Source organism: Callithrix jacchus, chromosome 14 (genome assembly GCF_049354715.1).
Source record: "Callithrix jacchus isolate 240 chromosome 14, calJac240_pri, whole genome shotgun sequence".
In the NCBI taxonomy this organism is placed as follows: domain Eukaryota; kingdom Metazoa; phylum Chordata; class Mammalia; order Primates; family Cebidae; genus Callithrix; species Callithrix jacchus.
Window position 1 is genome coordinate 108,551,524 of NC_133515.1, and position 72,089 is coordinate 108,623,612.

The 72,089-nt window shown below is 38.6% G+C and overlaps 1 long non-coding RNA gene across 1 annotated transcript; it reads left to right on the forward strand.

The window, feature by feature from the left end:
- Positions 1–19,070: 19,070 nt before the first annotated feature.
- Positions 19,071–29,720, forward strand: LOC118147181 (uncharacterized). Its single transcript, XR_004733310.2, has 4 exons — positions 19,071–19,256; positions 23,380–23,496; positions 24,930–24,992; positions 29,464–29,720. It is a non-coding gene; the product is annotated as an uncharacterized LOC118147181 (long non-coding RNA).
- Positions 29,721–72,089: the final 42,369 nt, after the last annotated feature.

The window sequence follows — 72,089 nt, forward strand, 5'->3', positions numbered from 1 at the left end:
AGCAAAGTCACACACATATCTTCCTGGAGTGGTGTGTGTGCAGCACATGTGGCAGCTGGAAGACCCCAGTTAACACTGTAGGGTAGCATTTTACCACACATAGGATGTGCTGTGGCTGGAGTGAGGAATCCCAAAACCTAGCCCTGCGGCCTCCGTTGCAGTCCTCTTTGTCTACAGGCTGTCTTCGAGACTTCATCAACCTTCAGGATTTTTCACAGCATAATTAAAGGGGTTGGGGAGAACAGGAACACCATTTACAAATGGATACGGAAAACTCTGGAAGCTTCCCTTTGACAGTAAAACTACCATTAATAAGAAAGATTAGCTTTTACACCAAGAGATATCATATGTCTATCGGTCTTCCTTTGTAAACAACTGTACTTATTGGTAAAAAACAGTTGGCAAAGATAGACAAGGGCACGACAAGTATAGAAGAAAAAAGTGTAACTTCATGAAGGTCAGCAATGGAAGAAAATAATTGATCGCTGAAGATAATTTCCATTTTGAGATCTCTATATGTTATATAAATGGAGCTCCCAAATAGAAATTCCATTTGACCCAGCAATCCCATTACTGGGTATATATCCAAAAGGCTATAAGTCTTTCTACTATAAGGACACATGTACACGAATGTTCATTGCAGCACTGTTTACAATAGCAAAGACTTGGAATCAACCCAAATGCCCATTGATGATAGACTGGATTGGAAAAATGTGGCACATATACACCATGGAATATTATGCAGCAATCAGAAATGATGAGTTTGTGTCGTTTGTAGGGACATGGATGAATCTGGAGAACATCATCCTCAGCAAACTGACACAAGGACAGAAAACAAAACACTGCATATTCTCACTCATAGGTGGGTGATGAAAAATGAGGACACATGGACACAGAAAGGGGAGTACTAAACACTGGGGTCTATTGGGGGGAAATGGGGAGGGCCAGTGGGAGGGGGAGGTGGGGAGGGATAGCCTGGGGAGAAATGCCAAATGTGGGTGAAGGGGAGAAAGAAAGCAAAACACGCTGCCATGTGTGTACCTATGCAACTGTCTTGCATGTTCTGCACATGTACCCCCAAACCTAAAATGCAATAAAAAAAAATCAGCAAATACCCTGTCATTCCCAAATAATTACTGCCTAAGATCGTAAGCACTGTAGTAGTCTCTTCCTCTGGTTAGCTTTAAAAATGGTCGAAAAATATACATGTCCTAAGGGTGAATGCTTTGGTAAGTGTGGCTCCAATGCTGGCAACAAGCTTTGTGTGTATCATTTAATTTAAATCATAAAACTAAGATTGTGAGAATCATATCTATATTTTCAAAATATGGAGTAAAAAACTGAGGCTCAGAGAGTAGTGGTGGCGAGTGATGTCATCGAATCAGGTGGGGGCTGAGCTGGAACCGGAACTCAGTTCTTTGACCTCAAATTAAGAGGCACACATGTTTTCTTGCGGGCAGGCAGGAGGGCTTCATTGTGAACTTGGGTGCCCCATGCTGTCCCACAGAACCCCATATTCTGAGATCACAGGCTTGGTTTAATGAGTTACTCTCACTGTCTTGAATTTCCTAACAATTTCAGGACAAGGTTCAATAGAATGGGATGAGAGAAAAGAAAAAGCAGACACTAGGTAGCTCAATTGTGAGGAGTGAGATGAGGATTGGAAGTTACCATTGGCCCAAAGATTCTGCTGTGAAAAAGACAAGAGAAAATCACAGCAGTGCTTCCCTTGGAAACAGTGGATTATTTGTTCTTTGAGAGCCCAACTCTAAATTTGCACATTTTCCTCTATCATCTAACTCTGGAGACCTCATGATTTGAGGAGGCCTGGGATCCCACACCACTGGGATAATTGTATTTCCATACTTAAGCAGAGAACAGGGGTAGCACACGTACTCTCTGACATTGATTAGTATTCATTTAACAAGAAATAAAGAGGTGGCAAAAATCTCAAAGTGCCCTTGGGGAGTGTTGCTATAAAAATTTTTGTAACATTGCAAACAAGAAAAGGCATTTAACAGATTTTATGAAGCAAGAAGAGTATACTCTATTTTCTCCAGAGCCTAAAATTATAGGTTGATTTTATTTTGGAGTATATATATTCTTAGTAACATATTGGAAAGTTGATTTTCCTAAGGCAAAATTTTTGTGAGTTGTTGCTATGCTTCGAGGAGAATGTTGCCACAGCTGGTACCATGTTGGATACTCCAAATGCCATTGTGTGAAGCCTCTGTGCAATGGACTCAAGGCAGACAGAAATGAACTGCAGGTGTTTGTTAGGTGGCATTGGAAAAATGGGGCAATAACTCTTGAAGTGACAGATCTATTTGTACCTGCTTCCATCATAGTTTTTCTGTGTATGTGCTTATAAAATTTAGCACACTTAGAATTTTCAAAACTTCTATAAAAAGTTCTGTTTCTGTTTTTTTTCGTGTTGACCACCCGAATTTTGACCATAAGATTCAGACAGAACCCACCTATTCCAGGTACCCACCTAAACTAATACCTACAGAGCTCCTCACACTCAGATTTTACAACATTTGAAAATATGCCAGCCTGTGAAGTGAGAGCTATTTTACAACTTAACTCAATTCTGCCTAAATACACGACCATGAGCACCGTGAAGTAGGGCTCCACTGTTACACACGGAGCCTCCTCACTGATGGCCAGGATGGCCAGGAAACAGTACTGTACACTTGCTATGCTAGATTCCTCTTTCTGAGAGCTCCATAAAGTGTTGATGCTCGTAAGTGCAGCCTGCGATGCTCTACCCTGGTTGTGGTCCCCATATGAAATGTACTCAACATCTTGTCTTTCATCTTTCAAAACAGAACTGCAGTTTTATTCCAGTATCTAATATATTCACCTCCCCAAACAATGTGATTTTTTTAAACCAGTCTCACCCCCAGGGCCAGAAGTCGATACAGACACATTTAAGACACTCAGTATATACTTCTTCTAACCATTTCTGGTAAAAAACAAGATAGTTGTCCAATTGGATAGGCGGTCCAAAGTCATGAAGAAAGTTAAATGATCTTTGTCTCCTTTTGTACATAAATCAGGAAGCACACTGCTTGATTGGGTCTGAGAGACATCTGAGTATGGTGAAATGAACCAGTCTCCATGGTAAACTGAGGCCCTGAGTGCCCAGTGATGAATGAAAGCAGTCTAAGTTCCCCACGATACTGCTGTACCTTGACTTAAAACCTGGAATCTGCACAGCCTTTATATTTTCTGTCAGAGGATAGAAATCAGTTCCCAAATTATTCATGCCAATTTGAGTTGAACTTTGTGTTATTTGCAGCAAAAAGTAACCAGCTGCTATATACTGCAATTTGCATCTTTGTGGCAGGGACCTAAAACCAAGTGTCTTTTTATGCATTTGCATAAAGTTCATTTTAAACACCAAATACTTATCAACGGCTTCACTTAAACTTTTTTTGACCACAGCTGAAAAAGGTTTTCCCGGGAGGCAGTGCCTTGGGCTTCACAGTGCGTGCTGCTTCACGCCATTAAACCTTGTCACTAGCAATCGTAGGTCCCAGTGTTCTTGTTTAACCATTTCATATCCACTGCTAGGTGAACATTTCCTCTTTGCAATTTAGCCAAGAATCCACTAACTGAAAAAGCATGTTTTATTAAAATAGCTACTAAACATGTGGCAGACCTGGAGCAGATCTTGTCTATAACATTATTAAGAAAATCTATTATGCCAACATAAAAGTGATTTATCATGTAACATATGTATCATATGTATAGATCTTGCCCTCAGAACTATCTGTACAATTCTCTGAAATACCAAAATGTAACCAAAGCAGAAATAAACAGCCTACAGGGAATCACAAAACTACCCTATTTCAATAATTACGCCATGATATAATATGCTTCACCCTTACACCAAAATTTAAGTAAATTTTATATGATTTAACTGAGAGACTAATTGTAGAGTTTGTTGAGCAAAGGGTTAACACTCTAAATGCCAGTTTCCATGTTTAGGAGAAATGTTGGTTATTAGACTATTGACTGTTATCTGGGTCCTGAAGAAAAGACTATTGCATTCACAGAATAGTGATGGAGGCACACTAAGGGTCAGAGATTTTATCCATCTCAGTTAAGCTCTTAATTGTTGTCACTTGTGATATCCTGATGCTTTTCTGCTGGTCTCCAGACTTCAGTCTTTCTCTCACCAAGCCCACAGCTGGGATATTTCTACAATACAAAATTGATTGCATAATTTCATCACTTAGAATTTTGCATCACAAACCTTCTTATTGAAAATCAAGTTCGAACTCCTCCGCACAGCAAAGGGTCGTGGGTGGCCTCACCCCAATGGATATCAGTCTCATCTTCTAGGCACTGTGTGCTCCAGCATTGCGGAAGGAGTCACAGTTTTCTAACGCCCTACACTCCTGAGCTTTTACCCATGTGATTCCGTCTGCCTATGTTGCCTATTTATTTGCCCATCTAACAAAATTTTCACCTTTAACAATATCCTAATCATCACAAACCCCAAGATTCTTTCCCCGGGTTCTTGTTATCCCAACTATCCAAGTCAGCAGTGGCGAGTCCTCCCTCTAACTCCTGGTCTCAAGTGATCCACCCACCTTGGCCTCCCAAAGTGCTGGAATTACAGGCATGAGCCACCACACCCTACCCCAAAATGGTATTTTAATCAAACTGAACCTGCATATGCACATGATTCTCCAGCATGCACAAATGCTGGAGGAAAAGATTTGTTTCCTTAGTTTATTGGAATTTAATTACTTATTCTGTATGAACATGTCAGGCAATAAACCCGTGCACTATGAAAACAGCCACACATCTCGAGCATTGCTAAGCACAAGAACTTTACCAGAACCAGCAAGGAGTATACAGATAGCACAAAACAACAAGAAACATGACTTTTCTGACATCTTGTCTAAAAAGAAAAATTGAACAAAACAACACAAAACAAACAACAAAACAATTACATACAGAAATGCATGAACACAAAATCTTCTACTGAGTATAATGCATACACACACACACACAAAATCCACAAATTCCTTTAGCTTTTCAATGCTGCTATGGCTCTGATGTTCACTCATCCAAAAAAATATTATTGAGCACTTTGGGCCAGCCTGTGACAGATGTCGAGATATAAACAACAAAGAAGACTCAATCTTTTTTGTTTAAAAAATTGCAATCATCTACAGGGAAAAATGAATTAAGATGCTATTGTGTGGTGAGCTCAGTCAGCAGTACCAAAGGTGTCAAGGAAAGATCTTTCTCACATCCTGGGAGAAAACCCCTCAGTTCATTAGTTTTATTCTATTTTATTATTTATTTTTAAATTAATTTAATTCCATTTTTAGGAGAGAGGGTCTCTCTTTTATCCAGGCTGAAGTGCAGTGGTGTGATTCTAGCTTACTGCAGCCTCGAACTCGTGGACTCAAGTGATTCTTCTGCCTCACCCTACTCAATAGTTGGGACTACAGGTGTGAGCCATCATGCCGGTTTAATTTCTGAATTTTTTGTAGAGATGTGGGTCTCACTGTTCGGTCAGCCTGACCTCAAGCAATTTTTTCACCTCTACCTCCCAAAGTGCGGGGATTATGGGCATGAGCCATTATGCCTGGCTTAGTTAATTCTTCAGGGGCAAGTAGGTGTATCCAAGGGAGAAACATGAGAAACGCTTTCCAAGCAGCTCTGGCAAAGGACCTGAGGCCTGATATTTCAGTAGACTTGAGACTTTGTCTAGTCTTCCCAATGCTGCTGAAATATAATATCCTCACTTTACACCAGGAATGATTCAAAATGTGTATTAACAAACAACTTTTCCTTACACAAAGCTGTACTTACTGTGTGCATGCACTGATGTAGCATTTATTTACATGACTTAATTATTCTTAATAACTAAACAATAATTTTGTTTTTTGAGACTGAGTCCCATTCTGTCACCCAGGCTGGGGTGCAGTGGCAGGATCTCCGCTCACTGCAACCTCTGTCTCCCAGGTTCAAGTGATTCTCCTGCCTCAGCTGCCTGAAGAGCTGGGATTACAGGCACCTATCACCATGCCCGGCTAGTCTTTGTATTTTTAACAGAGATGGGTTTTCCCATGTTGGCAAGGCTGGTCTAGAGCTCCTGACCTCAGGTGATTCTCTCACCTCGGCCTCCCAAAGTGCTGGGATTATAGGCCTGAGCCACTGCGCCGAGTAAAAAGTTAACTAATTCTCAAAAAGTCCTATAAGTATTTTTCTCAATCTGCATTTTGCACTTGAGGAGTTTGCACTGTAACAACGATAAGAAATTCTTCAAAGACATTCAGTTAGAAAGTGGCAGGATTTAAATGAGCCACTGTCAAAAACCTCCAACTTAATTCAACAAACTTCAGGTGGCCAAAGACTGGGATATGGGTTTGTTCACCTGCGTAGCACCCACTGATGCTAGACAGGTATTTTTCTTATGTTTAGTGTTTCTTGAACTATGGGGGGTATTTTCACATGGCGCATATAGATTTAGTCCCTGACATGTCCAATAAGCTAAGAAATAAACTCTTCTGAAAAATCTCCTCTAACCTTCATGCATATCATTAAATTATGTGCTATAAACAAAATGAAGCCTAGAAATTGGTACTTTTTAAATTTCTTCTCATCTTCAGGTAAGATTATTGGGCTATCTTCGCAGATTCTGAAGGGAAACCACACTTCTTTCCTGACTTCTGTTGGGTTCAGCAATCAGCTCTCTGCATCTGAGCATGTCTATCCTGGTGTCCCTCCATCAGGTGCTTTTCCCCTTTCCTTCTGTGCTAAATCTTCCTCCTGCTGCCTGCTGTCTTGGTGCTGCTGGTCCTTGTGGGTCCCTGCAGAGTTGCAGGTCATGGCTGCCCTCTCCTCTCAGGCAGTTTGGGCTGCACCCGCTTCAGCTGTGGGTGGTATACTCCTGTACTTCTCCATGATCTTGCCACTTCTAGATTTTTACTAATTTTAGAGCTCACTAGCAAGTCACTTTGTTCCAGAGTGGCTTGCATAGGCCTTGGGCTTTCAGGATCACCCAAATGACAGCTGGCTGAGAAAAAAAGACTTTATACTGTTAGTGGGAATGTAAATGAGTACAACCACCCTGGAGAATAGTTTGGAGGTCCCTCAAAAAATCTAAAACAGAGCTATGATACAATTCAGCAATCCCACTCATGAATATATATATATATATATATTCCTCCAAAAGGAGAAAATCAGCACATTGAAGAGATATCTACATTCCCATGTTTATTTCAGCATCATTCACAACCATTAAGATTTGGAAGCAACCTAAGTATCCATTAACTAATGAATGGATAAAGAAAATGTGGTACATATACAAAATGGAGTACTATTTGGCCATAAAAAAGCACGAGATCCTGCCATTTGCAATAACATGGATGGAACTGGAGATTATTATGTTAAATGAAATAAGCCAGGCACAGAAAGACAAACTGCACATGTTCTCACTTATTTGTGGGAGCTAATAATTTATGCAACTGAATTTATGAGATAAAGAGTAGAAGGATGGTTACCACGGGCGGGGAAGATTAGTTGGGAAGTGATGCAGGAAGATGTGGGAATGATTAACGGATACAAAAGAAAAAACACAGAAAGAAGTAATAAAACCTAGTATTTCATAGCACAACAGGGTTATTATTGTTAAAATAATTTAATCGTACATCTTAAAATAACTAAATGCATAATTGGGCTGTGTGTGACACAAAATATAAATGCTTGAGGTGGTAGATACCCCACTTACTCTGATGTGATTCTTACACATTGCTTGTCTGTATCAAAATATCTCATGTACCTCATAAATGTATACATCTACTATGTACCCACAAAAATCAAAAAGAAAAAAAGTTTCCCAAAGAAGGATGTTAGGCTCTAGCCCAGCCAAGTCACACCTCTCAGAATAAAGGGACAGTCTGCACAAATAGCGACCTAGGATTTCAATGGAGAAAACTGAACTACCTGAACTATTTCAAAACGCTGATTTTTAGCCATAAAACTATCCTAAAGACCCAGTCAACATAGAGCATTCAGATGAAGATGCCTTATTTATCCTCATGACAGCCTTGCAGTTTTTTAGGTCAGGAACATGAAGCTCAGATAATTCAAATAACTTCCCTGAAACGGCACATTTCAATTGATTTCAGAGCCTCTTTTCCTTTTTCACCTGTGCTGCAAAATTCAGTAGCTTTGCTACTCCTGACCGTGTGTTCTAGAGTGTATTTAACCTTTGTATCCCTTAATGCAAGAGGTGAACTCCAAAGAAAGATCCAGCTCAAGTCGAATAACTTCTTTAGGAACCGTCAGAAGCTTAACCAAAGAAAAATGAAAATCTCTAGTCTCAGAAAAATATAAAAAAGAAAGGAAAAGAAAAGAAAAAGAAAAAAAAACAAGCACTGAAAAATGTAGGTGAAAGGACAGGTGAGACAACAGCCCTCTCCCACCCCCAACCTCCCTGCACCCCCAGCCTCACCTGAGTGTTTCTTTTCTTTGGCTTATTCGTTTGCTTGTCTTTACTTACTCTCCTTTTCTCTTGACTTCTGGAAAAGTCCCATGTGGAAAAACGAAGCTCAGATAATTCGTCCTAGCCTCCAAGCTTGCTAAACAACCACAACAAAAAAGCTGTTAAAATCTCTTTTAAGAATGGATGACAATCGGCTTTAACCTGCTCCCTCGCCTTTCAAATGGCAGTAGATAAGGTGGAGTGGGGTTCCCTTTCTATCAGCCTGGCTGATGCTTGAAGGGAATCTGAAACCTCAATGACTTGGCAGAGCTTTGGGATATAAAGTGAAGGCTTTTGCCTGGCGGTGGCTTCCCCCACCGCACTATTCGAGTGTGATTTGTCATTCACTTTAAATATCACGGAGAGCTGTGCACCCTGGAGGCGTCTATGAAGAGATATTTGTTGTGGCAGTTTGGTCCCTAAAAAGGAAAAAGAAAACACCATGAATCAGGTTACGAATCAGAAAGAGAGAGAGAGAGAAGAAGAAGAAGGAGAGTACTTGGGTCTAACTCACATCTTGGAAGGTATGTTTGGTGATGTCATGAGGGCTGCAATGTTCCAGCTTTCAGGACTGTAAAGGTTCATATTTACAGGGGCCTGTTTATGCTGTATCACGTGTGGCACTGTAAGATATCAACGGAAGAAGGTCTGTAGGACAGCCACCATTTTAAATGAAAAATGGCTCTTCTCATGCTTGCCATTATAATGCGGCACAGATGGAACGTGTGCTTTTCTGTTTTACGGTTTCTGTACATTACACAGGCAATAAATACTGGCCAAATCTGAGGTTCCATATAACCTATTTTACCAGTATCAGCTGCTGCGGTTTATGGGTTGCCTAGAGAAAGCTGCCCAGGTTCCCAGGTTTTATAAGCCATTTCAAGGAGACCTCACAAATAAAATGGATGGAAAGTATGGCCCGTACTTTTCATATCCATACAGTAAGTGCTGCGTTTGCTTGTTACAGTTTACATTCTTCAAGTACGTGTTGGGCAGATCCTGTTTCTCTTCAAACTCATAGGTATTAAGTTTTTTCTGTTTTAAAACCATATTTTAGCTGTTATGAGGCTTCTTCCCATCATCTAGAGTGGGTCCACATTGTGTGAGAGCTGGTGAGTGGCTGCCTCACCCCCAGGATTCGGAGAAGGCCCTGCTGGCTCCAAACACCAGAAAACTGTGCTCCTGTCAGAAAAGCAAAGAGATGGTTTCTAGTCTTTAAATGTAATTCCTAGGAATAAAAGAAAGAAATGAGTAAAAAGATTAATATCTAACTCAACTCCATCTCGGAGGATTGAACGTATATAGACTGCCTATCATGAGCAAAGCATGACAGGTTTTAGAAACATAATCTATTTAATCACAGCAAACCCACAAATTCAGGCCAGTTATTATGTCCATTTACAGATAAGAAAAGTTAATTTTAGAAATACTGGTGAACTGTAAGTCATACAGCTGGGACTGGTGCAGAGCTGGAAGTGGAAATAAAAACATTCAATACGAATTTATATGAATGTGTATTTTCATTCAACATAGCCCAATATATTCTGCCTCTAATAATTGAATAAGCTTCAGTGTGGCTACCAAAGGTGCATCTTTGTGCATTTAGGCATGGCATATGCCTTCACTGGTTATACTGTTGCCTCAGTTTGAGTAAGATGCTTTATTTAATATAGTCTTCCTAATTGATTTATAGGCATCCACCTCTCCCCTGTCCCCCAAATCAACAGTGTTAAGGCCACTCTGTGGCGTAGGTAGCACTGAGAGGGAGTCTTATGGATCAGAGAAGAGTTTCCGCTTTCTTCTAAAAGAGGAGGTGGCAGGAGGAAAGTAACCAAGGCAAGTTAGAAGCCCCAGAGCCCACTGGTGGACTCAGGCTCTGTGAGTTGTGAGTTACTGGATAAATTTCTAACAGCCTTTCAAACAGATTCTGCACTTTCAATCAACCACTCCCATGCCGATTTCGTTTGTATTGGGATTTCAAAACAAGGGTGAAATAGACTCTGGCTTTCATGAAGGAAAGGTTTCTAACTCATTTTTCTTGGGGCTCCTACCACATGTATTGGGAGGGCTTGGCTGCTGTTTAGAAAATTAATGGTTTCAAATAGATGTGTTATGGACACGTCTTTGGTAAATTCTTCCTTTACTAAATATCACTGCAAAGAAAACCATTTTAAATACATGGAAAGAATTTCTAAAAATAAGTTTCTAAAATACAAAATGTTGCAATGGCTTCTCTCTTCTCAGATGATAAAATCCAGTCTTTCACTGTGGTCTGCACAGCTACTCAAAAGCTAGTCCCAGACCTCTTCTTCCTCAAAGCTCTGATCTTGTTGCTTGACAAAGACTTTCCTGTTGGCCATACTGCAGTCAGGTTCCTGCAAGCCCTCTTCTCCACTAGCCCTTGACCATGGCTCCTAAACTGTCTTTGGCCAGCCCAGCTTGATCTTAGCAAACAACTCTGCTAACTTATCCCCCAACCTGATATCTAATCAAGTCTTTACCCCTCATCATTGATGTCTTTTGTCTTGGTCTTTCTTTCTTTTTTAATATAAATTTTATTGCTCTTTAGGTTCTGGGGTACATGTGAAGAACATGCAGGATTGTTGCATAGGTACCTACCTGGCAATGTGGTTTGCTGCCTCCATCCCAGAATCACATATACCTGGCATTTCTCCCCACGTTATTCCTCCCCAACCTCCCTAACCCCTGCAGTACCTCCCCTATTCCCCCACAACAGATCCCAGTGTGTGATGCTCCCCTCCCTGTGTTCATGTGTTCTCATTGTTCAATACCTGCCTATGAGTGAGAACATGAGGTGTTTGATTTTCTGTTCTTGTGTCAGTTTGCTAAGAATGATGGTTTCCAGATTCATCCATGTCCCTACCAAGGACACAAACTCATAGTTTTTTGTGGCTGCATAGTATTCCATGGGGTACATATGCCACCTTTTTCCTGTCCAGTCTATCATTGATGGGCATGTGGGTTGGTTCCAGATCTTTGCTATTGTAAACAGTGCCATGATGAACATATGTGTGCATGTGTCTTTATAATAGAAATATTTATAATTCTTTGGATATATACCCAGTAATGGGATTGCTGGGTCAAATGGAATTTCTATTTCTAGGTCCTTGAGGAATCACCACACTGTCTTCCATAATGGTTGAACTAATTTACACTCCCACCAACAGTGTAAAAGTGTTCCTATTTCTCCACATCCTCTCCAGCATCTGTTGTCTCTAGACTTTTTAGTGACCGCATTCTAACTGGTGTGAGATGGTATCTCAATGCAGTTTTGATTTGCATTTGTCTAATGACCAGTGATGATGAGAATTTTTTCATATGTTTCCTGGCCTCATATATGCCTTCTTTTGAAAAGTATCTGTTAATATCCTTCACCGAATTTTGAATGGGTTTGTTTTTTTCTTGTAAATCTGTTTTAGTTCTTCATAGATTCTGGATTTTAGCCCTTTGTCTGGTGGGTAGATTGCAACATTTTTTTCCCGATCTGTTGGTTGCCAGTTCACTCTAATGATTGTTTTGTTTGCTGTGCAGAAGCTGGGAAGTTTAATTAGATCTCATTTGTCTATTTTGGCTTTTGTTGCCAGTGCTTTTTGTGTTTTGGTCATGAAGTCCTTGCCTACTCCCATGTCCCGAATGATTTTGCCTAGTTTTTCTTCTAGGGTTTTTATGCTGTTAGGTCTTACGTTTAAGTCTTTAATTCATCTGGAGTTAATTTTAGTGTAAAGTGTCAGGAAAAGGTCCAGTTTCTGCTTTCTGCACATGGCTAGCCAGTTTTCCCAACACCATTTATTAAACAGGGACTCCTTTCTGCATTGTTTGTTTTTTTCAGATTTGTCAAAGATCAGATTATAGTAGATGTTTGATGTTGCTTCCGAGGTCTCTGTTCTGTTCCATTGGTCTATATCTCTGTTTTGGTACTAGTACCATGCTGTTTTGATTACTGTAGCATTGTAGTATAGTTTGAAGTTAGATAGTGTGATGCCTCCAGCTTTGTTCTTATTGCTTAGAATTGTCTTGCCTATGTGGGCTCTCTTTTGGTTCCATATGAAGTTTAAGGTGTTTTTTTCCAGTTCTGTGAAGAGGGACATAGGTAGTTTGATGGGGATAGTGTGGAATCTATAAATTACTTTGGGCAGTATGGCTTTTTTCACAATATTAATTCTTCCTAACCATGAGCATGGAATGTTTCTCCATCTGTTTGTGTCCTCTCTTATTTCCTTGAGCAGTGGTTTGTAGTTCTCTTTGAAGAAGTCCTTTACATCCTTTGTTAGTTGTATTCCTAGGTATTTTATTCTCTTTGTAGCAATTGTGAATGGCAGTTCACTCTTAATTTGGCTCTCCTTAAGTCTGTTATTGTTGTATATGAATGCTTGTGATTTCTGCACATTGATTTTGTATCCTGAGACTTTACTGAAGTTGCTTATCAGTTTCAGGAGATTTGGAGCTGAGACAATTGGGTCTTCTAAATATGCAATCATGTCATCTACACATAGAGACAATTTGACTTCCTCCTTTCCTAATTGAATACCCTTTATTTCTTTTTCTTGCCTGATTGCTCTGGCTAGAACTTCCAATACTATATCGAATAGGAGTGGTGAGAGAGGGCATCCTTGTCTAGTGACAGATTTCAAAGAAAATGCTTCCAGTTTTTGCCCATTCAGTATGACATTGGCTGTGGGATTGTCGTAAATAGCTTTTATTATTTTGAGATATGTTCCTTTAATACATAGTTTATTAAGAGTTTTTAGCATAAAGCGCTGTTGAATTTTGTCAAAGGCCTTCTTTGCATCTATTGAGATAATCATGTGTTTTTTGTCTTTGGTTCTGTTTATGTAGTGAATTACATTTATAGACTTGTGTATGTTGAACCAGCCTTGCATCCCCGGGATGACACCTACTTGATTGTGATAGATAAGCTTTTGATGTGCTGTTGCAATCAGTTTGCCAGTATTTTATTGAAGATTTTCACATCTATGTTCATCATGGATATTAGCCTGAAGTTTCTTTTTGTTCAGTCTCTACTGGGTTTTGGTATCAGGATGATGTTGGTCTCATAAAATGATTTGGGATGGATTCCCTTTTTCTGTATTATTTGGAATAGTTTCAGAAGGAATGGTACCAGCTCCTCTCTGTATCTGGTAGAATTCGGCTGTAAACCCATCTGGACCTGGGATTTTTTTGGTTGGTAGGCTATTAATTGTTGTTGGTCTATTCAGGGTTTCAACTTCCTCCTGGTTTAGGCTTGGGAGGGTGCAAGTGTCCAGGAATTTATCCATTTCTTCAGGTTTACTGGTTTATGTGCATACAGTTGTTTGTAGTAATCTCTGATGGCAGTTTGTATTTCTACCATCAGAGAATTGGTGATGAAATCCCCTTTATCATTTTTTATTGCATCTATTTGATTCTCCTCTCTTTTCTTTTTTATTAGTCTGGCTAGTGGTCTATTTTGTTGATCTTTTCAGAAAATCTGCTCTTGTATTTATTGATTTTTTGAAGGATTTTTTTTGTGTCTTTATCTCCTTCAGTTCTGCTCTGATCTTAATTATTTCTTGTCTTCTGCTAGCTTTTGAGATTTTTTGATCTTCTTCCTCTAGTTCTTTCAATTTTGATGATAGGGTGGTGATTTTAGATCTTTCCTTGCTTCTCATGTGGGCATTTATTGCTATGTATTTTCCTCTAGACACTGCTTTAAATGTCTCCCAGAGATTCTGCTACATTGTGTCTTCATTCTCATTGGTTTCAAAGAATATCTTTATTTCTGCCTTCATTTCATTGTTTATCCAGTCAACATTCAAGGGCCAGTTGTTCAGTTTCCATGAAGTTGTACAGTTCTGAGTTAGTTTCTTAATCCTGAGTTCCAATTTGATTACACAGTGGTGTAAGAGACTGTTTGTTATGATTTCCATTCTTTTGCATTTGCTGAGGGGTGATTTACTTCCAATTATGTGGTCAATTTTAGAGTAGATGTGATGTGGTGCTGAGAAGAATGTATATTCTGTGGATTTGGAGTGGAAACTTCTGTAGATCTGGTTTGCTTGGTCCAGATCTGAATTCAAGTCCTGGATATCCTTGTTAATTTTCTGTCTCATTGATCTGTCTAATATGACAGTGGAGTGTTAAAGTTTCCCACTATTATTGTGTGGGAGTACAAATCTCTTTGTAATTTGTTAGGGACTTTCTTTGTGTATCTGGGTGCTCCTGTATTGGGTGCATATATATTTAGGATCATTAGCTCTTCTTGTTGTATTGATCCTTTTATTGTTATGTAAAGCCCTTCTTTGTCTCTTTTGATCTTTGTTGGTTTAAAGTCTGTTTTATCAGAGACTAGGATTGCAACTCCTGCTTTTCTTTGCTCTCTATTTGCTTGGTAAATCTTCTTCCTTCCCTTTATTTTGAGTCTATGTGTGTCCTTGCCTGTGAGATGGATTTCCCGCATACAGCACACTGATGGGTTTTGACTTTTTAATCCAATTTGCCAGTCTGTGTCTTTTGATTGGGGCATTTAGCCCATTTACACTTAAGGTTAATATTGTTATGTTTCAATTTGATTCTGCCATTTTGATGCTAGCTGATTGTTTTGCCCATTAGTTGATGCAGATTCTTTATTTTGTCGATGCTCTTTACCATTTGGTATGTTTTTGGAGTTGCTGGTACTGGTTGCTCCTTTCTGTGTTTAGTGCTTCTTTTGGGAGCTCTTATAAGGTAGGCCTTGTGGTGTCAAAATCTCTCAGCAATTGCTTGTTCATAAAGGATTTTATTTTTTCTTCTCTTATGAAGCTTAGTTTGCCAGGATATGAAAATTCCAGTTTGGAAGTTCTTTTCTTTCAGGATGTTGAATGCTGCCCCCACTCTCTTCTGGCTTGTAGGGTTTCTGCTGAGAGATCTGCTGTGAGTCTGATGGGCTTCCCTTTGTGGGTAACCCGACCTTTCTCTGTGGCTGCCCTTATCATTTTTTCCTTCATTTCAACCCTGGTGAATCTGACGATTATTGCCTTGGGGTTGCTCTTATTGAGGAACATCTTTGTGGTGTTCTCTGTTTCCTGGTCTTAAATATTGGCTGCCTTGCTAGGTTGGGGAAGTTCTCCTGTATAATATCCTGAAGAGTGTTTTCCAGCTTGGATTCATTCTCTCTGTCACATCCAGGTACACCTAACAAACGTAGATTAGGTTTTTTCACATAATCCCATATTTCTTGGAGGCTTTGTTCATTTCTTTTCATTCTTTTTTCTCTAACCTTGCCTTCTTGTTTTATTTCATTGAGTTGATAATCAATCTTTGATATCCTTTCTTCCACTTGGTTGATTCAGCTGTTGAAACTTGTGTATGCTTCGTGAAGTTCTCTTATTGTGTTTTTCAGCTCCATCAAGTCGTTTATATTCTTCTCTAAGCTATTTATTCTTGTTAGCATTTCATCTAACATTTTTTTAAGGTTCTTAGTTTCTTTGCATTGGGTTAGCACATGTTCTTTTAGCTCACAGAAGTTTGTTATTACCCACCTTCTGAAGCCTGTTTCTGTCAATTCATCAGACTCATTCTCCATCCAGCTTTGTTCTCTTGCTGATGAGGAGTTGTGATCCCTTGGAGGAGGAGAGGCATTCAGGTTTTGGGTGTTTTCATCCTTTTGCACTGATTTCTTCCCATCTTGATGATTTATCTACCTGTGACCTTTGTAGTTGGTGACTTTCAGATGGGGTCTGAGTGGACGTCCTTTTTGGTGATGATGAAGTTATTTCTTTCTGTGTTTTAGTTTTCCTTCTAACAGGTTCCTCTGCTGTAGGACTGCTGGAGGTCCACTCCAGACCCTTTTTGCTAGGAATCATCTGCAGTGGCTGCAGAACAGTAAAGGTTTCTGCCAGTTTCTTCATCTGTAATCTTTGTCCCAGAAGGATACCCTCCAGATGTCAGCCTGAGTTCCCCTTTATGAGGTGTCTCTTTGAATATACGGTGGTCAGAGAGCTGCTTGAGGAGACAGTCTGACCCTTATAGGAGCTCAAGTGCTGAGCAGTGAGCTCCGTTGTTCTGTTCAGAGCTGCTGGGCAAGTATGTTTAAGTCTACTGCAATGGAACTCATAACTGCCGTTTTTCCCAGGTGCTCTGTCCTGGGAAGGTGGGGCTTTATTTATAAGTTCCTGATGTGCTGCTGCCTTTTTCTCAGATATGCCCTGCCCAGAGATGAGGTAGCCTCATCACAGTCTGCCAGCAGAGGCGTTGCTGAGCTCCGTGGGCTCTGCCCAGCTGCTGTGTGAACTTCCTTGTGGTTTTGTTTATAGAGGTATAGTTAGAACTGCCTCAGTAATGGCAGTCTGCCTCAGTAATGGCAGACTGCCTTGGTAATGGCAGACTGCCTTGGTAGTGGTGGACTGCCTCAGTAATGGCAGACATCCTTCCCTCCACAAAGCTGGACCATCCCAGGTTCAGCTGTGCTTGCTGTAAAACTCTCTATCTAGAGTATTTCAGATTGCTGGTCTTTGTGGGGGTAGGGCCTGCTGAGCCAGATGACCTGGCTCCCTGTTTCAGCCCTCTTTTTTCAGTTGAATGAGCGACTCTGTCTCCAAGGCATTCCAGGTGCCAGTTGAAACGGCTGCCCAGATTTGTGTGAGTTTTTGTGTGGAGACCCACTGCACTAGGTGAAACAGCCATGCTGGAAACTCATAGCACTTTTCAGCCTGGAAAACTCCTGGTCTGTGGGTAGTAATAACTCATTTGGAAATGTGGTGATCACTCATCCTCTGTGTTGCTCTCGCTGAGAACAGCACTCCAGAGTTGTTTCTATTCGGCCAACTTAGATCCACCTCCAGCTCTTGGCCTTTCTTGAGTCAGAATGCTATTAAGCCAGTGTAGTAAAAATCTCTCTGCTCTGCCCCTTGGCTGTAAATCTCCAGCTGTTTTGCTGAATTTGGAGTTCAGTTCAATCTGTCTCCATTATTGAAATAGTCTTGAATAAAGTTTTCCTTATCATTTTAACATATCTGAGTAATTTTGTCTTCATCATGTTTCCTCATTAGATTTCCGGTTTTTAAAAATAGCAAAATATTTTTTATTTCATGAGTAAGCCATGCTGTGCTGTCTCCTACCTCCATGTCTATATACACATGATTCTTTCCAAAATACTCCTCCCTTTTTCTAAACCAGAGAAGCTTGTGCTTTCTACTTCAGATTCAGCTCAAATGTTACCACCTTTGAGTCCCAGAACTCTTTGAATTTACCTTCATTAGGCTACTTATTAGACTGTATTTGAGACAGCTGCTAGCGCGTCTGTCTCTGATGCTTGACAGGAGCTCCATGACAGTGGTTCTCATTCCTTACTAGTCTTTGGTAAACACTTTTCCCTCCCATCCTGCTGCTGTTCCGTACGGGCCCTCACATCTAGTAGGGTTATAACAAAAGCTGATTGCATGAATAAAAGCAGCTTGGCAGAAATGCCTATTTCAAAGCAATCGAGCTTCCCTTTGCTTTAAAATAATTCCACTAGATTTTCGCTGTGCAACTCTTAGTGAGTGTATTAAAAATGGAGGTTTTTTTCCTCTTTTCATAAGAAGAATAATCCAAAGTTAAGACTTGCTATCAAATGAATATTGACCTTTCTGAATGTTTTAAGTTTGGATTTTTCCTTTACTTTTGTTTGTTTGTTTTAGACTTTGGGATGTATCCCTTTCTTCTAACTAGATATAAGGAGTCTTATTTTTCTGTACATGCTAATCCTAAGTTACCAACTTCCTCAGGTCTCTAAGAGGTAGAATCATATGATGTTATTTATTGCCCTCATAACTGTTCTTTTCTCATTTCTACTTAACAACAGAAGAGGACATGTATAGATGGTGGGAAAATGCTTTGCTAGACCCTACTTTTTTGTTTTCCCAAAGATATATTTTATAGTTACTTTGTGATGATGGCTAATGACATGGATTCATCTGTCATCTGTGTTAACTCCTTAAAATGCATGACTGACTTTTTTACACACACTCATACTTTTTCTTTTGTTTTATTTTGAATTGAAAATGAAATACCAAAGTATCCATTCATTTCAGGTTCCCTTGGAAAAAACTACTCATAGCAATCATTTTAAATTCTCTCTTTTTATCAGAAACTGAGTTGTCTCTCAAGGGCTCTAAAACACCAAGAAATGTTGTTATTATTATTATCATTAATTCCAATTTTCTACTTCAGCAAAACATGGTAGGTTGTTTGTCCTGAACCATGTGGCTAGGAGGCAGCCATCTGGAGAATCCAAAGGCATCCGTGCAGCTCCAAGCCTGAGTCTTCCCACAACACCTGCTGTCTTCTGTACAAGACTGTGGGCTTATTTTATTCTTTATAAATTTGGTTCTCCTTTATACATTGTTCAGCTGATGATACATTTTTTAAACAGTTTACATTGGTTCACAAAGTATAAATATGTTTTTGGTTTCATCTAGAGCTGAGTGACTGAATAGAAGTGATTGTTTTGACACATGGTTGTGTTCCATTTACACACCCATTCTGCCACCTCACAGTGAGGCTTCCCTGAAATGCTGGGGAAGGAGGAGCACCCAGATGTGGCTGAAAGGAAGCCAGAGCAGGAAGCACAGGTCAGAAGAGGAGGGGGTATTCTTTAAGTGGAAACTGTGCTGAGCTGTGAGGTCAGGCCAGAGTGGGGCTCCATGGTACCAGCCCCTCCCTAGGGGTTTAACCTCAGCCAAGTTATTTGGCGTCTCCATGCCCAGCCTCCTAATCTCAGGTGGGTAGTGCCTTCTCTGCAGGGTCATTTTGAAGGAAGCATGTACAGGTCCTAGGATAGTACCAATATTCCATACAGGCATCTTCCCTTTTGCCATTAATTAACTTTATTACCGTTAAGACAGCTTCTTAACTTCCCTGTGACGGGTTTTCTTCTTGTCAAATAGCAATACTGATACCTGTTTTATCTACACTTAGAGGTTTTTATGAGGGTCAAATGAGATAATAGACTTGAAGCATTTGGAAAATATCCAAGCATGAGCCACTATGATTAATGACTCCTCTGCCCATTGCAACTACTCAGAGAGGGAACACGGTGGAATAACAGACTTGCTGATGCTGCCCTCTCAGTACTGTAGGAATTATGATGGTGGTCGTGTAGAATAAGGAAGAAACCCTGATCTTTTAAAAATACTTTTTAATGTAAGTATAATATAGGAACCCTCTGGATTATTTTTCTAACCTCAAAGGGCTTTTCTGTTTGTTATATAATACAATATTTTCCCCTGGCTTTGTATACAACTCTGAGAATAAAATTGCATAAGTGTTATTTTTTGAAACCAATTTATTATTTAATATTACACTGGACATATGTTTATTTTATAAATCTCTCATCCTCTGAGAATGTCAGCATATACTTTAACACCAAACATGAAAAGAAATCTAATCTATGTTTCAGCGTGGCTTAGAGTTAAATGACACTATTTTTCTTTAACTTATGCTCATATGTACACATCTCGACAAGATTTTCCCAACATTCTATGGCATCCTTATAGAACCATAAACTAGTAGGGTAACTTAACGATAAGGCACAGATGTCTCTGTTAAAATGAGCAGTAGGAATCCTCTCTAGATTTGAAGAACAATTCCCTGAAGAAATTACCCCATCAGTTGCCGGATCATGATTACAGCAGAAAAACTGAAAGTTGAAAGCAGTGTGTGGGACGAAAAAGGATCAGAAATACCAAATTATGCAGTTGGCCCAAACGCAGTCAGATGTCAGCGAAGGCACCGTGTGTAGACGCCCTCCTCAGGCTCCACGTGCCATCTTTTATAAAACACATATAAATAAGTAAATAAAAGTTCTGCAAGTTACAGTCTAGGAATTTAGAAATATGATTTTTTTTTTTGGAAGTGATCTTACCATTTCTTAAACTTCCTAAGCAACTCCAACATGTTATAGAGATGCCCTTTAATTCATGGCCTCTGAGTAGATCAAACCTGACCTCCTTTTTCCCTGGGCCTGCAGAACATGTGTTGCCATGTTGAGAGCCCAGCCCAGCCCAGTGGTGTGGCCTTTTCAAATTGAACTTAAACCATTTGGTATGCAAGCTCTTTTGGTCGTGGCCAAACATGACTTCCTGTTTCTGAGGAGAAAGGCTTAAAAAGTCTCATAAAAAGACTCAAAGGGCTTCTTGGATATCAAAGGGTCCTTACAAAACATTGTTTGATGAGTTAAATGTATGGAATAAGAAACACACGGAATTCATTTCCTTTAAAATGCACATGGGATTAAAGATTATGGAAGAAAAAGCCTTAGAAAAATGGATTTTAGTTTTATCAAACTTAACTCAAAATGTGTAAAACATAGCTTGAATTGCATTAAATATTTAAATCATGGTTAACATTATGTCTTAAAATGTGCAACTGTTTATACATACATATATTCAGACAGAAGGTGAACTTGTAAAATAATGTGATTGATTTTTAAAAGTTCACAATCGAATTTTTACATCCAAATAAATATGTTTCAAAATACACACCTCATAGGCCCTCCACATGATGCAGAGACCTTCCCTCCCAGTCCCACTCCCCGAAAATGCACATCCTGCCTTCTTTGTTTCAAAGCTGTCTTCAGGGTTTGGAAAACATTGTTTTGAGTCATTTCAATCTTCATTTTATAGTTATATTTGGAAAGAAGAAATTTCTTTTAGAGTCAAGCTTTATGTATAAATTAAATGACAAATCTGGGAATTCTAATTTAGGCTTAAGAAAATCAGATGCGATTTTGTCGTGGGTCTCTTAAACTGGCTCTCTGACAGTCATGACAGAGGATATGTGAACGTGTTTAGAGCAATGGAATCATTCCTAGAAGAAACATTCTGACTCATCAGATGATTATTTCAAAAGATGATACCCATCTACATGGCTATATTTTGTAACATCTGTTCAAAACAAATCTCATTACTTTATAATTAGTGTGTGTTATGATGTGGGTGTCTGTGTGTGTTAGCCTACAAAAGAGAAGAGGAGAAACATCAAAATGTTTATGGGGAGATCCCCAAAGGGTAAGATTATAGGTAATTTTTACTTTCTTTCTTGCAGTTGTCAGTTTTAAGTGACCTGTTATGAGCTTATCAGTGTTACTGTGGTATTGAATAACTGACCCTCAGAATCAGAATCTGATTTTTAGTGTTTGCCCATTTTCATGATGAAAGTGATCCCATTATGGCTTATTTTAAGATATCAACTTGAGGTCAGGGCTCAGGGCAGGCATTGCTGAGTAGAGATGCCCTGATATATCAGATGGTGCAGACCATCTTCAGAACACCATGGCAGTCCTTGTTCCTTTTATAAAAAAAGAAAATATTTCACACAAAAAGAAATTGACTGCATGAGACTTGTGTGTAAATTATGGCCGAAGATATTTTCAAACGTATTTTTAAAAAGGGAAGAATTATACTAACATGTTAAACAGGTTATCTCTGTGTCAGGGTGTGAGAATAAAGAAAGACACGTTTGATCATAGATTGAGCCTTCTATTTCAGATAGCCGTATCATAATTTATTATCTAAACTGTGACAACTTTAAGGGTGAAAAAGATTATTATTATGTGTTTTGCAGAGAAACAGGTATAAATTACAACTGTCTCTAGAAAACCGGAAAGCATGGTCATCCTACTTACTCCGAGCATTTTGAGAAACCTTAGCCTTGCCTGACACAAAACTTGATTCATAGATGAGTGCTTAGAGAGTCAGCATGCACTGAATCTGTATCTTGTTATTTTTGGTAATAACAAATGTGCATTAAAAATCTAATTTGTGAGAGGCACAGTGCCGGGCAATGGGCATGAAGGTGCGCTGCATCAGTAGAATGTGACACAGTTGGTAAGCACAAGAACAGAGATTTTATAAGGCACTGAGACTTGCAAGAAGCTTGTGACTTCAGAAGAGAAGCTAAGGAATGCTTCCATATTCCCCTGTGGTCTCGGGACAGAGGGGCTAGTGACTCCCTCTGTGTCTCCCACTCCACCTTGAGACATGTGATGAATTCTCATTATTTAAGAAAAAGAAAGAAAATGCTCTGAATTTGAAGCCAGAAAATTCACTCTCATCCCTGTGTTGAATCTGGAAATACAGCACCACCTCCTTTCCGCCCTATGGAAAATCTACATAGCTCGCATGCATCACTCCAGGAGTGAATCAAGCCATTATACAAGTCTTACCTCAGCTCCCATGCCCCTCCTGGAACCTTCACTGATACATGTTGATCAAAACAATCCTCTAATAGATTCCCAAGGTGCTTTTTGTTGGTGGCTCGTATATACTCCCTTCTATTTGGTTAATTCTCCAATATATGTTTTAGCTTCTCCAGTAAGCTGAAAATTGAATGCTCTGTATAAACAGGTTTAGTCTAATAGCTGATCTCCTTCACGAACTGCCTAGGATCATGTTTTGCTCATAGAAATAGCTAATGAAGTCTTCATTTATCAAGGGATTGAAAATCACTTTGGCATGTATGTGGTAAGCACTGTATAAGATAGTGAATACCTGTTAATACTAAAAATGTCTTAATATAAACAAGACGTTTAATAAATTCTGATCTAATCCTATTGGAGCAAAGGACAACTGATAAATCAGAGGGAGGTGAGAAATGTAATCAAGCTGAAAGGGAGCAAAGCCCTGGACTCTGCCTTCTAAGGCACACACATCAATAAACCTAGAAAAATGCAGTTATGGTCACATAGCTGTGCTTTGATGTGGGTGCTGTCTTGGCAGTCACTTTTTATATTAAAATTTCATGTTAATGTTGGGCAGTACAATATGTTCAGGATAAAGAGTCCAGCATTTCAGAGTCAGCCTCCTTCTGTCATAATTTGCTGTGTCATCTGATTCTGACTGCAGGAAGCCTGTCCTGTGGCTGAGCTTCCTCGGCCCCAGAGGATGCTGCACCTGATCCGTGATTCCTTCCTGACCTTTGGTTATGCTGCCTAGATCAGTTCCCCTGGTAACCTGACAAAGGTAAAATTGTCACTTATGTTACTAAGCAACACTCAGGATAAAAGGACCGCTGATTAGTACATTTTATCTGAACTGGAAGGAGCTCAAAGTGAATAGGAATACCTGATGGGGATGCTGTGCTTTGGGCTTTCTGGAGTGTGGTGACTCATACCTGGCATATCTTTACACCCGTGAAAAGGTGAATTGAGAGGAGGGTGCTGACTTCTTTAGGGCCTTATTTTTTTATTTTTTATATTTTTGAGATGAAGATTCACTCTTGTTGCCTAGGCTGGAGTTCAATGGCATGATCTTGGCTCACTGTAACCTCCACCTCCTGGTTGAAGCAATTTCTCCTGCCTCAGCCTCCTGAGTAGCTGGGATTGTAGATGACTGTCACCACGCCCAGCTACTTTTTGGAGTTTTAGTAGAGGCAGGGTTTTGCCATGTTGGATAGGCTGGTCTCGAGCTCCTGACCTCAGGTGATCTACCCACGTCGGCCTCCCAAAGTGCTGGGATTACAGGTGTGAGCCACTGCACCCGATCTAGGACCTTAATTTGAATTCAGAAGATTTTAAACCAGGGAAGTTGCTGTATTTACTGGACATGGATCTAATTTCATTGCACCTGTGCAGACTAGGTGCCTGTACCTGTGCTGCTGTTAGAATACTTATTATTGGTGAAGAATATTTAGTGCTTCAAGACAGCAAGCTTGAGTCCCTCTGGGATCCTCCTGAGCAAACTAGAGTCAAGTGTGTGGTCTTGGGTAGCCTTACCAGCTGGCTATCCCTTGGAGGCTACGTTGGTGGGAAAATACTAGTGCCTATGAGAACATGCAACAACTTTTTAAATGCATTTTTGAATCAAGGATTCTGTGGTAAGCTGAAAAAATATGCCAAACATATTTCTATTGCCATAATTTCAAAAGTATCTATAATCTTAGTTTGAAAAAGTACACTAAATTGCTAAGGAATTTATTCTAGCTTGTGATCATTGTGCACTTAGCATCTTACTATATAGTGATTATATAGAAAGTTTTGACTTTGAATTTTTTTGCTTTTAACACTTCTTCTAGATCGAATATTTTATAATTTTAATGTTTATGTGTATGATATAATTATTACTATTGAATGTATTCAGTAACATTTTTTACCAACCAGAAAAATCAACAAATTCTCAGCTTTTCATACAAAAACATCTTCCTCAAACGTCAGCTTATGAAAACCAGTTTAAACAAAAGCAGGATTTAGTTGCTTTGGGAAGAGGTGATTTACTTATGAACTAAGAGAAATTTTTCATGACTACGTGCATTTACTACATATTAAGTAATATATATGTTTAGGTAACATGTATACATTATGTATAAATGTAAATACTTGCAAATGCCAGCATTCAGCATCTTATTTGTTAATTTTACAATGTACTTCTTTCTTATTTCTCATGTTTTCTTTCAACAGAGCTGAAGAGATGCTCTCTGGTTGATCTCAGACCCCATGGAGGCATACCATGTGATTAAGAAGGTAACTGGATCTCTACATGCATAGAGTTTTGTTGATGAAAATCTTGTAATTGCACCCAGAAATGTGCTGCAAAGCAGCGCGGGCTGGAATAAATCAGAGTAATCAACACCATGTGACAGATTCTTTTTAGCTATCTTTTACTAGAATAGACTCTATACCAAGACTGATACAGGTAGTAAAATCAAATGATGTAAATTTTACTCCATCTAGCAAACATTTAATTAAATAGAAATTTGAACAAAGGTGAAAGGACTTCAGAAGAGATTAAAAAATCCACTGGCTTTGAATAACGGAGTTTACTAAACTGTTCAAGCCTGCATCCAGGCATCTAACTAACAAAACACTTAGGTTCTGAAGAAATTCATGTCCCCAGAAATCACAGCATATTTTTCTTCTCATAGAGGGCATGTTACTTTACAAAAACAAAAAATCTCTGAGATCTAGCCAAGACATGGGAAGAGAAAATTCCCTCCTTCCCAGTCCTATCTCCGTCAACATTATTTAGAACATATGTTTGATTTAAAAATCTTACAAAGAATCAGGAAATAGAAAATGAAGAAAAAAAAGAGAAAAGGAAACATGGGAAACAAGGAAGTTGTGGGCATTAGGGTGTGAGACCCCATACAAAGAGGTTTTTTTCTGCCAAGACCCAATGCCTTTCTTCAGTCTTCCTTTCCACAGCATTTCTTAGGGAGGCAGCTACAAAGAGACTCAGGATTTGTGAGCATCTTGAATAGATCAGAGGAAATTCAGATGAATGAGAGGAAAACGTGGCCCCAATCATTTAAAGGTCAGGGCCTAAAGGAAAGCAATGTCAGACTTCATGAAACAAGAGTATGATCAAAAATATAATAATAATAAGGGAGAGAGGGAGACAAAGGGTAAAAAAGAGGAGGAGCCAGAACAGATGTGAGAAAAGAAGGGGAGAAGAGGAGGTAAGGAAAAAGGAGTCAGAGGAGGAAGGAAGGAAAAACTGCTGAAACTGATGATGAAAACAGAAAAGAATTGTGGACAGAATGAAAGAAGGAAGGAAGGAAGCAAAGAGTAGTTTAAGAGAAGGAAGAGACGGGCGCGGTGGCTCAAGCCTGTAATCCCAGCACTTTGGGAGGCCGAGGTGGGTGGATCACGAGGTCAAGAGATCGAGACCATCCTGGTCAACATGGTGAAACATTGTCTCTACTAAAAATACAAAAAATTAGCCGGGCATGGTGGCGTGCACCTGTAATCCCAGCTACTCAGGAGGCTGAGGCAGGAGAATTGCCTGAACCCAGGAGGCAAAGGTTGCAGTGAGCCGAGATCGCGCCATTGCACTCCAGCCTGGGTAACAAGAGCGAAACTCTGACTAAAAAAAAAATAAATAAATAAAATAAAAATAAGGCAAGACCTTAATCACCAGAGTGGTGTAGGACACATCTCAGGATATGTCTGATGAGAGTTAAAAACTCAGTAATGACTGTTGTTTAGCCGAAGAATCATATCTGACAAATTCATGAATCAGAGATCCATTGTGGTATTTTCTGAAAAAAACATTTTCTTTTTTTTCTTTGTTTTTATTTTTTTGAGACAGAGTCTTACTCTGTCAGCAGGCTGGATTGCAGTGGTGTGATCTCGGCTCACTGCAATCTCTGTCTCCTGGGGTCCAGCGATTCCCCTTCCTCAGCTTCCCAAGTAGCTGGGATTACAGGCATGCACCACCACACCCAGATAACTTTTTTGTGATTTTAGTAGACACAGGGTTTCACCATGTTGGCCAGGATGGTATCGACCTCCTGATCTCATGATCTGCCCACCTAGGCCTCCTAGTGCTGGGATTACAGGCATAAGCCACTGCTCCTGGCCTGAAGAAAACATTTTCTACAAATTTATTAATGCTTTCAGAAACTAGAATTCTTAACTTTTTCCAGTACCCATGTGCTTTCCTTAGCAGGAGCCCAGGCTCAGTAAAACCAACACAGGACAGCACCTGTAACCAAAATCTCTTCATAATGAACCCGTTATTCTTCCTCACAGTGAAATTGAACACATTGGCCACCGGTCACATATTGGCTAAGTTTTCGGCTTTGTGGCATACATCTTCCTCCATGCAGTGGTTAGTCTCATGGGACATAAGGTCATTGGCATCTTTTAGATTGAAGTGTCCAGGACATGTGTAGAGGAAAAGTTAAATATTAAATTTGAACTCAGTTGAGCATGGACAAAAACAATGGTCACCAAGTCCTGGAACAGGCTGCACGAACCCCTGAGGTGTTCATCCTACACTGTTTCAGAGAAATTTGCCCTGTATGTTAGTGACTGAAAAGCAACAGACAATCGCAAAAACAAGTTGACCTTTTTGAGTGGGCCTCATGCCAAACAACTCATTACAAAAAGAGTCAGGGTCCCAGACCACGCCAACGCTTCATGAGACTTCTCATCGGTACACGGATGAGGGGCCGACTGTGGAGCCCAGGTTCTTGCTTCCTGGTCTGGTGATGAATCCTCCATAGTCTGGTGAGTGTAGATTTATATACATTTATGTAATATACACATACACACGCACACATATATATCATTTTATATATATACACATATATATATATGTATATGTGTGTGTACATATATCTTTTTCCTTCTCCCCTTCCTATCACAATTTGCTTATTTGATATTTGCTTATTATATCTGTATTGCCATATACTTGGCGTAAAGGTTGTTTACCCTCAAAGGTATTGTGTGTGGTTCTTTTTTTCTCCCCTGGCATGTCTCCTATACAGAACATGTGATCCCAAAAGCAATAATCTCAGTCTCTGAGCACTTGGAATTTTCCCCCCAAGAGACAAAGAAAGATATATCCACAAACAGGAAAACTCACAAATCACAAAACCCAAGAGCAGAAGGCGAGCTCTGTGGATGAGGCCGTTAGGACCACATTCCCACCACTTTTGAGCTTCTATGATTTGGTTCCCAAGGGCAGCTAGGTTGAAGTGCAGGGTTCTGGTTCTCCACCAGTGAGCCAGGCTGCTGTCCTCTAGACAAGTGTGCGCATGGTGCACGGGAGGAGGGAAGCTTGTGTATAAGCAACACTGTGGAGAAATTTCATTCATCAGCTTCACAAAGCAGCTCTTCAAAATGGCCAATTTTGTGGCATATTATCACAATTCAGCCTGTGAAGAGGCTTCACCATCTGAAATGTACACATTAGTTGGGAGATAATTATGAGTTCAGACCCTCTTCAGTCAATCCCTCTGCAACCTTCATCCAAGCCATTTTCAAAAGCAACTGAAAATTACCAGTTAAGAATGCTCAGGAATGTTTGCCATAAGATGCCTCCACATGCAGATCCGCATTGAAGATTTGAGAATACATGTCACGTCAAAGCCCCATTGTGTCAAGGATCCATTGCTTTAAAATAGTTCTTACATAGGAGTTTAGAATTCAATAGACTATATCAGCTTACAGGAAGTAGCCAAAGAGGAGTGATTAAATAATACAGACTTTTCAAAGCTAGCTGTTTATATGGCCAAAAGTAGTACTATAGTTGATTCTTTAAACACAAGTTCTTTAAAATTTGAGGAAGTGCACATGTTAGTAGTTTCTTGTGTTGCCAAATGAATTAGGATATCAGAGATGTGGAAAGGGTCTCATGAGAAATAATCACTCGGTAAATTTCAGTTCTTAGAGAACAGTGGGCAGATTTTTCGTGATGGTTGCCCAGATGGTAGGTCAGGGAAAAGAGCGAGCTACTGAATTGTGCGTGGAGCTTGCCACCCTTCTAGGGCTCCCATCCATCCGGGTCTACTCCATGCCAAATAGAACAGTGACTGCAACACCAGCCATGCGTGATGCTCTTCTCTACCCTGGTCCTCCTTCCACCTGGCCCTGGAGTGACCTGACAGATGTGTTACTTCTAGCCCCCACCACCCCCAACAAATTATGCCACCAGCTGGCAGAAGAGCTGAGCCCCCACCAGATAGGCACAGACATGGACCTTGGCCAGCCACTGGCCCTTCACTTGATGTCTCTCCTTCCTTTTCCTCTCCTTGCGTCTCACTCATGTCCTGGATCTTGCTAGCCAAATGCAGCTGAAACACTAAGTAAGCTAATGTGAAGCTGAGGGCAATAGTAAAGTCTCCAGAACCTTCTACCATTTAAAGGCATCTCTAATGCTTTCTGGCGTGTGGTCAAACTCTACAATGACATATCTCTGCCACTAAACTGCAGTCTTTGAAGGTGGAGATCTTGCTGATTAATTTCAACATCGATTTGTGCGTTGTCATCAGCGTGCACTCTACCTTTTCTCGTCCTGTTTTCCCAAGCTGATCCTGTAGAAACCTTTCCCTGCCCCTACATTTTCTCATTTAGACAAACCCCCGCATCTCCACAGCAAATCCTGTACAGGCTGGGGACATCTCTTCTTACTGACATTTTTAGAGTTGACTCTGATAGGACCTGCCAAATATTGAGGGGATTTTTTTTTCTACCATCTTTGTCTTAGCTGTGTGTTTGGATTCTTCGCTGCTGGAGGAGGACTTATGGGCATAACAGGAAGAGGGTGACGCCTGCTATTTATTTAAATAGAAGGAAAAAGAGCCTGATTCCAGAGCACTTAAATAACAAAGGCACTTCCCAGCCACTCAGCTTCCATAGGAAAGACGTCTCGCATGATGGGTAATGTCAGATGAGTTCAGCACCTCAGCCCTTTCATTTATCAGTTGTATGGTCTTGGGAAAATTATATGACTCCAAAATGTCAGTTTCTTTATTTTTAAAATAGGAAAAATAGTACCATTTACCTAATAGGGTTGTAGTCATTTTTTTAAAAAGAATTTGCATTAAGTTCTTAGAATAACATCTGGAACAAAACAAATTCTCAACGTATTTTAAATATTATTTTCATTGTTTATCTTATTATTGTATCAGTATCACACCTGTAATCCCACGGCCTCTAACACGGCTTGGTATTTCTTGTAGTCACTCAAAAAAAATGTGCTGTTTCTTAGATTCTTTATTAATAAGTTAGTATTTTTGTTTAATGTTTGAAAACACATATTTCAAATGTAAATATTTGAACAATACAAAAAATATAAAGTAAGCATCAAGTCTTCTACACTAACCTCCAAAACTTCTCTCCAAAGCTATCACTCTTATCAGCTATTTATGCGTCTTCCAAAAATAAGGTAGACGTCTGTTAGTGTGTGTCCGTGTACATCTCTTTCCAAAAAGTAGTGGCGAAACTCTCCTCATGCTCCTGCCCAAGCCCACACTTCTGTCTTCCTACTAGAAATAAGAAATTCTGCTACCTTAAATTTTATATTTATTTCTTTTGTTTATCTTTTTAATACTTTTCCCTACCTAACTTTAAACAATATATATATATACATATATATATATATATATATATTTTTTTTTTTTTTTTTTTTGAGACGGAGTTTCGCTCTTGTTACCCAGGCTGGAGTGCAATGGCACAATCTCGGCTCACCGCAACCTCCGCCCCCTGGGTTCAGGCAATTCTCCTGCCTCAGCCTCCTGAGTAGCTGGGATTACAGGCACATGCCACCATGCCCAGCTAATTTTTTGTAATTTTTAGTAGAGACGGGGTTTCACTATGTTGACCAGGATGGTCTCGATCTGTTGACCTCGTGATCCACCTGCCTCGGCCTCCCAAAGTGCTGGGATTACAGGCTTGAGCCACCGCGCCCAGCCTAACAATATATTTTTAATTAAACTTACATTTGAACTTAGAGTAAATGTTATCATTCACCCTTTGTTGTGATTAATAAAATGTCATGCGCATTTTTAGCTGTTTGCTTTCTTTTTCATAATATTTATTGATTTACACAAAGTATGAGTCAATTGAGCAAGAAAACTCACATAATTGTGAATTGATGATACAATTTTCTAAGAACAATTATGCAACAAATATTATTATTTTAGTATATCTTCTAAAATTTCCCCCCACCCTTGGGAACCAAATAGCTAAATACTGATAGTATTTAATATTATAAAAATGGTGCCCAGAAATAAGAGCTGGAATTGAAATTTACTTTCTCATTATCAGAATGGACCACAAAAAATATTGTAACTAATTATCTCATCACATTTATTAGAATTCCAAATACATGTATCATTTAAGATAATAATAACTTTCACACAAATATTGATGATATCACATGATCCTAGGATGAAATCAACAGTTTGGTTTCTAATTTATCTAGTCTTTCACATTATTCTTAAAAATAGGAATAATGTTGATTTTATATGTATATATACACACATATATAAATACAAAAATACAAACTTATTATGTTAGATCGTAATATATTGGCTGTTAAAAAAATTGTGACACTTTCTATGCAAAACCAAGTGTATCAGCATCGTCATAGATCCACGAGCACTCATTTTAAGTTTGTGGCACTCACAATTCAACATGGAAATGAAGTCCATCTATGTAAAGGTGTTAGTTACAAATCCTCATGTGATTGTCTGAATATAATAGTGGGATGATAAGTAAGCCACAAGTGCCTTAAAGTGAGCATCTGGTCCTCTTTGGAAAATTTAGCTCTGATTCCCTAATGCCTTTGTAGCTGGGAAAAGCTGGAGGTCATAACTGAATCAACTGTACAAAAATGTGTTTTATAGTTTGCAAGCATTCACTTTATCAAACTGTTTTATATCCAGTATTTAATTTGATTCTTATTTCTCCGGGAAAAAAACTTCTCACTAGTCATCTGGATAAATACAACTAAATCAATGAAATGAGACTTCCGTTGACATAGAAGTAAATCTAAGAGAACAGTCTAGTCTCCGTTTGTTTGCTAGCTTCGGTGTTTTGTTTCTTCTCTCTCATCCTCCCCTTCCCTCCCTTGACTCACTCCCCTCCCCTTTCCTTCTGACCTCCCGCTTCTGTTCTCTTCCCTTCCCTCCCCTTCTCTCCCCTCCTCTCGCCTTCCTTCCCTTCCCTTCTTCCCTTTCCTCCTTCATTCCTTCCTTCCCTCCTTCCTTTCTTTCTTCCTTTTACATTTGTTAAAAAGTTGCTATATATCTGGTATTTGTGCTATGTTCCAGCGCAACAAATAGGTCACAGTCATTTGAACTGAAAGTGACAAAAACTGAAATAAATTTGGGTTGTGTTGACTGTGATTACACCAGGAGAGTGAGCCTGGTGGAGAGGAAGGGGAATCAGAGACACACACACTAGTAAGACTGGAATTCCATCTGCTCACATACTTGGTCCTTCTGCTGGCTCTATTTATATTAATAAAATGTCTTAAAAAACACTGAGAAGCAAATTAAACTGACAGAAATTTCTTTTATGGTGAACAAAATAGCTTTGTATTTTTTATATAACCTGTAAAAAAGGGTAGTCAGAGGAAATATAAGCATTGGCTCAGTTGCAATTAGAGAGAATATCAGTGTCTCCCACATATACAACAAGACTTCAAACACTGTCTATTTCTCTCCTCTTTCTGTGGAGATATCCCACGGTACTCACAGACTTAGTAGAATTACATATGCCAAGGTAGGTCACATGATCCCAAAGCTGCCTGTAAACACAAACTCTCTCCTTCATTCAGAGTGACTAGACAGAGGCAAGAAAAACAAAATCATTTTATGAGAAGGACAAAACACAAAACAAGTAACAATAGGATAGAAACATCATCTGTGGTTAATAAGCTGGTCCTATTTTGGGGCTACGTAGTAAGCATGTTCAATAATCAGCAGTCTCGGAAACATCATGCTAAATGGAAAAAAGCCAATCACAAAGACCGTATAGTCTATTATTCCACATGTATCAGATGTCCAAGGCAGATCTACAGAGACTCAGAAAGTGCATGAGTGGTTGTCTGGGGCTTGGGAGTGGGAGCAAGAACAAGGACCTGTGATATTGAGCAAGGGGTTTCTTTCGGAAGTTATCGTGACTAGTGCTGCACATGTCTGTCAATAAAGCAAAAGCCACCGAAGTGTGCACTTTAAATGGATGAGGTTCATGTATCCAAATTATATGACAATGAAGCAAGAAACGAACATGTTGAGTGACTCTAGGATTACTATATTCTCCAGCTCCCGAATGGCTAGCACATTTTCCCAATAGCAAAGTTGAAGAATCACTCCCGCTGAGAGGCTGGTTCAGGGGCCTCCCAAGCAGGAACAGCCAGAAAGCCCTCACCAGCCAGAATCACTGAAAAGGCCAAGCAGCAGAAGAGTCGGTTACAATCAAGAGACCTGAGCAGTTCCCCCGTGAAAAACCAGCTGGAGGCTGGAGGGAATATTTTCTAGTTGTTTAATGTCAATACCTGTGCTCCTTCGACAGGAAGATCTCCTTCAGCTCCATGGCTTCATTGCTTCCTTGGCGTCCCTGGACTTCTCCATCCATATCAGGGAGTCCCCTCCTTCTTGGCAAAGTGTTGGGGGAACACAGGCAGTCACTTTCAGCTCCCCTGAGCGGACGGTGGTTGTCTTTGGCACTGACTTTAAAATTCGTTTTTTTAGCCCCACCTTGCCTTCTTTTTTTTTTTTTTTTTTTTTTTTTGAGATGGGTTTCACTCTATCTCTCAGGCTGGAGTGAAGTGGTGATCTGGGCTCACTGCAACCTCCTCCGCCTCCTGGGTTCAAGTGATTCTCCTACCTTAGTCTCCCCAGTAGCTGGGATTACAGGTGTACCACCACACCTGGCCAAGATTTGTATTTTTAGTAGAGACGGGATTTCTCCATGTTGGCGATGCTGGTCTCGAACTCTTGACCTCAGGTGATCTGCCCGCCTTGGCCTCCCAAAGTACTGGGATTACAGGTATGAGCCACCATGCCCAGCCCCACCTTGCCTTTTTGGGTTTCTTTTTTTTGGATACCACGGCAGAGCTCATGTGTCCCTTACATCCGTGGTGCACCGTCACCACTGGTTTGTGCACAGACCTTCTTTTGTTGATTTTCATCCTCTCCTGCACTCGTGCTCTATTGCCATTTTCCACTCTTAAAAACCACTTACGTGTTGTTCTCGTGTGTCACTTTATCTATATATGCTCATTCAAAATGGGTGAATATATTTTAAATATTCAGAGTATTTACTATAAATGAATTAATGTTATGATTATTTCAGTCTCTTGTCTAGTTTCATAAAATTCTGTTTGAATATCACCTACCAAGTGATTTGAACATTTAGGTAAAGCAATTATGTAAAAGCAATCATCCTACTATACCATAAGATATTTGAGGGGGACTATAAGTGCCTTGCAAATGTTCTAGGAATGTTGAGAAGGAATGAATGACAGATAAACTAAACAAAGGAAGGAAGGTGAAACGAAAGAAAATTCCTGAGCTTCTGCATCCCTGACCTCTTGAATCACTGCCCTCTATGAACTGTGTCACCTTTGCTTCTCTTCATATTACGGCCATTCTTACTTTTGTGACATCCCTCCCTTCCGACCGAAGCATTTCAGCATGTTGTTACATAACAGCAAATGTTTCCCATCACAGCCTATCTTTATTGATACAGTCAGCACTCACAGTATTCAAAAGCAGATTGGTCATGCAGAAGCCAACTGTTTGCTGATAGCTCATTAATCCCAGATGCTCAAAATGTTAGGCATTCTGCTTGACACTGCCTCCCCCAGATTTTGTACCAAGGCACATTTCGGGCAAACACTAAGCAGTTCAGAGTAGCTATGGTGAAGTCATGACAAAGATTATTTGGTTTGTCCAATACGGACAATAAAAATGACAGCTTTTGTGGTTCTGGCTAGGTCTGAGGCTTTGCCAAAAGGTAACATTCACAGGCTGCTGTCTAGATTTTGCCAGCTCCATACTGAAGGGGCTGTTTCGATTGGAAGTCATGAGTTTAATTATTTCTAGTCCTGCTTAAAAGAGCCAAATACTAAACGTATGTGATACAAGAAGCTAGAATTGCAATTTCAGAGGAAGACGTAGCATGAGTTTGTTTTGTGTGCATCAGGTTTAGCCCCCCATTGTTCAAGTTCAGATTCACATTTCACATCCCAGCGGACCCTTCCCTGATTCATGAGCCCACAGTGATCTTTCTCGCACATGATGTTCACCTCTACTCAATTCCTGTAGCTCTAAGTTTCGATTATCATCATTCGGTACTTAGCTAGTGCTGTTACTCTGATAAGCTACGACACTTCAATATTTACAAAATTCTGACTTGTATTTTGACTTATCTGACATATATTTCTACAAAAATACTTACTGACTTGGAGGCACTTGTGGACAGATTTTTAAGGATGCTCTCAGAAAAGTCACCGTAACGGGAGTTAGGAGACAAGGAGTCATTAAACTGCAGTGCAGCCTGTGCACCCTGGCTCACGCCTGTAATCCCAGCACTTTGGGAGACCAAGGCGGGAGAATCACTTAAAGCCAGGAGTTTGAACCAGGAGTCGGTGGAACCCTGTCTATACTAAATATACAAAAATTATCCAGGCTTGATGGTGCACACCTGTATTGCCAACTACTCAGGAGGCTGAGTCACAAGAATTGCTTGAACCCAGGAGGCAGAGCCTGAAGGGGCCAAGGTCATGCCACTGCACTCCAGCCTGGGCAGCAGAGAAGGAAGGAAGGAAGGAAGGAAGGAAGGAAGGAAGGAAGGAAAGAAGGGAGGGAGGGAGGGAAAGAGAAACAAAGAAAGAAACAGAGGAAGGAAGAAAGAGAGACAATGCAAGAAAGAAAGAAAGTGAGAGAGAGAGAGAGAGAGAGAGAGAGACACACACACACACAGAGAGAGAGAGAGAGAGAGAAACCCTGCAATGCAACTATAGCAGAGACCTCAGTCAACTGTATAAGTAGCTCTGGACCCAGTGTGGTCCCATGATTTGTCCTGAATCAAGGTAAGGGACTAGGCATTTGTACCCCCATGGGGTCCATTGGGCATAGCTTGCTCCTGGGGAGCAGTGATAAACTTGGGGGAGACAACTTTGTCCAGAAGAAGGCAGTTTGTGAACAGGTTCCAGTTCGTGGTCAGTCCGCAGCCCTTCCAGTAGTCAGGGAAAATGAGTGTCTCCTCCCTTGCAGAAGGGAGACCTGTATGCACACTGTAACATCCCCCACAGTGTAGCACTTTATCGAAACAATTAAAGGTGGTAGATATTATTAATGCAATTTCATAAAGGGGGAACCTAAGACACAGAAGCTCACATGTGGTCATCATTTCACACTTGGGTCACACAGCTGTGCAATGGCAGAAGCAGGTCTTGGATCCAGGTTCTAATTTTTTTTTAAGTGGAATATTGATAGTTTCACATACCACTTAGAAAGAAAAAAAGACAGGATGACACATAAAGAGCTCAGGAAAACTAACGAGATTGGAGCTTGTTAAGACAAGTTCTTACACTAGCATAATGTCTCCCCAAAGTAAATATCAGTCTAACAATGTAGAACGTATGGGAAAGCAACTTCCAGTATTTCCTTGCTCATTTCCAGTAAGTCAAATGCGAAGAGTCGCCCCTTCACCTCCTTAATCCAGTCCTGGAGATTCCACACAAGGGAGGGTATTGATCGATTAAAGTACAACCAATGGAATTAAAACCATTAAACCTCTCTTCATAAAGGTGGTCTATGTGCTGTGACTCTCATGTGTGGGCCAGGGAAAGAACCACCATGCTTGGTGCCACAGTGGATGAAAAGACAAGTGTAAATAGATTCCTTTCTTCTCCTATTTTACCTGGGAAAACCAGAGAAGAACTCTTCCCAATTAGTATTTCCAGGCTACAGAAGAAAGAAGAAAAGAAAAAAGGAATAGAGAAAGAAAGGAAAGCAGAAAGGAAGAAAGAAGAAAGTGAGATAAAGAGAGCAGAAAAGATAGAACAGAAGAAAAAAATTGAGAGAAGAAGACAGAGAGAGGAAGATAAAGAATGAAATAAGAAAGACTAAGAGAAAGAAAAAATAGAAAGAGCAGTATGTATTAAAAATGCAGTAAATAAAATAAATATGTTAATGGAAGAGTTTATTAAAAAGTGTTACAGCCGAAGAAGAGCGAATCAATAAGTCGTGAAATGTCTTCTAAGAACGTAAAGAAAATATGTAAAATAACAAAAATAAATTAGAATATAAGGAACAAAATGTTACTATATATGCAGAAGGAAACAGACATGCAAAAATAAATCTATTTGGGGATGCTCTAGAAAAATAGCAAAAACATTAATGAGGAGGAGAAAATATATTTAAAAGTAATAATCAATATAGTCAAAAAATTAGAGAAAACTCAATATAAGAAGAACTTATATTGAGAAAATTCATACAATAGCAAATAGAATAAATAAGAAAAAACACTTCAGGTAGTGTCAACATGATGGGGAGGAGGAGAGGGAGAACACACTAAGATACTTGGAATTTTTTTCAAATTTGGACAGATAGCTAGATGACAGGTACTTAAGGAACTCAGAGGAGAAATTTATTGTGACTTTACTAACTCAGAAATAACCTCTGAAAAAGTAAAAATAGTTCATATGGCCTTTTATCAAAAAGTAGACAATTGGATCTCTTTAATGGAAGATTTAAAATTGTATATGTAATGAATATTTCAATAAATATGAAAATGTATACTAGATATTATGTATAACCAGTTGGGGCTTATCGCAGATATACAATGCTGATTCAAAATTCCAGCATCAATGCATTTTATGACATTTTTTAAAAGAAAAAAATGTATGTATATAATCATCTCAATGGATGTGGAAGCATTTGAAACAAGTTCAAAATAATTCAACTATTTTTTTTTTATTTATGTCCCAGTCAATACAATAAGAAAAAAAAAACCATAGAAAAATTGGATATGAGAAGAAAAAGCTATTCTGTTTTGATGATGCCATCATCATGTTTGCTGACATTTTAAGAGTCTACAAATGATAATATCTAGAACCAAAATTCAGTTTTACCAGTATGTGGTACACAAAGCTACAGCACACCAACCCAACACGTTTCTACTGTTTGCAATAAACAGTGGAAAAAAATAGAAAATATAATTCATAATAGTAAAAGTACATGAAACATTTAGAAATAATTTTACAAAATGTGTATAAAAACTATACAGTGAAAATAAAAAACAAAAACAAAACAAAAAAACTGAAGAAAAATTAAATAAAAATTAAATAATTAGAGAGATATACTAAGTTCTGTGTTGGAAAACTTAATATCATTAGGATATGAATTATCCTAAAACTGATATAGAGATTTAATATCCTCAAAATCAAAATCTCAGCAGTCTTTCTTGTAGCAATTCACATATTCTAAAATATATATTGTAATGCTACTCATCTAGAGTCACCAAAAAAGTTTTGAAATAGTTGAACAAATTTGGAGGCCTTATTGCCTGACCTCAAAAATACTGTACTCAGGACAGCGTGACAGAAGCTTAGGGTCATTATTATACTAAGCAGAATTAAGAATTTAGAAATAGATATGCACATACATGATGACGAAATTTTCAACATACATTGAAGTAGGAAAAAAGGACTGCTTTTCAACAAATAGTGATGGATAAACTATACGTGTTTATCCAGCACCATTTCCTCATGTAATTCACTTCCTCACATAATTCAAAAATTGACTTGAAATGCATAACACAATTAAAAAGCAAAATGATAAAAACTTCTGAAATCATACAGACAAGATCATTGTGAATTTAAAGTAAACAAACATCTCTTAGGATACAATGAACATGAACCATAAGAAGATACAAAGTTGACAATTTAAAAAAATTACTTTTTGAAAGGCCCTTTTACAAGATTAAAAGTACAGCCAAACATTAAGAGAAAATCTTCACAATACATTTACCTGAGAAGGGGATCATATGTAGAATATGTAAGAAACTGTTGAAATGAAACAAGAAGGGCTGAAACAGCAAAAATATTTGAACAGACACTCCACCAAAGGAGATATATGGATGAGAAAAACACATGAAAAGATGTTCAAGATCATTAGCAATTATAACAATGCAAATTAAACTTACGACAATATACTCTTGAATACCTAGTAGAATGGCAGAAGTTAAAATGACTGAAAATACAAAGTGCAGAAGAACATGTGAAGCAAATTAAATTCTCATGTACAATGTGAATCAAAATATCATACAACCACTATAGGCTAGGTATGATGGCTCAAGCCTGTAATTCCAGCACTTTGGGAGGCCAAGATGGGCAGATCATGAGGTCAGGAGTTCAAGACCAGCCTGTCCAATATGGTGAAACCCTGTGTCTACTAAAAAAAAAAAAAAAAAAAATTAGCCGGGCATGCTGTTGCTCACCTGTAATCCCAGCTACTTGGGAGACTGAGGCAGGAGAATTGCTTGAACCCAGCAGGTGGAGGTTGCAGTGAGCCAAGGTTGCGCCACTGCACTCCAGCCTGAGCAACAGAGCAAGACTTGGTCTCAAAAAAAAATCATATAACCACTTTAAAAAGTCTTTTACTTTCCTATAAATATTTACCATATGAGCAAGCACTCCAAAGGCATTTTCTACAAGAAAGAAAAAAAATTATGGCCTCACAAAAATCTGTATTGGAATGATGATAGGGATTTAATCAAAAACTGAAACAATCTTAATGTTCATCAATACATAATCTGATAAACAAATATGGTATATACATGTATATATTCCATTATATATATAATAAAATGCTACTCATCAATAAAAAGGAGCAAAGGAACATTACACATCAAAACATGAATTCATCTCAAAATTATTACACTCAACAAAATTGAGGGCAGTCATGAAGAGTGCATACTATATGATTCCATTTATATGAAATTCTACAAAAGATTAAGCAAGCTCATAATCACAGAAAGTAGTTTACTAGGTGCCTGAAATTGGAGGGGAGAGGATTTGTCTGCAAAAGTGAATGAAGAAAGTTCTGGAAGGACAATAATGTAGCTTGATTGTTGCTATGGTCACAGGATGTGTAAATGTTTATACTCACTGAATTTGTTACTTAAATAACATTCATTTTATGACATATAATTACATGTCAAGAAAATTCATACATCTAAAAAGGGGTGGGATAAATACATTTATGTCAGTAATGTACTGACTTTGTTTTATTTCACGTGGCTTTACTACACTTCCCAGGCACTTAGTTTTTTTATAAATTGAAAGGTTTTGGCACCACTGCATCAAACAAGTCTATTGGCATCATTTTTTTCCACCAATGTGTGATCACTTTGTGTCTCTGTGTCACATTTAGATAATCCTTGCAACTTTTTAAACTTTTTCATTATCATTATATCTGTTGGTTTTCAGTGATCTTCGTTATTACTGTTGTAATTGTTTTGGGATGAAATGAACCATACCCATATAAGATGGCAACTCTAGTTGATAAATGTTAAGTGTGTCCTGACTGCTCCACCAAATGGCTGTTTCTCATCTCTCTTCCCCCCTATTTTTCGAGAAACAACAATATTGAAATTAAGTCAGTTAGTAACCCTACAATGGCCTCTAAGGATTCAAGTGAAAGAAGGAGTCACACATCTATCACTTTCCAAAACTAGAAATGATTAAGCTTAGTGAGGACAGCATTTCAAAAGCTGAGGCAGGCCAAAAGCTAATGCTCTTGTGCCAAGCAGCCAAGTTAGGAATGCAAGCAAAAGCTCTTGATAGAAATTAAAATTGCCACATCAGTGAATAGGCAAATGATAAAAAAGCAAAATGCCCTAATTGCTGACATGGAGAACATTTGAATAGTCTATACAGATGATCCAATCATGCTCAGCATCCTCCAAAGCCAAGCCTCATCCAGAGCAAGGCCCTCATTTTTTTAATACCATAAAGGCTACAAGAGACGAGAAAGCTACAGAAGAAAAGCATGAAGATAGCAGAGGCTGGTTCATAAGGTTTAAGGAGAGAAGACATCTCCAAAACATAAAATGCAAGGGGCAATAGCAAGTGCTGATGGAGAAGGTGCAGCAAGTTATCTAGATCTCAGTAAGATCACTGATGAAGGTGGCTACACTCAACAACAGATTTTCTGTGTAGGTGAAACAGCCTTTTATTGGAACACGATGCCATCTAGGACTTTCATAGCTAGAGAGGAAAGGTTAATAACTGGCTTTAAAGTTTCAAAGGACAGGCTGACTCTTGTTAGGGGCCAATGAAGCTACAGACATTAAGTAGAAGCCAGTGCTCATTTACCATTCCAAAAATCCTAGGGCCCTTAAGAATTATGCTGAATCTGCTTGTGCTCTATAAATGGAAACAGCACCTATTTACAGCATGAGTCACTGAATATTTTGAAGCTCACTGTTGAGACCTATGGCTCAGAAAAAAAAAAAGGATTTCTTTAAAAATATTATGTTCATTGTCAATGCACCTGGTGACCCAAGAGCTCTGATGGAGATGTGCAAGGAGATAAATGTTGTTTTCATGCCTGCTAACAGAACATTCATTGTGGTGCTGATAGAACAAATAGTAATTTTGACTTTCAAATCTTCTTATTATTTAAGAAATACATTTTTCAGGGCTATAGCTGCCAAAATAGTGATTCCTCTATGGATCTAGATAAAGTAAATTAAAAACCCTCTTGAAAGCATTCTTTTTAAGAAAATTCATGACTTATGGAAAGAGGTGAAAATATCAGGAGGAATCAACTTCCTCCAAACTCCTGTTATTGTGGAGCAGCCATTTGGTGGAGCAGTCAGAACACAATAACAGGAGTTTGGAGGAAGTTGATTTCAACCTTCACGAATGACTTTGAGAGGCTCAAGACTTCCTTGGAGGAAATGACTGAAGATGTGGATGAAATAGCAAGAGAACTAGAATTAGAAGTGGAGCCTGAAGATGTGACTGAATTGCTTTAATCTCATGAGGAAACCTTAACAGATAGGCAGTCGTTTGTTGTAGATGAGCAAAGGAAGAGGTTTATTGAGATTAAATTTACTCTCCTGAAGATGTTGTGAACATTCTTAAAATGACCACAAAGAATTTAGATATTACATAAACTTAGTTGACAGAGCAGCAGCAGGATTTGAAAAGATTAACTTCAATTTTGAGAGAACGTCTACTGTATGTAAAATGCTATCAAACAATGCAACACACTACAGAGAAATCTTCTGTGAAGGAAAGACTCAGTAGGTGCCTTCACTTCAGCCTTCCTCAGTCATGGTGTTGACCACTCAACAGCTGTCAACCCCAAGGCAAATCCCCCACAAGCAAAATGATTACAACTCACTCAAGGCTCAGCTGCTCTGATGACTGCCAGCATTTTAGAACAAGAAATCCTTTTTAATTAAATATGCATACTTCTTAGATATAATGCTATTGTACACTTAATAGATTAAAATATAGTGTAGTTTTTATATGCACAAGGAAACAAAAAAATTGTGTGTGACTTGTTTTATTACAAAATCTGCTGTATTGAGGTGGTCTAGACCCAAGCCTGCAGTGTCTCTGAGGTATGCCTGGATTTTCTATCAAAACTCCCAGAGACACAGAAAAGTTGAATATTAAGTAGATAAAAAACTATATGACAAACTTTTAAAAATAAGTGTGAACATTTAAAATAGTCTAGATTTTAATGCAAAGCTACTTAAATGAAACTATGTATAAAAATGGAAATGATCCAGTACAGTTTATCTCTAAAATAAGACGTTTTAGCGTCAGAAAATTCTACCAATAAATTAATAGATTAATAGAATAAATGATGAAAATTCTAAAAAGATTTTGAGAGGTAGAAGAAAGCATTCAATAAAATTTAAAAAAATATTTTAAATTCTTGTAATATTTTTAATATTAAACTTTTAATTAATATCTAATTTTTAATATTTTAAACAACCTCGGTACACTAGAACGAGAATATATATGAATAATATAACAAATACAGAACAACTAATGTATATACATAAAGACACACATGTGATTTTAAGTGTGGTTTTAAAAGGATTAAATGTACCTGAAATAAACCATTATACCAAAAAGACACCTGCACTTATATGTTTATCATATTACTTTTCACCATAGCAAAGTTACGGACCCAACCTAAGTAATATTTCCTTTCATGTCTAAAACAGTCTCTAAGTTCCAAAATCTTTATTATGCATTGCTATTAAATATTTTGAATTAGTTTTTCCTAGGATACAGCGTAATCTTTCAGTATCTACGTGCAAGCCTCCACGTATTTCAAAAGAAAATTTGTTTTTTTTTTTAACTTTTATTTCACTTTCAGGAGTACATGTGCAGGTTTGCTAATACAGGTGAACTCCTGTTCATGGGGTTTTGATGTACAAATGGTGTTGTCACCCAGGTGCTAAACTAATACTCGATGGTTGTTTTTTGAAAGTTTTTAAAGTTATTTTGTTGTTGTTGAGTTCAATTCATTTATTTCCTATTCTGAGACACTACTTATTTATATATAAAATTTTTATCTCTTTCATCATCATTTTAACTCTTTTTAAATAACTTTCTTAAACAGCACACTGCTCACTTTTCTCAACAGTGTCTAACTTGGTCCTTTTCACACTTTTGGCCATGCCTAATTTCCTTTCGTGCTGCTTCCAATCTGGCCTTCATATAGACAGTTTTATTTTTCTGTCTCACATTTTTTTCTGACTTTTTAAAGCACGGTTTTCACCTCTTATGAAATTTTTTGAGTTATTTTTTCTTTGAATTTTAGCTCCTATTTGATGGAGGTAAACATTTGAGTGAAAGGCTACAAGATCTTTATTTGCTCCAAAAAAAAAAAAATGGTTTTGTTTTGTTTTAGTGGTGTTTATTACTCTATGATTGTATTATTGTTCTTTTAGTATACTTACAAAAATTTCAAAGGAATCAGGCAAAATTCTCTTAGATTATTGTATGCTTTTGAATAAAGTTCATTTTTCCTGGATGAACAAATGGCAATAATGTAATATTGGAGGAAGGTGGGCAGGTGAGTACAGAGTTTGACGTGGAGATAGAACAGGGTGGAGTGCATGTGCAGCATTTCAACACCAACCAGGTTCATCAGCAACAAGTACCTTTCTGTCAGGAACAGCAACCGTTTTCAAAAGCAACAACGAATGTTCAGTTCCAGACAAATTCATTAGGAACCTCTTTGCTAACACCATAGAAACTCATTTTTCATAAACGTGTAGGAGCCCAGTTATCTACAATGGAAATACCTGGTTCTGGAAGGAATAAAAACTAGGCTGATGATTTTAAATATTTTGGGCTTTAAGTTAGGTATTTTTAAAATGCTGTTAAAAAAGAAATAAAAGCTTCATACAAGATACGACAAGTCTGGCTTCCACGAGAGGAGGACTTTAAGACGGAATTGTATATTACGTTAACACAGATTCATAAACAGTCATCTTAAATAAGCCTCAGTGAATTCCAATCCAATGCCCTTTCAACTGTATATTTCAATAAAAAATTATAGCCTCCCAACAGACTCCAAATAAACACTTCCATCTAGAAGAAGGAGGTATACTTCAAATGGGAAGGAGGATGTTGTCATGACAACTATGGAGAGTGTTTTATTAGATGGCTGAATTCAATGTTGTCCAGAGCTCCTGGGCTCTGTGGTCTTATTTGAAATTCTGCAAACTGTGTGGTGTCTCATATCCTTCAAATCATAAAAAAATTGTGGCCACTACATGTGTAAAGTGTGACCTAGTGAAACATATGCCCCTTTACCTTAATCAGGGTGTCTGTTTCTAAACAGATAAACATCAGTGTACATACAGAGGTCTCGACGATGCCAGGAACTTGTATCACTGTGTTAAACGGTTCTGGCCTTTGTAACCCTCTGATCCTATGTTGTGTCTCAGTAGAGTATGTGTAGTGCTGGAAGGCTTGAGCAGCCTGGCCCAGGAATCTGCATTTCCCCAAGGAGAAGGGGAGATGTACAGATCTGGATGTAGACTCAGATCACAATTTTCTTTGCAATTTCAGGTTACTTATCTCAAAGCTTTCATTATTATCTTCTGACCAAATTCTTCTCCTGTTGGAGCCTGGTTTTAAGTTGGTCTTTTTAGATGTCTCAGAACCACTTGTTCAGAAAACTTTTCTCCAATGAGTAGGTCAGTCCCACTTGCTCCAACTTTTGATTGTGAGTATTTTATTATTTATTTTGAAGGAATATTACATTTAAAAAGTACCTTAAATCTTCCTATTGAATTCTCTCCTATACTTAACTTAAAAAAATCCTTTAAATCAGCAAATTCATATTATCCACAAAGACCTTGTATAAAGATAATAGGAAGCATCAGGCAGTTGGTATGAACCTCATTTATTTTGAAAACACTTCTTTGAAGAGTTGTATAAAGTATCTCAAGTGCCTAGAGCAATACATGGCACCTGGTAGACTCTCAATACATAGTTTTTGAACGAATGTGTAGGATTCTCAATTTAATTGCTTCTGCTATCCACTACTGAATTGTAGATTTGAACTCAGGTACTCTAATTTCAGCAGTACTTTTATCCATTTTGCTATACGGTCTTCTAAGGGCTCTTACTCAATTATGAGTGCATGTTGTTTTGTAGTAGAGTAAGTTGTCAACTGTTTATCTGTTCTATTATGCTGAAAACTCCTAGGGAATAGAGACAGTAACCCGGAAATATGCCTCTCTTGAAGCATAGAATAAAGTGCCTGCCTCCAGTGGTTGGAGCCAGGTATGACAGGGAAAACATAGTTTTAGACTTAGACCAGTTTTGAATTTCAGCCAGATCACTGTCACGGCTGGAACTGTGTCCCCCTTGAATTTGTATGTTGAAGCCCTAATACCTGGCACCTAAGAATGTGACTGTATTTGGAGACAGGGCCTCTAAGGAGCTGATTAAGTGAAAATGAGTCTGTTAGGTTAGGTCCTAACTTAATCTGACCTAGTCATTATAAGAAGAGACGTTTGGACACACAGAGATACGAGGGATGCTCACATACAGAGAAGACACCGTGTGAAGATGCAGCATGACAGTGAGCAACACCTGCTGGCATCTCCATCTTGAACTTGCAGCCTTCAGAACTGCTAGAAAACAAATGTCTGCGGTTTAAGCCGCTCGGTCTCAGATATTTTGTTTTTGCAGCCCTAGAGAACAAATACAATCTGTCATGTTGTGTTCATACACAAATCTTACAAAACTCTTCTGTGCCAGTTTTCATGTCTGTAGAATTAGGAATGGAGAGTACACCATAGAATTAGCTGCGAGGGAGGTCAGGTTTTTAGAGCAGCCATGTGAAAACCAGGGGCCACGGTGCCTGACACAGCTTATCTGTTCCAGATGGCACCTTCTATTATTACTATTATATTACTATTATCATGAATAGTGTTGGATTCCACTAGAGAAAACGGTGTGTGGTATCTGATGTGGTTTGGCTGTGTCCCCCCACCAGATCTCACCTTGAATTGTGATAATTCCCACATGTCAAGGGCATGGCAGGTGGATATAATGGAATCATGGGGTGGTTCCCCTATATTGTTCTTGTGAGAGTGAATATGTCTCACAAGATATGACAGTTTTATAAATGGGAGTTCCCCTGCACATGCTCTCTTGCCTGCTGCCATGTAAGACGTGACTTTGCTCCTCATTCTCTTTCCATCATGATTGTGAGGCCTCCCCAGCCATGTGTAACTGTGAGTCAATAAAACCTCTTTCCTTTATAAATTACCCAGTCGTGGCTGAGCCAATGGCTCATGCCTGTAATCCCAGCACTTTGGGAGGCCAAGGCAGGTGGATTACCTGATGTCAAGGGTTCAAGACCAGCCTGGACAACATGGTGAAAGCCCATGTCTACTAAAAATGTAAAAGTTAGCCAGGCATGATGGTGGGTGCCTGTCATCCCAGCTACTCAGAAGGTCGAGGCAAGAGAATCACCTAAACTTGGGAGGCAGAGGTTGCAGTGAGCCAAGATGGCCCCATTGCACTCCAGCCTGGGTGACAGAGTGAGACACTCAATAATAATAATAATAATAAATAATCTTTTTTTAAATTACCCAGTCTTGAGTATGTCTTTATTAGCAGCGTGAGAACAGACTAACACAGTATCACAAGTATGCAAATCACCCTCCTATATGTTGAGGTGAAGGACACACTGCACACTTTCACACGTGGGTGAAACCCATATCATATCACTGTTGTAACTATGGCATTACTGTATTTTCACTTTCTAGGAAGACATGGCAATGCGGGTCATTTCCATGGGGAGTTCCTGCAACCAACTCAACTAACAAAATGACGAAACTACAACCATTTGACAGGTGGAAGAAAAGGTGTTCCTGAACTGGAGGCAGAGCATACTTTTCACCTTAATTTTTGGCCTTTTGAGAACCCTTTCTTCAGTATCAATTGGCTACAAGTTTGTTTGCCACATATTTCAACTGGCGTTAGTTGATACCTCAAAAATGGTTGTAATTCCTATTTTGGAGTGTGTTTCCTGTTGTTACTATGAAATCCAAGGCATTTAACTACTTGGGTAAAAACCGAACAAGGGGTAGTTTCTTTCACTGTTTTCCTTTTTTCCACAAATCTCTTAAATAGAAAGTATTTAATACATGCCATTGTTTCTGGGCCATTTCGGTTTACACACGTCGTTTAGGAATAATTGCTAAAAGCACACTCCCTTTCCCTGTCAAAGTTGTTCCAGTTTGAATGATACATTGTATGACCAGCCCACAGATAGGGTCCTCTCTGTCTTCCCATTCACATCCTAGGTAACTATATCGTTAAGTGTGTCAACACACTGCACTAGGAAGGCTAGTATACTTGAGCATGATAGATATTGAAGCCAGTTTTCCTCCTTCACATTCCCCTAGCACAAAGCAGGTGGCAAGATGGTGGAACGGCAAGCTTTTCATTCCTGGGTAATTCTATTCCAGAGTCTTCTGCCTTTCCAAACTTTCTTTGACCATAGATTCTTCCTAGTTTTTCTCTATACTACACTAACATGATCTTCTTCATTGCCTCTAAATTCCAAGAACTAGGCTGAATAATACTTTGCTGTGATTTGCAAAATCAGATTTCCCTATTGACATTTATGGAAAAGAATTTGGAAGAGAACATTCATTTGGGCGTAAACATAAAATATCATTGTTGGTTCTTTCATCTATAGGGAGAGATAATGTTAGTACTCTCGTTCTTTAAATTGGGTCTTGGAAAATAAAGGATATTGGAAAAGAGGGAGAAATAAAGGTGAAAATTATAAAGGCACATTCAGTTTCGTAATCTAAGAGCGTGGCTAGCAAATTCAGTGTGGGAGACAAGGAGGGAGCTAAGGATAGTCCCAGAAAGACACAAAAGCACACTAGACCTAGACGGCATGAAAGCAACAATAAGGTGGCTTTGAGCACCATTTCTAGCTTGCTTTTTAAGGATCAGCTTGGGACATAATTGATGGGTGGGTGTGTCAGCCCCTGGAAGGGCAAGAGGTAGAAAAGAGCAGGAAATAGTGGCTTGAGGTTAATGAGAGGAGAAGTGGCCAAATATCTGTCGTGTGCACCACCAGGCAAGCAGGTTGGTGCCATGAACTTTGGAGATACACAAACCCACGGTAAATTGGTTTCAGAGACATTGCTCTTCCTAGCTTGCCTAGACTGGAAACAGGCAAGGTCCATTATACATTGAGAGAGGCCTGATGGTAACGATTTACTCTTGAGATCTGAGGTGACTCAGCCAATGCAATTCTTTTGTCTCACTAATGCGTCCCTCTGTCACACAAGAATTTGCTGATTTCTCCAGGTAGACTCTTCATTTATTATGGCCAGCCCTCTCATTTTACCAGTATTACGTACTTGTTATACCACTTTGAAACTCTCCTGCTTCCAAAATCAGAACATCTCTGCCTTTACAATAATGCATTGAGTTTTATTCATTTCAAGGTAATATAGCCCAGGAAAAACTCTTTCCATCACTTCACTTAAGTGCTATCTGGCTGTACCACCATAAGAAAGGGAAAAACGGAGGCTTGTTATCTGGGTAGCCTGAAAACGATCCCTTCTGTTTTGACTTGAAAGGCAGCTGGCTTGCAGGGATACATTTTCCCAGGAAGAGCTTTTACCCTTTTCTGAAAGTAAAGGCCACATAGATCTTTTAGACACTGACACTATGATCAAAGACACAATACACTAGTCACTGACTTCAAGGCATGACCAAATTGAGAAGACTCAGAAAATCTAATAACGTAGCCCTTGTGAAAGCACATATGTGTCCTTCATATTGTGTTCACACAGGTTTTATGAAAGTCAGAAATGGACTGGCCTTTCAAACACTCGTGTGTTTTTGTGTGTTACAGGATTTCTGATCATTAGATAATGGCGAATTGTGCTTTAGGATTAAGGGATTTGATTTTTGTGCCAATTATTAAGTAAAGAAAAAAGTCCAAAAATAGCCAGAACATTTCAGTGCAGGGACACTGCTTCGGCTTTACAGTTTTTCTCCATGACTGTTTTGTAGACTTTTGGAACATTCCCCATTCCATGACATCGGCAAGGACTTCAGTGTAAAACACTGAAATTAAAGAACCTTGAAATTCTAAAAGAAACAAAACCTTCATCAAAATATGTGTTGAAATTTTAAATTTTAAAAGACAAAAGCTTCATTAAGGAAGTATTTTTGATAAATGTAGGTTCTGGATATAAGTATATGTGCACCGATTTATCTTATACTGGAAACTGTGTGAAGAACTGTACACTTTTTGTGTTTTGATTTTATTTGCTCTTCCTCAGTACAGGGTGTCTGACTCACCACTGCTTAGTTCCACATGGCTTAAAACCATTTTTTATCCTCTATCCCCAGAGACATTTTCCCTTCTTTTTGTCTCCTGTTGTCACTTCCTTTTTAACATCACCAAATGTCTCCAAACCACAGTCCGCACATAGATTACTCCCTGTTTCAGGGTGAATTCCTTGAAGCTCGCTTCCCACCGTCATCATCAGGGTTAGCTCCTCACATGACTGTGGGGACAGCCCTGCATTTTGCATAAATAGTTTTTTGGGAGAGAGGCGGCGTGCAGCGTCTGCTTTTGCCCAGACAATGATGAGGGATGAATCGGCTTGCCAAACAGCTTTTCTTAGATTGCATTGTCTCTGGGTCATGTCCCTCTCCTCCTTCCTTTAGCAATTTTCCTTGGTTTTGGTGGATGATTCACTCATTTCAATCATGTCCCCATTCTCAACGGGGATCAAGTCTTTCCAAACACATCTAATGGTTCTTCTTCTATTTCTTCAGCTTTTTGTTTGTTTTTCTTTTACAAGAACTAACTATGAGATCTATTATTGGCAAACTCCAACACCATCCTTAGTAATTTGGGGTGGCTGTCAATACCACAGCTCTAACTGATTTCTGAAAAATTCCACTGAGTATGACATTTTTCCACTCTAACCCCATCCCCCCCACACACACACTCACACACATGCGCCCGCACGCTCTACAGTCACAACTCTCAGGCACTGGTGACATCATCCTCCCAGTAGCTCTAACTTTAGTTTTTGAAGTAACTTTCTCCCTTTGTGTATTCCACACATACAGCCATTTCAAGTCTTCGTAAAGTATCACATGCCAATCTCTTCCGGTAAAGGACCTTGTTTTCAGTCTGATTTATCTATCTCTAATCTCTCATGCTTTCAATAAACTTTTTTGTAAATGTTTTATTTTAGCAACCAAAAATAAATCTCATATTTTGTTTAACAAATACTAAGACTGCTTCATGACAAGGTATACCAAAAAGAAAAAAAAAAATATTCCAGCTCTGAAAGCCAGAGTCATAACAATGCCAAATCCTCAAACAGAATTAAGATTGTATACAAAATACATACTAATTATTTTCTCTGCTGTGGTTAATATGTTTTTGCATTTGGATATAGGCTGTGATTTTTAGCTATGAAGAAAACACAGAGATTAGAATTAGGATAATTCCATTTTGTTTTTTGTCTCAACACTTGAATCAGTTTGCCAGAGCTGCAGTAGCAAAATACCACACAGTGAGTGACTTCAACAAAAGAAGCTTATTTCTCACAGTTCTGGAGTCTGTGCATCTAGGATCAAGGTGCTAATGAGGGAGAGGTTTTTTCTGGGGCTTCTTCTCTTGGTTGTGGACAGTCACCATGCCCCTCTGTGCTTACATGACCTCTTTTTTTTTTTTTTTTTTTTTGAGATGGAGTCTCACTCTATCGCCCAGGCTGGAGTGCAGTGGTGAGATCTTAGCTGACAGCAACCTCCACCTCCAGGGTTCAAGTAATTCTCCTACCTCAATCTCCCCAGTGCACATCTGGGATTATAGATGTGCACCACCACATGAGGTTTCACCATGTTGGCCGGGCTGGTCCCAAACTCCTGACCTCTGGTAATCCACCTGCCTCGGCCTCCCAAAGTGCTGATATTACAGGCTTGGACCACCATGACCGGCAGTCATGACCTCTTCTTTGTGTGCAACGTGAGAGGATAAGAGCAAGCTCTTGGATGTCTCTTCTTATAAGGGCACCAATCCTATTGGTTTAGGGTCCCACACTTACAATCTCATTTAACCTTAATCAATTCCTCGGTGACCTTATCTTCAAACACCGCCACACTGGGGGTTAGAGCTTCAACATATATATTTTGCAGGGGGACACAAACACTGAATTCCTAACAACCCTAGTAGCAGAATATTGGGGTAGGTGCTGTGAAAAGTATCTTGAGAGACGGAAGCAAAAAAAAAAAAAACAGTTTATTTCACAGTCACTCTGCTTCTTGTGAACAGAAGATAAAATATTCCTTGAAGGCAGGAAGGGGCATCTGTTGGTGGTGGTAACCCCCATGAACATAGATGGATGTGTATGGTGAACCAGGAAGTGACACTGAATCTCCCAGTACCTTGATCTCAGACACCATCATTTCTAGAACTGTGAGAAATAAATTTATGCTGTTTATTAAGCACCCAGTCTATGGTAATCTGTCATAGCAGCCAGCATGAGCTAAGACAGGTGGACATCTACCTCTATAAGACAGAATTCAGAATCAAACAACAAATCCATATATTGATTTTTGGCAAAAATGCCAAAGCAATTTATTAGGGAAAGAAAAGCGTGTTCAACAAATGGTGCCTGGACAACTGGATAGTCACATAAAATCCAAGAAGACCAAATTAGACCTTCATGTAAGTCACAAAAGTTAATTCAAAATTGATTATACGATTACTTTTAACAGATAAAACTATAGAAATTTTGGGAAAAAAAGAGAAAATCTTCAGGACATTAGGTTAAGCAAAGTTCTCTTAGATTCTAAACTGAAATCATAGTCTGTAAAAAATGTGATAAATTAGACTTCTTCAATGTTCAAAAACTTTGCTGTGCAAAAGATATTATTAAGAAAATGAAAATACAAACAATAGACTGAGACTATATGTTAAACACATATCGAATTAAGAGCTTGTATTCAAGTTTTCAAAAGAAATTCTCAAAAACTCAAATATGACTTCCACATGACAGCGTTGTGATGTAGTAATAACTGTTTCCTTAGAGAACACATTCTTGAATTTCTAACACCTTCCTGGATCCCTTTCATTTCTTTCCTCCAATCCATGCCTGATATATGCATGCTTCTATTAGTCAATTGCTTTATACCACATCTGATGACAATTATCAGAACCTATGCAATTTTTTAATGATTATCTGGCAGATACAAAGTCTAGTTGGCATTTATATATGGCCTTTCGTAGAACTCCTATGGCATTATTTAAAGTTCTGCTCTAGCTCTGAGCACAACCTGTTTGACATCATGGTCTGTCTTGCCTGACACACTGCAAGCTTCCAGAATGGAAGTGCTAGAGACTAAACATTTGGGTACCATCCCAAAAATTCATACGTGGAAACCCTAATCTCCCATGTGGTAGTAATCGGGAGTGGAGGCTTTTGGGGCACTTAGGTTTAGATGAGTTGCTGGGGTTGGGGCCCCCATGATGGAATAAATGCCATTATTAGAAGAAGAAGACAAGGGGGATCTGTTTGCAGGCATGCACCACAGAACACCCATTTGAGGCCGTAACCAGGAAGAGAACTCTCACCAGCGATCAACCAAACTGGTGTCCTGATCTCACACTTCCAGCCTCCAGAACTGGGAGAAATAAATGTTTGTTGCTTCAGCGACACAACCTATGGTAATTTGTCACAGCAACCTGGACTAAGAAAAGAGAAATGGTGTCAGATTCAACGTTCTAGCTCCACGGTGCCCATATCGTTCCTGGTCAACAACTTTCCCATGTCAGAAAGAAATCTTGCTGAGTGTAGGGACATGTGGGTTCATTTGCGGCTTCAAATGTTTTCTGGACTTATTTTTGTTTGGCTATTGGGTTTGTTGTAAGAGGTAAAATGCCATTTTTTTTCAATGACATTTTCAAATTTCTTATTATTATGACCAGGATTGGGACATAAATAATCTGTGAGTTTTATCTCAAAAAAGTCATGACTTATGTAATAAAATAAATGAACTGATGGGGTAGGATTTTGAGTTGGGGATGAGGGCTGTGACATGGACAAGTAGGTGTGTGCAGTTCACAATCAGAGACACAAGTTCAGCTTGAAGGCAGATCTGGGAGTCAGCAGAGAGTTGGAATTTGAAGCCGCGTAAAGGAGAGATTTTCACTGGAGCATGTGTTGCAGGACCGTACAAAAAGGACCAAAGCGGGAAGGCTCTGAGACAACTCACACTGGAAAACCTGGCAATGGAAGAGGAGAGAAAAGATGAGAGGACACGGGTGACCATGTACGAAAAGACTCAGACGGAGGTCCTCTGAGGGAGATCAAAGGAGAAGAAACAATTCCAAGCAAGGGGGACTGATGATCAGTGCCAAATACTGCACAAGGCATGCAGAACGCAGAATGAAAATTCACCTTTATGTTTGAGAAAAAAGGAGTTCAGGAGGAATTACTTATCGTCTGTGTCTGGATAAAGGGAAGACACTGGGGGATGGAGGAAGAGGCCTTAAAGTGGACCTGAGCTTGCTGGAGATCACACCACAGCCACAACACCTCAATGGAAGGATATGGGGACTTTGCAAGCCAGGGACCACAGTATGGAGAAATGAAATGAGGCATAGTTGAGGAATCAGGCTGCAGGTGAGGAGGCCCTAACGTGAAGAGTGTCTGGGAAAGAAGAGTCCCGGATTGCTGAAGCCATTCCAATCAGACAGGTCTGCAGGTACCACAACAGTGGGCTTCACAGGAGGAGGAACAGCAAGCCTAATGGGTTGAGGCCTGAAGTCATCCTGACATGTGACATCAGAAGTGCAGAAATTGGGCTGTGGACTTAAGAATCAGCTCCACTGTAAAGGGAAAAGACTAAGCCACCTAAAGCAAGAGAGGAGATGCAGCCTGGAAATGATAGCTGGGCTGGAGGAAAACCTTCTCCATATGTAAGCAAAAGAGGAATGGTTGTGAAAGGGAAGATTTTTAATTTTATTTTTCATATTGTGGCTTTAATTTGAATTCTCTCTACAAAAAAAGAAAATGCAACAGGGATTTGTTAACTAGACAGAAATCCACCTGCAATCACTGAAGATGGGAAGATAAACTAGAACTTATGAAAAACTGGGGAAGGAAGATGTAAAAGCATGAGAAAGCGATGTAAAAAGGTGAGGGTCTACGCCACAACATCTGCACCAGGCAGGTCTGATAACATGCTAGGGAGCTGTTAGCTTTCTAGGACCTTTCTAGGCCCTGTGCCTGCTATACAGACTTCTCAGGGTGGAGAAGGTACAACCACAGGCTAGTATAGGTTATTGTGCCTGCCCTCAGGGACAGAGCAAGGGGGAGGGCATTTTTGTGGGGAGGCTTGGTAGATGACTGGGTTTAGGAGGCCACACAGGTAAAATGAGAAGAGTGTATCATGTAGATGTTGATTTGCTAACAGTAGGTCTTCAATTTGCTAACAGTAGGTCTTCAATGGAGAGGTAAGCGTGGAAGTCAGAAGTACACTCATGAACCACATAAGGGCATCTTAATAAAGGACAGACGACATATATGCCACGGTGTCCCAGAACACTGTAATGGAGCTGAAAACATCTTCCTATGGCCTAGTGACATCGGAGCTCCCCTGTCACTGTAGCACAATGCCTTACCCACCTGTTTGTGGTGATGCTGGTGAAAATAAACCCACTGTGCTGCCAGTCCCATAAAATGTCTATACGATTATGTGCAGTACACAATGCACAATAATAAAAATTATTAAGTATGTATGTTTTATATATTTGCTGTACTTTCAATTGTTATTTTAAAGCATGCTTCTTCTGCTTGCACAAAAAAATGGTTAATCGTAGAACGGCCCAGGCAGGCCCTTCAGGAGAGATGCAGCAGAAGGCGCTGTTATCAGAGGAGATGACAGTGCCACGTGTGTTACTGCCGGTGGACCTTCCGGTGGGACATGATGTGGAGCTGAAGACCTTCCGGTGGGACACAATGTGGAGCTGGAAGATGGTGATATTGATGATCCTGATCCCCGAGGAGGCCTAGAGTAATGATGTGTGTTTGTGTCTTCATCTGTAACAAAAAAAAATGTTTAAAAATAAATAAATAATAATTTTAAAAATATACAAAAGCATATAGCATAAAGATATAAAAAATATTTTGCGTAGCTGTGTGTTTGGTTCATGTTACTACAAAAAATCAAAAAGTTAAAATAATTTTAAAAGTTTACACATGTACAAAGTTACAGTAAGTTAAGATGAACTTGTTATTAAAGAAATAAACATGTATTTGTGTAACGTTGATGTGGTCTAAGTGACAAGTGTTTGTAAAGTCCACAGAAGTGTCCAGCGATGTCCAGGCCTTTCCATTCTCTCACCATTCACTTACCAAAAACAGCTTCCAATCCTGAAAGCTCCGTTCATGTTAAGTGAAGCAACTGGTGTGCCATTTTTTCTATCTTGTATGCCATATTCTGGCTGTACCTTTTCCGTGTTTAAATACATTTAGATGCACAAATACTGACCATTGCGTCACAGTTCCCTACAGTATACAGTTAACCTGCTATATAGGTGAGTGGCGTCAGAGCAAATAGGCTATCCATGTGTGCCATAGGGTCTGCCATCAGCGCACTTTCTGATGTTTGCACAAGAATGCAATCACTTAATGATGCATTTATCAGAATGTTTCTCGTCTTTAAGTGAGGCATGAAAATGCGTCCCCTTGTCTAGGTAGTTTCAGTGTCTGCTGTAGAGAAAATAAAATAATAAGTATGAAAATAGGGGAAAATCTAAGGAGAGGGCCCGTTAAAAGGACAAAGGCTGAGTAAGTTATAAAAGATTCAATGACACATTCAGTGGCTCCAGCATCCATAAGAGAAGCAGCTGCAATGGAGGAAGGCATTGACCAGTGTTGACAGGAACAGAGAGCCTGAAAGTCATTGAGGTTATTTCTAGTTTTCACCCCCTGAACAGCTTTGGCTGGAAAGTCAGGTGAGAGATGTAAGATCTGGCCATCCAGCTGTCATTCACTTTAACATACAGCAAAACAACCTGGTCTTCTGTGTTACCTTAAAAACCTGAAAACCAAACTCATACTCCTTTATATCCGATACCAGAGAAAACCTGATTAATTAGAAAGAAAGAGTTTAAACTCAAATTACCTTCTGAAATACCACATTCTCTTTGCCTTTCAAAATAATGCCAAATGCAACAGTGTCAAGGAGACCAGAACAACGGAATGGGAAGCAAGTTTGTGAGAAAGCTGTTTTGACATTTGAGAATATTGCTTCTTATTATGAGTATTCATCTGACTTTCTTTCTTCAAACAGTTCTAAATCCTGACCTCCATCTAAAGGTGTACCACAAAACATTCTAATCATTCTTTGATATTTTCAAAGAACTCAAAGAGTTTAGATGTGATTTGCGGTTCTGGGAAAATTGCCCTGTGTTTTACCTTGCTTTTGTTTGAGAATGATACCTGTGATAATTCCAACATTAACAGGAAAAGAAAGTTGTCTTGATTTTCTTGATATATATACTGCGATACTGCTTACATTATCTCTCACCTCTTGGTTTTCCACAATTTCAATGTCTTCTTACTTCCAATATGTAAGAGGGCACAAAAAGAATGGCTCAGTAAATTTAGTTTTGTGGATGAGCAGGTTACATTTACCTGCATTCTACAATGAAGCACAGATAATCATCAAATCCTAGCCTGCCATTCAATCCTCAATCTACCAGTGGAAAGATTACTTCAGCCAGTCCCCAGTAGTTGTATCATGGCAATCCTGCATCTCAAATACTAGCTGCTGGCTCTGGGCAGTTTGGGTTGGCTAATGTTGCCCCGTTAGTACAAAATTTCACATTGGACATACGCTTGAGAGGATGCTTTCTCTGTGGAATGAGTCATTCTAAAGATTTTCAATACTGTATCTGCAGAACTCTGAATGGGAATTATCACCACTAATTCCTGTCCCAGTTTGTTGAAGTTGCCCCAGGGGGCGGTAGCTTCCCCACACTTTTAGGCTGGGCTGGCTGGGATGCCTGCTGCAAAAACAGTCAGAGAAGGAGAAGAGCAGGAAACCCGCCTCCCTCCCCACCCTCTCCCAACTAGAGACATTAAGACCCAGTGATGCTGAATTTACACAGAACCATTTACTCCACCTGTGACTGAAGTCAGTGAAACCACTTTGGTGCTTTCATTTTTTGGATATGGTGAAAGACATTGGGTGTGTTTTAGTTTCAGTTAATTTTTCTGAAATGCAATGAATCTTTCCTATCTGCTTAAGGGGGTTCTCATTTTTATTTCTTTTGGAAGTGTTTAGTTATGTCTTTGATTTTCATCTCATTTCTTAGTCCTCTGGCTTTTAATTCAACACTTTAATTTTTAGATTAGATCTCCAATTTTAATCTTTTGTATCAATCATATGTCTTTTCATTTTATCTTTTTTGCTTCATATTTGAGACAGGGTACCAAGTTTGTCCTCTATATCAATGATTCAATTTTCTGTAATTCTATTTTTCAGAATCCCCAGTAAAGATTTAAATTCTCATTTTTTTATGTTTTCCTTAATAACCCATCACTCTTTTTCCCCATTATATCCTATTGACTTTTTCTTTCTTTTCTTTTCTTTTTTGAGACAGAATCTTGCTCTGTTGCCCAGGCAGGATTGTAATGGCGTGATCCCAGTTAACTGCAACCTCCGCCTCCTGGGCTCAAGGGATTCTCCTGCCTCAGCCTCCCAAGCAGCTGGGATTACAGGCATCCACCACCATACCCAGCTAATCTTTTGTATTTTTAATAGAGATGGGGTTTTACCATGTTGGCCAGGCTGGACTCGAACTCCTGACTTTGTGATCTGCCCACCTCAACCTTCCAAAGTGCTGAGACTACAGGCATGAACCACTGCGCCCAGCCCCTACTGACTTACTTTCCTTAGAGCTTGATTCTTAATTTCAAAGAGAAGTTCTATTTTTGTTTTATATTGAGAATTACAAATACAAACACATTCTTCTACAAAAGAGGTTGGTTTGTGTATCAAGTCATGTTTATGTGTATGAATCTCCTCTGGGCCTTAAGGATGATGTTCTTTTTCTGTTTTTTTTTTTTTGTTTTTTGTTTTTTTTTCTGATTTTTTTCCTAACAAATAAGATCTTTGCAAATTACATAATTTTTATAGAAACAAAAATGTTTGCTGTAGCACTACTCAAAATGGCAAAAGATTGTTAGCAATAAAATCTAATGCTACATTATAGGAATGCTTCTGTACATTATACAATCTTAATACAATTAAATAACACATGCATATCCGAAACATAATTATGAAGTCTCTTTAAGTGTGGGACTTATTTATGGCATACTGTTGAGTGAAAATGAAAGGATCAAAAGGAAGGCCTGTGTTCTTGAAAATTCAGAAGATAAAAAGAGCTCTGCTTGCTTCATGAAGGGTGGATATTTCAGTATTATTTCTTTATATTTGTCTATTACATAGTTCATATTATATGTTTAGTATTTTTTAAAATAAATTTCCGAATGTTAAATATAGAGGTGCTTCAACTGCACAATCACAATTTTAGATTATTGCCGTGAGAATGACGACTGTGGAGAGGAATCGTCCAGCTTGGATTCTTCAGACTTGGATTTAGCAACTTTTAATCTACTCTGACTCTGGGGAATTCTCACGTGATCATTTGCTGCTTCTCCTCCACAGTTTTCCTTCTTACTTGTCAAAAAGAAAAGTAAACTGAACCTCTGTTCCGAGGATAACTTTTTCTCAGAGATGTCCAACTAATTACATAGCTAACAAAATTATTGTGATTTTGAATTTCTTTGGTTTAGAGGAGTAGTAGCAAGACTAAATGCATCCATTCACACAACACCGAACTTTAAGTCCCCAGGGTTAGCTGTCTCTACACTCGTTAAAAATCTTGGAGATGTTAATGATCTCCAAGATTCCTAAGATTTTGCCATTCTGTGAATCTATTTACTGAATTTTTCATTACCTATAACTAAAAATAAATAGTAGTGTAAATATGAGAAGATAGAACTTGATCCCAGTTTCAAAGGTTTGATAAAGTTTGGATAAGCAAATGCTTAAGAAAATGCAGCGTAAGTTTGACATATAAACTACCACTTAAATGAAATATCTTTTCAATAAAGAAAATGCTACACATATTATTCATATTTTATATAAGCAAAACACTTGAAAAATAATTTCTAAGAGTATATATGATGAAACTTGTGATTTCTTCTTTACATGATGTTTCTTCTTCTAGTCTCATCAGTGGAGACAGAAAGAAAACCATGTTTTATTAACTGAATTTGTTAATTAAGAAAGTATTTTTTCATTGTAAATCACAACATACAATGTTAACATCTTTCTGTACATACTGCTTTCTTTCCTAAAAGAGACATGAGTTTAAAATTTTATAAATGGGATTATTGAGTAGCTCAGAAATGTTAGCATTTGAAAATTTGAGTAGTTTTCTTTTTTTACCATTGACCCATAATTGCCATTACTGTTGTTTCAAATGACTCTTTCTTTAGTTTCTTCATGTTGAGTGAAACAAAAAGGAATGTAGGATGTATAAATCATTCTGTGAAGATTTCCTATCTCTGTCTTGTATTTCCATTACATTGTTACTATTTTGGTTTGGTTATATTTTAAACATAATTGAAAGAAATGTTTTTCAATTAAAGAAAAGATTGCGTCTCTTATAAACAGGGCTTACTTCTTCATATTTCCCTATCATCGATACATTTGTTTCCGTGCATAAGTTTCAGCCCGTGATACAAATGAAGCAACTACAGTGTTCAACTACTGAGAGCAGAATAGAAAGGAGTGATCAATGTGTTAACTTCTTAGAAAGCTACTCCACTGTCCTCCAAAGAACAGACCTCCGATTGTTAATGCAGGTAAACTCTCCTGAAGAAATGAACATTATTTATTGGAAGGGCCAACTGATAAATTATTTTCTAAACCCCCATATATTGGCTGATAACTCTATGAGCAGAAGCACAATGATTTGAGTAACTTCAACAATCAAAGATACATAAAAATAGAATTCTGAAGCATGAAGACCTATTCTTTCCATTTCATATTTTAATAGAAATCTATCTCATGTGGTCAGACATTCAAAACAAATTAACAAAAACCTCTAGCTACTTCTGAATTTGTTGTCTTGTTATTTAAAAAAACAGTAATTAGCATAAAATGTATTTCAGATTCGTCCATGCTGCTGAGTGTATGAACAGCTCATTTCTTCTCACTGTTGAATAGTACACCATGGTATGGGTGCGCACAGTTTCATCCGTGCTGTTGCGTGTATGAACAGCTCATTTCTTCTCACTGTTGAATAGTACACCGTGGTATTGGTGCGCACAGTTTCATCCATGCTGCTGAGTGTATGAACAGCTCATTTCTTCTCACTGTTGAATAGTACACCATGGTATTGGTGCGCACAGTTTCATCCGTGCTGTTGCGTGTATGAACAGCTCATTTCTTCTCACTGTTGAATAGTACACCATGTTATGGGTGCGCACAGTTTCATCCGTGCTGTTGAGTGTATGAACAGCTCATTTCTTCTCACTGTTGAATAGTACACCGTGGTATTGGTGCTCACAGTTTCATCCATGCTGTTGAGTGTATGAACAGCTCATTTCTTCTCACTGTTGAATAGTACACCGTGGTATTGGTGCTCACAGTTTCATCCGTGCTGTTACGTGTATGAACAGCTCATTTATTCTCACTGTTGAATAGTACACCGTGGTATGGGTGCGCACAGTTTCATCCGTGCTGTTGCGTGTATGAACAGCTCATTTCTTCTCACTGTTGAATAGTACACCATGGTATTGGTGCGCACAGTTTCATCCGTGCTGTTGCGTGTATGAACAGCTCATTTCTTCTCACTGTTGAATAGTACACCATGGTATGGGTGCGCACAGTTTCATCCATGCTGTTGCGTGTATGAACAGCTCATTTCTTCTCACTGTTGAATAGTACACCGTGGTATGGGTGCGCACAGTTTCATCCATGCTGTTGCGTGTATGAACAGCTCATTTATTCTCACTGTTGAATAGTACACCGTGGTATGGGTGCGCACAGTTTCATCCGTGCTGTTGAGTGTATGAACAGCTCATTTCTTCTCACTGTTGAATAGTACACCATGGTATGGGTGCGCACAGTTTCATCCGTGCTGTTGAGTGTATGAACAGCTCATTTCTTCTCACTGTTGAATAGTACACCATGGTATGGGTGTGCACAGTTTCATCCGTGCTGTTACGTGTATGAACAGCTCATTTCTTCTCACTGTTGAATAGTACACCATGGTATGGGTGTGCACAGTTTCATCCGTGCTGTTACGTGTATGAACAGCTCATTTCTTCTCACTGTTGAATAGTACACCATGGTATGGGTGCTCCATGGTTTGTTGTTCAGTTCTTCAGTTGATGTCCATTTGGATCCTTCTGGTTTTGGCAATTATTAATACAATCATTATGCATGTACAGGTTTTTATGTAATATTAGATTATCATTTCATGTAGGCAAATCTGACAAGTGGGGTTGCTGGGCTATAGGATAAATCTATTCTATTGAACATTATAAGAAACAGCCAAGCTCACCCAAGAGGCCGAAAGATGTTCCTATTAGTGATATGTGTGAATTCCAGTTACTCCACATTCCTGTCAGCACTTGTGATTGTCCATCACTTCAAAATTTTCATCATTCTGTGTATAGTAGCATTTCACTGTGGTTTTAGTTTGCATTTAACTAATGATTAATTGTGTCAAATTTATTTAACTGTGCTTATTTTTCATCCATATATCTTACATTGTGAAATCTGTTCAAAACTTTTATGCATTTATTAGTTTGCTTTCTGTTTGTTTAAAAAAATATTATTTCTATATGTTTTTGGAGAACAGGCGGTGTTTGGTTACATGAGTAAGTTCTTTAGTGGTGATTTGTGAGATTTTGGTGCACCCATCACCTGAGCAGTGTACACTGAACCTAATTTATCCCTCACCCCCTTCTCACTCTTCCCCCTGAAGTCCCCAAAGTCCATTGTATGAGTTCTCATTCTCATTGCTTAGCTCCCACTTATAAGTGAGAACATGCAATGTTTGGTTTTCCATTCCTGAGTTGCTTCACTTAGAATGATAGTCTCCAATTCCATCCAGGTGACTGTAAATGGCATTAATTCACCCTATTAATGGCTGAGTAGTATTCCATTGTATAAATACGACAGTTTCTTTATCTACTTGTTGATAGATGGGCATTTGTGCTGCTATAAACATGTGTGTGCAAGTAGCTTTTTCACATAAATGACTCTTTTCCTCTAGGTAGATCTCAGTAGTGGGATTGCTGGATCAAATGGTAATTCTACTTTCAGTTCTCTAAGGACCCTTCACACTGTTTTCCACAGTGGTTGTACTCGCTTACATTCCCACCAGGGTTGTAGAAGTGCTCCCTATTCACCAAATCCATGCCAACATCTATTATTTTCTTGATTTTTTGTTATAAGGGCTATTCTCAAAGGAGTAAGGTTATATCACATGGTGGCTTTGATTTGCGTTTCCCTGATCATTAGCGACGCTGAGCATTTTTTATAGGGTTGTTGGTCATTTGTATATCTTCTTTTGAGAAGTATCTATTCATTTGTTTTTTTCTTACTGATTTGTTTGAGTTTGTTACAGATTCTGGATATTAGTTCTTTGTCAGACCTATAGATTATGAAGATTTTCTCCCATTCTGTGGGTCGTCTGTTTATTCTGCTGACTGTTCCTTTTGCCATCCAAAAGCTACTTAGTTTAAGTCTCATCTATTTATCTTTTTGTTTGTTTGTTTGTTTCATTGCATTTCCTTTTGAGTCCTTGGTCATAAAAACTTTGCCTAAGCCAATGCCTAGAAGAGTTTTTCTGATGTTATCTTCTAGAATTTTTATGGTTTCGGGTCTTCGATTTAAGTCCCTGATCCATTTTGAGTTGAGTTTTGTATAAAGTGATAGATGAGGATGCAGTTTCATTCTCTTACATGTGGGCTTGCTGGGTATTCCAGCACCGTTTGTTGAATATGGTGTCCTTTCCCCACTTCATGGTTGTGTTTGCTTTGTTGAAAATCAATTGGCTGAAAGTATTTGGGTTTATTTCTGGGTTCTCTATTCTGTTTCATTGGTCTTTGTAGCTATTTTCTTTCTTTCTTTTTCTTTTTGTTTTTTTGAGACGGAGTTTCACTCTTGTTATCCAGGCTGGAGTGCAATGGCGCGATCTCGGCTCACTTTGTGGCTATTTTCTTTCCTTCTTCCTTCCTTCCTTCCTTCCTTCCTTCCTTCCTTCCTTCCTTCCTTCCTTCCTTCCTCCCTCCCTCCCTCCCTCCCTCCCTCCCTCCCTCTCTCTTTTCTCTCTTTCTTTCTTTCTTTCTTTCTTTCTTTCTTTCTTTCTTTCTTTCTTTCTTTCTTTCTTTCTTTCTTTCTTTCTCTTGAGTCGGAGTTTCGCCCTTGTTATCCAGGCTGGAGTGCAATGGCATGATCTCGGCTCACTTTGTGGCTATTTTCATACCAGTATGATGCTGTTTTCAGGACTATGGCCTTATAGTAAGTTTAAAATCAGATAAAGTGATGCCTCCAGATTTATTCTTTTTGCTTCATCTTGCTTTGGCTATGCAGGCTCTTTTTTGGTTCAGTATGAATTTTAGGATTCCTTTTCTAGTTCTGTGAAGTATCATGGTGGTATTTTGATGAAAATTGCATTGAATTTGTAGATTGCTTTTGGCGGTATATTCATTTTCACAATATTGGTTCTACCCATTTATGTGCAAGGATGTGTTTTCGTTTGTTTGTGTTGTCTATGATGTCTTTCAAGTGTTTTGCAGTTTTCTTTACAGAGCTCTTTTATCTCCTTGGTTAGGCATATTTTTAAGTGTATATATATTTTTTGCAGCTATTGTAAAAGGGGCTGAGTTATTGATTTGATTCTCTGCTTGGTTGCTGTTGGTGTATAGGAGAGCTACTGATTTGTGTTCACTAATTTTGTATCCAGAAGCTTTGCTGAATTCTTTTATCAATTCTATGAGCTTTCTGTAGGAGGCTTAGGGTTTTCTAGGTATACAAACAAGTCATCAGCAAACAGCAACAGTTTGACTTCATCTTTATCAATTTGGATGCCCTTTATTTCTTTATCTTGTCTGATTACTCCAGCTAGGACTTCCAGTACTATGTTGAAGGGAAGTGGTGAGAGTGAGCATCCCTGTATTTCTCCAGTTCACAGAGGTAATTTCTTTCAACTTTTCCCTGTTCAGTATTATGTTGGCGTGTGTTTATCATAGATGGCTTTCACTACATTGAGGTATGTTCCTTGTATGCCAGTTTTACTGAGGGTTGTAGTCTAAAGGGATGCTGGATTTTGTCAAATGCTCTTTCTCTGTCTATTGAGATGATCATGTGATTTTTGTTTTTAATTCTGTTTATGTGGTGTATTACATTTATTGACTTGCGGATGTTAAACCAGCCCTTGCACATTCCTTACATATTCCAGATACAAGTCTTTCATGAAATGTGTGATTTAAAAATATGTTTTTCAATCTATAGCTCTCTTATCCTTCTTTCAATACTATATTTTAAAGAGTAGATATTCTTTCTTTTGATGAGATTTATCATTTTTTTCTTTAATAGATCATATTTTTTGAATTATATCTAATCTAAGTCCAAATCATAAGATTTTTCTCAACTAGAAATTTTGTAAGTTTCAGTTTTGTGTTTAGGTCTATGATCTTCATAGAGTTAATTTTTATGTAGAGTGCAAGATATTGACTGTGGTTACTTTTATTCCATATGAAAATTTGATTGTTACAGCATTATTTGTAAAAAGACTATTCTAACTCCATTGAATTGCCTTGGCTCCTTAGATAAAAATCAACTGGGCATATATACTTGATTATATATTTAGATTCTGTGCATCTTCATTGATCTGTAATAAATTGATTGGAATTGTGTTGAATCTATAGACAAATTGAGAGAGTTGACAACACTGAATTTTCCGTTCTATGACAAAGTATATATTTTCATTTAATTCAATTGTATGCGAATTATTACATCAATATTTAAAAGGAAATTTTAGAATATAGATTTTGCATAAATTTTTAACATTTTGTAACTATTTCAAGCTTATTGTACTATTGCAAATTATACTGTTTTTCAAATCAATTTTCATCTTTTTGTGGCTAGCATATTTAGATACCATTAGTTTTTCTATATTGGCACTGTACTCTCTCGCCTTTCTAAACTTAGTATTCATTCTGTTATAGATTCTTTTGGATTTTTTGTAGGCAATTCATGTCATCCACAAAAAAAGCAAAAAAAAAAAAAAAAAACAAGAAGTGGCTGGGCACAGTGGCTCACGCCTGTAATCCCAGCACTTTGGGAGGCCCAAGCAGGCAGATCACTTGAGCTCAGGAGTTTGAGATCAGCCTGGGCAACATGGAGAAAATGTGTTTCTACAGAAAATAAAAAAGTTAGCTGGGCATGGTGGTGAAGGAACCTGTAGTCCCAGCTACTTGGGAGACTGAGGTGGGAGGATTGCTTGAGCCCAGAGGTCAAGGCTGCAGTGAGCAGAGACCATACCACTGCACTCCAGCCTGAGGGACGGAGTGAGACCTTGTCTCAAATAATAATGTTTTATTTCTTTCTTTTCAATTAACTTGTCTTCATTTTTATTTATTGTGTTTATTGAGCTAGCTAAAATCTCTAGTACAATGTTTAATAGTAGTAGCAAGATTCTTTGTTGGGGTGATATTTATATTTGGTTGAGGAAGTTCATTTCTATTTCTAATTTGCTGACTTTTAAAAGAATCATGAATGCATTTTGAATTTTACCAAAGACTATTTCTGCATGCATCAATATAATTTCATAGTTTAGAATTTTTTAAATTTTTTCATAGTGAATTGTATAGATTGATTTTGTTTTAAAATATTAAACCAGGCTTGCATTCTCAGAATAATTTCTACGTGATCATGATATATTCTATTTTGGTAGATTCAATTTGTTAGTATTTTGTAAGGACATTTGTGTTTATATATATGTCATATATATATATCTATCACATATATGTGAACTATTTTATGCTGTGTATCTTTTTTCTTTTTCTTTTCTAATATCTTTGTCTGGTTTTGATGTTACTTTAATGCTAGCCTCATAAAATAAGTTGGGAAGTAGTCTTTCACTTTTATATTTTAAAAGAATTTGTGTAGAATTACTATAAATTTTTAAGGAAAGTTTTGTAGAATTGCCCAGTGAATCTATTTATGTTGTGAATTTTCTTTTGTGGAAGGTTTTGCTACAAATTCCACTTATTTAGTAGAGTTAAGATTACTCAAATTATCTAATGTTTTACTGAGCAATTTTGGGTTAAGTCTGTCTTTCAAGGGATTTTTTTAATGTAATTTCATAGCTTTATATTAAATGTTCTGACTCTTTGCCTACTCCCTTTCACCACCTTCATATTTAAGTGAATAATGCATTCTCATCTAGAGGGTTAAAACTCATCATTATTTGAGGGCACTTCACTTTTTAAATTACAAAAAACTTAACCTCTCAGGTCATTAATTTTTCTGGTAAGCAACCTATTTTATAGTTTCCAAAATACTATCTCCAAAGCCTCCAGTCCGAAAGGTTTAATATCTACCCAAGGTGATGTTTCCCTTTCTCCCTTGATATTTGCATAATTTGGAGTGTTCATTGTCTGTTTTATTTCATATTGGGAAAAGCTGAACAGGGACTAAGGTGAAGGCAGAGAGGCAACCAGGGCAAATCGTTTTAGGAGGCACTTGTCTCAAGGTCCCACAAATACAAGGTCAACCCTTAAAGGAATCTGAGAAAGCGTGTTTTCTTAAAATTTCTTTCCTAGAGAGGTGACTTATCTAGTTCTGGTCTTTTTAATTTGAATTCTTTTTTTTTTTTAAACGGAGTCTGGGTCTGTCGCCTGGGGTGGAGTGCCCTGGTGCAATCTCACCTCACCGCAACCACCGCCTCCTGGGTTCAAGCAGTTCTCTTGCCTCAGCCTCCCAAGTAGCTGGGATTACAGATGTGTACCACCACACGTGGCTAATTTTCGTATTTTTATTGGAGACAGGGTTTCACCATGTTGGCCCGGCTGGTCTTGAACTCTTGACCTCAGGTAATCCACCCACCTTGGCCTCCCAAAATGTTGGGATTACAGGCATGAGCTACTGCACCCGGCCTGAATTATTTATGTTTTTTTTTTTTTAATTCAAAAGTAGTTTCTAACATTTTATCGGAAATATTGTAGGCATCAATTTAAAAGGAATGAACAGAAGACCCTTCATCACTACTTCCAACCAAGCAATTCTGGGCTGGAGATCCAAGATTAAGCTGATAGCAGTCTGATAAGAGCTCTGCTCCTGGTTTTGATGGCTGTCGTCTCACTACATTTTTGCATGTTTGAGAGAAAAATCATCTTTCTTCTGTTTCTTCTTAGAAAGGCACTAATTTTATTCATGAGCTCCACCCTCACCTCCTAATACTATTATATTGGTGTCTGGATTGCAACGGATGTGTTTGGGTGTGGGCACAAATATTGAACTCCTAACACCTGGTGAATCACTTTTAATTGCAGTAGTGGGTCATTGCTTTAAAAATGATGGAGTCCTTATTGCCATATATGCATTCAGCGGTTCCTGCATTGCTGTAAAGAAATCCCTGAAAGCGGGTAATTTATAAATAAAAGAGGTTTAATTGGCTCACAGTTCTGCAGGCTTTACAGAAGGCATGGTGGTGCTTACATCTGCTTGGCATCTGGGGAGGCCTCAGGAAGCTTCCAATCATAGCAGAAGGTGAAGAGTGAGTAGGTATGTCACATGGTAAAAAGCAGGAATAAGCAAGAGAGAGAGTGTGGGGGGTGCCAAACGCTTTTAAACCACCAGGCCTCATGCGAATTCAGGGCAAGAGCTCACTTATTGCCAAGGGGTTGGCCCAAACCATTCATGAGGGATCTGTCTCCATGATCCAAATACCTCTGCCAGTCTCCAATAGTGGGGATTACATTTCAACATGAGATTTGGGGGGGGACATATATCCAAACTATATTAATAAGAAATGTAGCAGTTCCCAATTTTGTCTCTCATCACCCTCCCGCACAGCGAATCACGTATGTGAGGAGAACTTCTCTTTGCACAACCTGCCCTGTTTAGAACTGTTCCGGAAAGTGTGCATCTCCCACAGCATTATCTAAAAACTCCAATCCCTGCTCTGCCCGTCAAGAAACCACATGACAATATAAATAATGCATTGCATTTAGGAATACAGGTAACTATTTTCTAATTTATGTTTAACCATTAATAAACGGTTTTTAACTCTTTTTATGACAATTATTTTTAGATCACAACACACACTACAGCAAGATGGACAATTGCTGTCCTAATGCATGCATCACACTAAATGCTATTACGCACAGTAATGTTGCCAAGGATTTAAAATTTTCATCAGCAGTTTCAGCAAGCTTAGAAGCTTTTAACTAAATGGATGAATCATAGAGAAGAGTCTCACCATTTCTCAGTCAAGATTGGTGACTCAGTGTCAGTGGACCATGAGATTTCTATGACCTGACCTTAGAATGACCCCTTTTTATGGTGGAACAAGGTTTTAAGCAAGGCCATTCCCCAGGAGCCATAAAGGATTGACTCGGGAAGACGGCACTGAACTGTGTTATGAACAGGGCTGCTGCATTTTTGTGATTTTTCCCCAGTCTGTGGCTTTTCCTGAGCCTGTATCCAGACAGTGGTCATTCTAAGTCCAGCTTTGCTGTCTGTTACAGCTTCCGTTTGACTATGTCTTTATGCTCTTGCCTTATTAAGTTATAAAACTGTTTATTGCTTTATTGTCTCAGTTCAAAGGTGAATAACAAAACCCCAAGGGTATGTCAGCCTTGAAAATCTAGTATTGACCTTCCTGGGCCCTCAGTGTCTGCTGGTTTCCTGTACCTAGCACTTACCTTTCCAATGCTTCATCTACGCCTTCATTCACCTACCTATTTGTCATTTGTTATATCATCTATAGTAAGTGTACTGAGTTCTAGTAAAGTAGTATTTCAAGTGCAAGTTTACACATTCCTTATATTAACTTTAATTCAATACTTTCCATTTCTTTTTTGTTCAGACCTAGGAGTTGAGAATATTTACAGTTGTCTTTTAAAGACGTTGTGAAGTCGTCACAAGGACCTGGTTTGTGCTGGCTATTTTTCCCTTTTTACTATTTTACAGCATCCAATTAGGTGGATAATAAAACTCTTATTTTTCCAATGAGTGATCCAAAACTTCATGAAAAAAAAAGTACCATGTTTAATGTCACACAACTAAGAATCGGCCGAGGAGTGTTTAAATGTAAATATGTCTTATTTCAAAATTTGTTTGTTTTACCAAATCCCGTAGTTCCTTCCAAGACTTGCTGTGAAATACAGCATTCTCCCAACCTTAACCTTTTATTTCTACCCCTAAGAATACGTATCATTTTCACATATGAAGTTTGTTTTTAACCTTTTGCTATTTAATTAGGGAAGCAAAATGCAATAACGAAAATGACGCAGGAACAGAGAATGTTAAACCATGGCAGGCAGCATTGCCTAACAGCATTGGTTTGACTGTAATTTCATTGTTCTCTGAGTCTCACTTATTTACTTGGTTTCCCTGAGGTCTACAGCCTTCCTGGTGCAGAGACTGGAGCTCCTAGAGCTTTCTTCTTTCCAGGATCTCAACCTTCCTCACTCCATGTATGGACATAGAGCCTTTCCACTTACGTTTTGTACGAAGTCAGATTCGTTCCCACAGATGAGACCTGGAGAAACATTTGAGTCCTCTTTGATCACGTCCTTAGTCATTTCCCATTCCCGATAATGTATTTGTCAGATTAATATGAGAACGTCAGTAGGACTGCACGTGCAGGGGTGCAGCCACATTCCCCAAGCTTATGTGTCACTGGTGAGGAATCGAAAAAGCACTGACATGAGTGGAGTGATTTCCATTTCTCTTCAGCAGCCATCTCATGTCAAAGACCATCTGGCAATTCAAATCCTGAGTTATTACAGCTAAAGAATTATGGCCACATCTAGTTTCTATGCACAGCCTTTCCCTGAGTAGAAGGCTCAATTAATTACCACATCAAAATTGGGCTGGGATTTGCTTTGTAAACTGCTAAGCAGTTTAACTGGGTTGTAGAGAAAGACTCTATATGACATTAAATGACCTTCCTAAAAGCTTATTTCTCCCCCAACTGCTCATGTTGGAATCAATTTCAGGAGCCATTCACAATGAGTGGTTTATTAGCTTTCTAAATGCATTTACTACATGCCAGATGTCCAGCTCACACCAGCCTGCTGCTTGCCTTTCACTGACCCCTTCGATAGATGCTACAGACTTGGATCCACCTCCAAGGAAACACATCACAGAGCAGTGTGTGGTTGGCATTCTAGCCCCAGCGAGAAAGGAGACATCTCCCAGGTGTGGGCAAAGGGGATGACACCACCAGGCAAGGTCATATGATGACAAAAAATAGATTTTTCCAGGTTGACTTTAGAACTACATTGTCATCTCAGACGTCTCAGTGTGTTTCAAGCATTTAAAAATCCCTCTGAGTAGAAGCAAATTGATTAAAAATGAATGTTGAAAAGATCTTCTTGACAGTTCTAGGGCTATTCTATAGCTGGCTTGGATTTGATTTTTTACAAACATCTCATGAATCCAAAATGTTCCGCATAAGAGATCTGCGTATCCATTTTTTCACTTATATGACTGGATAATTATCATTTATTTTCAGTGGGTCATTCTGAACGAAATGCAAGTTAATCATTAAATGACATCTACATCTGAACGTGACACATTTTGATAAAAGGCATGGCTTAAATAGCACTTCTCATCAACCAAGTACCTTGATTCTTTAATTCCTTTACTAATAGACCTAACAATGCCTTGCCCAGATTTTCTCAAAAAGAAAAAAAGCGAATTATTGGTTTTCTGCTTCCACATTGTCTTTCTATGTGCGAATGGCAATATATCCATTGTTCAGATGATCCTAAAATGTTTAATTGACAATGATATCAAAGTTATTCAAATATTCTTAAAAAATTTGTGTGTAACAGTATAAACCATGGTGGAACTGGTCAAAATAATTATGGACTATTAAATATTTACTATAAAAATAAATATAAATACATTCAAAATACATTAAAAAATTGGTTAAATATAATTTTGCAATAAAGATGACAAATGCTTTATTTGTACTTTTCATTATGTTATTGCTATAATAAGAACCACAGATATAAAATGCATATTTATTTTATAGAAATAGATCATAAAAGGGAAAAGGTAAGCATCATCAAATAGAGGTAAAATGAAACACCAACAGAATGCAAATAGACACAAATGCAACATTTCTAATATCAAACATTATATCTGAATGCTTTCCTGATGTCACAATGAGACATTTTCTTTACATCTGTTGGGTCTCATAAAATGCAATATTTAATAATCGTATTTCTGGATGGCATGGGGCAAACAGAGATATAGTTAACCATAAGGAGCATTGTCAGACTATTTCTAAATTTCACAGGGAAACAAATGATTTTGTTGGTCACTAAATTGCCATGCTCACACAGTTACTTTGTTAAAACCTAATGGTAATGATAAAAAATTGGAAATTAATCAGATTAATTTGAATATGTTAAATATTTTTTCAACAACAGTAAGAAAACAACATATATATATATATATAAAACCTATCTAAT